The sequence below is a fragment of the Bidens hawaiensis genome, unplaced genomic scaffold (assembly GCF_021521415.1).
Source record: "Bidens hawaiensis isolate Kalapana, Puna unplaced genomic scaffold, B.hawaiensis_p1.1 tig00021024_1, whole genome shotgun sequence".
NCBI lineage: Eukaryota > Viridiplantae > Streptophyta > Magnoliopsida > Asterales > Asteraceae > Bidens > Bidens hawaiensis.
Window position 1 is genome coordinate 12,412 of NW_027493248.1, and position 71,393 is coordinate 83,804.

The 71,393-nt window shown below is 35.6% G+C and overlaps 7 protein-coding genes and 2 pseudogenes across 9 annotated transcripts; 2 read left to right on the forward strand and 7 right to left on the reverse strand.

The window, feature by feature from the left end:
• Positions 1 to 1,711: 1,711 nt before the first annotated feature.
• Positions 1,712 to 5,367, forward strand: LOC143562479 (uncharacterized). Its single transcript, XM_077050264.1, has 3 exons — positions 1,712 to 2,109; positions 3,425 to 3,769; positions 4,726 to 5,367. Exons 1-3 carry the CDS (start codon positions 1,861 to 1,863, stop codon positions 5,269 to 5,271), a joined length of 1,140 nt encoding a protein of 379 aa, XP_076906379.1. The 5' UTR covers positions 1,712 to 1,860; the 3' UTR covers positions 5,272 to 5,367.
• Positions 3,428 to 7,574, reverse strand: LOC143562480 (uncharacterized). Its single transcript, XM_077050266.1, has 3 exons — positions 7,546 to 7,574; positions 5,587 to 6,751; positions 3,428 to 3,763 (listed from the first exon to the last, which is right to left on the reverse strand). The coding sequence occupies exon 2, from the start codon at positions 6,748 to 6,750 to the stop codon at positions 5,611 to 5,613; it is 1,140 nt and encodes a 379-aa protein (XP_076906381.1). The 5' UTR covers position 6,751; positions 7,546 to 7,574; the 3' UTR covers positions 3,428 to 3,763; positions 5,587 to 5,610.
• Positions 7,575 to 22,835: 15,261 nt separating this feature from the next.
• Positions 22,836 to 25,097, reverse strand: LOC143562473 (expansin-A10-like). The gene is made up of 3 exons (XM_077050261.1): positions 24,571 to 25,097; positions 23,780 to 24,092; positions 22,836 to 23,684 (listed from the first exon to the last, which is right to left on the reverse strand). The coding sequence occupies exons 1-3, from the start codon at positions 24,707 to 24,709 to the stop codon at positions 23,378 to 23,380; spliced, it is 759 nt and encodes a 252-aa protein (XP_076906376.1). The 5' UTR covers positions 24,710 to 25,097; the 3' UTR covers positions 22,836 to 23,377.
• A 3,143-nt stretch (positions 25,098 to 28,240) lies between these two features.
• On the reverse strand, positions 28,241 to 30,479 carry LOC143562474 (ricin B-like lectin R40G3; annotated as a pseudogene). The gene is made up of 4 exons (XR_013140491.1): positions 30,124 to 30,479; positions 29,900 to 30,024; positions 28,565 to 28,793; positions 28,241 to 28,438 (listed from the first exon to the last, which is right to left on the reverse strand). The product of XR_013140491.1 is annotated as a ricin B-like lectin R40G3 (transcript).
• A 585-nt stretch (positions 30,480 to 31,064) lies between these two features.
• On the forward strand, positions 31,065 to 35,902 carry LOC143562475 (mediator of RNA polymerase II transcription subunit 22a-like). Its single transcript, XM_077050262.1, has 4 exons — positions 31,065 to 31,100; positions 33,095 to 33,279; positions 34,752 to 34,817; positions 35,511 to 35,902. Exons 2-4 carry the CDS (start codon positions 33,118 to 33,120, stop codon positions 35,748 to 35,750), a joined length of 468 nt encoding a protein of 155 aa, XP_076906377.1. The 5' UTR covers positions 31,065 to 31,100; positions 33,095 to 33,117; the 3' UTR covers positions 35,751 to 35,902.
• Positions 35,903 to 37,792: 1,890 nt separating this feature from the next.
• Positions 37,793 to 39,802, reverse strand: LOC143562477 (aquaporin SIP1-1-like; annotated as a pseudogene). The gene is made up of 3 exons (XR_013140492.1): positions 39,551 to 39,802; positions 38,285 to 38,557; positions 37,793 to 38,137 (listed from the first exon to the last, which is right to left on the reverse strand). The product of XR_013140492.1 is annotated as an aquaporin SIP1-1-like (transcript).
• Positions 39,803 to 40,790: 988 nt separating this feature from the next.
• Positions 40,791 to 44,317, reverse strand: LOC143562481 (OVARIAN TUMOR DOMAIN-containing deubiquitinating enzyme 6-like). Its single transcript, XM_077050267.1, has 9 exons — positions 44,290 to 44,317; positions 43,626 to 44,231; positions 43,378 to 43,539; positions 42,745 to 42,822; positions 42,587 to 42,665; positions 42,363 to 42,508; positions 42,220 to 42,285; positions 41,966 to 42,143; positions 40,791 to 41,320 (listed from the first exon to the last, which is right to left on the reverse strand). Exons 2-9 carry the CDS (start codon positions 44,112 to 44,114, stop codon positions 41,118 to 41,120), a joined length of 1,401 nt encoding a protein of 466 aa, XP_076906382.1. The 5' UTR covers positions 44,115 to 44,231; positions 44,290 to 44,317; the 3' UTR covers positions 40,791 to 41,117.
• Positions 44,318 to 46,869: 2,552 nt separating this feature from the next.
• On the reverse strand, positions 46,870 to 51,640 carry LOC143562482 (mitochondrial fission protein ELM1-like). The gene is made up of 9 exons (XM_077050268.1): positions 51,076 to 51,640; positions 50,273 to 50,369; positions 49,990 to 50,139; positions 49,726 to 49,852; positions 49,024 to 49,136; positions 48,835 to 48,898; positions 48,339 to 48,432; positions 48,150 to 48,258; positions 46,870 to 47,498 (listed from the first exon to the last, which is right to left on the reverse strand). The coding sequence occupies exons 1-9, from the start codon at positions 51,357 to 51,359 to the stop codon at positions 47,397 to 47,399; spliced, it is 1,140 nt and encodes a 379-aa protein (XP_076906383.1). The 5' UTR covers positions 51,360 to 51,640; the 3' UTR covers positions 46,870 to 47,396.
• Positions 51,641 to 55,240: 3,600 nt separating this feature from the next.
• LOC143562483 (vesicle-associated membrane protein 714-like) lies at positions 55,241 to 59,815 on the reverse strand. Its single transcript, XM_077050269.1, has 4 exons — positions 59,540 to 59,815; positions 58,122 to 58,312; positions 56,642 to 56,805; positions 55,241 to 55,573 (listed from the first exon to the last, which is right to left on the reverse strand). The coding sequence occupies exons 1-4, from the start codon at positions 59,754 to 59,756 to the stop codon at positions 55,483 to 55,485; spliced, it is 663 nt and encodes a 220-aa protein (XP_076906384.1). The 5' UTR covers positions 59,757 to 59,815; the 3' UTR covers positions 55,241 to 55,482.
• Between the last annotated feature and the right edge of the window lie 11,578 nt (positions 59,816 to 71,393).

Below are 71,393 nucleotides of genomic sequence, written 5' to 3' on the forward strand. Positions count from 1 at the left end.
GCCGTTGTGAAAAATTTATAGTTTGACAAGCATTTAAAGAACTTTTAATGTTTGATATTGGAAAGTACAAAATTAGTTAAGGTTTGTTCAAAAGTGGAGACAAAAATTAAAATTTCTGAAAGAAAAATGACCAGATTTGTAAAGTATAAAATAATTTTAATGTGTTAATTGATTTAGTATACATGCCTTTTTATAGTTATTTCGGATACGGTGTAATGATAGTAAGTATGAGTTTCTCAATGAAAACGCAAGTTCAGTTTCCACTTATAATACTTTAGGAGGGACATGGGTAGCTCAATGAAGGAAGAATGAGATCTTTGTAATCTTCAGTTCGATCCCGATGTCATTCGGATTTACCTGGGTCTTTGGGCGGTCCCGGAAACTGAAAATAACTTGGAGACGCTTAATGGTCTTTTACCATTAGGTCACTCCATACGAAATACCTATGTGTTATATGTTTTTTTTTTGAACAGGCAACTAAGTAACGCCGGGTACCCCGTACGCGGCCCCCATTCGCTAAAGGTAGCCCGAGGCGGCCACTAGTCTGGACGGACGGAGCCCCTAGCGGTCCACCTGTTGAGGGATTCACCGGATGAAACCCGACCCCCACGCCCGCCTAACGGCACGACAGCGAGGAGCCGGTAAAACCGGGTGAGATCAGGACTCGAACCCTGGCAAGCCATGGTCATCCCTCATATCTCCCATATAAGTTGGTGGTAGTGAAGTTTGATCCCCCTATCTCTCACTTGTAAAGTGAGTGCTCTACCATTAAGTCACAACCAACTTATTATGTGTTTATGTTTGTTTGCAGTAAAAAAAAAACATGTCACTTTTATATTTAACAAAAAATTGTTAGTTGCCATCTAACTTGTTTTCATCCAACGTTGAAATATTGTAACATACACAAACAATAATATATTGTTTTCTTTTGTCATTTTACATTATTTGACAAAAAAATATATAATGTCTTAAACTGAACCCAAAAGCAATGTTTATAATCTTACAAACAAAAAAACCAACACATTATTAAAGTAAAAAAAAATGCTTTTCAATTAAATTTCCAAATATATTTATTTATATATATTTATATATTTGTTATGTTATCAACTAGTTCATCATATATTTTTATTTAAGTAAAAATATATAACTCATAAGTTCATTTTAATTTTTTTTAACTAAATAAATTTGTGTATTGGATACCTAATTAACAATATAAATTATTAAATATTTATTATTTATAAAAGTTAATAAAGTTTGTAAATTTATTTTGTAAGGAGTTCCAAATACAATACCAACATGAATTTATTCTAATAAACCCGGATAGTTTAATATCTAACAAATAAAAGAAAAATAATAAAATAAGAAAGAAAGATATGGGGTTTTGTACTTTCTCTTGCACACCCATAAATCTTATTTATTTCAAAAAGTCCCAGCTTTTTATTCTCTTTTTCAAAAATCACAAAAGATGTATTAATAACTTTTAAGTGTATTCATGATTCATGATTTCACAAGACATTAAAAGTTAAATTGTGTCTTTACCAAAAGTTGAATACTTATAATAGCTCTAATTAATTGCTAATCTATTATTACAAGTTTCATTTATGAAAGTATTCATTACTTATCTATACAAAGATTATTTTGTATTATTATCAAAATATTTTTTAACTCAAATCAATCGCTTTATTTCATCAAAAGTACTACAAAATTTGATAAACCTTTTATAATTCCTCTTTTTATTTTGAGAGGAGCATGAGATGCACGTGCAAGGGAATGAAAAAGAAGTTGTGATGTGCATTTAAGTAGTTTATACATTGAGTCTCCTTTGAAACCAAGAGAGAGAGAGAGAGAGAGAGAGAGATCATGAGTAGTAGTAGCATTGGGAGGGTGAGGTTGGCAACACTATCAGAAGAGCCAATTGATGAAGATGGAGAGTACAAGCATCAAAGTATATGGTATACATCATCAAAGAAAGCACAAACATGGCTCAAAACCTACTTCTCTTTGCCCAACAAACACAAACCCAACAATTATCTCAATGTTCTTCTAAGTGTCTTGGGTTGCCCTCTCTTTCCAGTCTCCCAACTTCCCCCACAATCATCATTTTCTCAGGTAATGTAACAATCTTGTACCCCTTATTTTGTTTTAACCAAAATTGGTAACTTGTTTCAATCATTGTGTTGGATTTTGCATTAAATATCACCACTTTATTATTGGTGATAATAAGATACATCATAGTCTATAAATTGAACATGAATTTAAATAAAGCTCATGAAAATCATGTGCATAGAACAACTTATGTTTACAATTGTTAATATCACAATTGTGTGATAAAGTCATAATTTCACATCTATATGAATTATCATTAAGAATCTTGATCCTCTTTTTATGGAGATTAGTTTGTTTCACCTTCTATAGTCACACACACACACACACACACACACACATATATATATATATATATGTATGTATATTAATGTTTACTACCTATATAATCAGTTTTAACTAGAGAGTTAAAATCTTAACTTTTTTTTCTCATGTGTAGCAAAGTAGCATGATGTGTTAAAAGATGATTTATACTTGCAAGATAGAAACTAAAGTAGATATAAACATTATAAGAAATGATTATTGAGAATGTAAGGGAAAACAAAAAAGGTAACTTTATTGTAAGTAAGACTATATTCTTTTAAAATTGAACTTTTATCATCTTTAACTATAAGATTAGGACATTTAATAGAATTATCCAAAATAACGAGAAAAAATAAAGAGATTACATTTTAGAAGAGGATAACCTAAAAGAATTTGATTATAAAAATATATTATTTTTCTTTAAGAGTAAGTTTTAGGTGTGGGCTGAAAGTCTAGTGTTTACACATATAAAGGGTAAAAAATAAATAGATAAGCAAAACTGCAAGTATCAATAAATGCCATTATGGCCCCTACAGTTCTTTGTTTTTGGTCACCAGTCTATATCAATCTGTGTGCCTTCTTAAATGAACCAACATTTATATAAATTTTCTACCAAACTCTCCAGCAGCATTCAAATCCTCAGGGCTTTAGATAAAACAACAATCCAACTCAAAACAAATTAATCTGGTTTTGTCTTTGAGAACCAAACCTAACCATTTAATCATATTTCAATTCATTAATTTTGTATTAACTAAACCCGACATTGTTGTCCGACAAGGGTGTTGTTATATAACTAGTGTTTTCAAAACCCAACTGCCACTTTCGGGACAGAATGGTTTTGAAAAGGGTATGCACTCTGAGATGTTTTGGGCATGAAAGCGCGAGACAAGAACTTCACATTCGATGTAGTCCATTACTTTACATGCATGAAAATGTTTCAGTTTATCTACTACAACAAACTTGAAAAATTAAAAGAAATGTAACAAATTTAATCATCAAACTGAATTGTTTTTGCTAGGTTTCATCATCGTCTCAATACATAATACAACATTTCACGGCGGCCACGGGTTGCAGGAAACTAGAAGGAACAGTAAGAAACATGTATGTCACAGGAAAAGTAACCATGGCCATGGTGGATGAACTCAGCTCAAACGGATCAACGACCATTAGTAATATTCGAGTGTCACAGAAGGGTTGTTTTGTAATGTGGCAAATGGTACCAAACAAATGGTTAATTGAGCTTGTGGTCGGCGGCCATAAGGTGGTTGCTGGCAGTGATGGTAACGTTGCTTGGCGGCATACACCGTGGCTTGGGTCTCATGCTGCCAAAGGTGGTGTTCGCCCTCTCCGCCGTGCTCTACAGGCAAGAACATATTGAGCATGTTATTAACCATTCACAATTAACCTATTCAATGTATAATGAACAAATCTATAAACACGCATAATACACATTTACAAAACCTAATTGACATTGGCGGAATTCTGTAAGTTTTCTAATAACGGGTTCTCAAGGTTAAAAAAATAAAAATCTGGTAGCAATGAAAATCTTATAATTGACCAATCAACTTTTTCATTGATTTTTATGGCATTATTCCCATGTACTTCTTCTAGAATTAGATATTTAAAATGTGAAAGTAGAAAGTGGCAAACAGCTTTAGCAAGTGGCCCAGTTTGGTGGGTGTGGTATGTCATTTTCCAAATTTGTAAGTTATCTCAATATTCTTCAACTAACTTTTCTTTTCCAATGCCTTCTTACTGTCAAGAATCAAAATCACATGTCTAAGGATGGTCCACAGGCTTATAAAGTTTAACAGATTAAGTCCCTATGGATTCTCAATCATTTAAATTTAGTCACAGCTTGGCCCTATTGGTCAAGAGTCAAGACCGCTAAAACCTAGCACGCGCGCGCACACACACACACATAGACAAATGGATACTCAAATATGAAGCATTGGACATGTAATTATGAATAGATTAATATGCCTAATTGCATGTAACATATTACAGAGTGGCTTAAGAATAATTAATTAGCTTGTGACAATGAAGGTTAGTGAACTGTCTATTCGGGTACGGTTGGAGACGTATCCTTCATGAGTAGATGCAAAGTATTAGCCTGATAATGATGACAATGGTTGGTGCAATGTAACATAACAGACAAATTTTTTAAGTACATATTTCATTTTAGCCCCCTCTACTTTCGCATGACAACACTTTTAATTCATTGCCTATTAGCTTCAGTCAATAAGGTCCACATTTGCATCCAAGATATTTAACTAATCATTTGTAGTTGGTTAACTTTTGTTAATGTCTGTACTGTAGGGCTTAGATCCTCTGGCTGTAGCAAGTGTGTTTTCTGAAGCACAATACATGGGAGAAAAAAGAATCGGGGAAGTCGATTGCTTCGTGTTAAAAATATCAGCAGATGATGCTGACCTGGCGGAACGAAGCGACAGTACTGCAGAGATGATTAAACATGTAATGTTTGGATACTTTAGCCAAAAAAACGGCTTGTTAGTGAATTTAGAGGACTCTTATTTAACCAGGGTTCAAGCACCAGGTTCATTCCCTATGTACTGGGAAACATATATGGCTACAAAGATTGAAGACTATCGAACCATTGAGGGTGTGATGATTGCACATTCAGGCCAATCAGACGTGATAATCACGAGATTTGGAGATAATTTGAGGGCGGGTCCTGTTATTACAAGGATGGAAGAAAAGTGGACCATTGATGACCTGGCATTCAATGTCCCTGGATTATCTATGGATTGTTTTATTCCTCCAGAAGAATTACAAAAGGATTATACAGAAGATAATCAAGATTGGAGATCAACTTTAAATGGATTTTCTTCTTTATCATCATGATCAAAGTCATGCTTATAATATTAATAAAACTGTTTCCTATAATTTTGTAATCTGTGAATTGTGTGTATATTGTTTTAAGTTTCTTACTTTTTAGTTTCTGTTTGACTTTTCCACCTCTTTGACTTAGTATGATAGTATCAAGGTGGACACTATGCTGTTTCATGTATTTGAGTAATAACTGAAAAGTGGCATGAATCTTTGATTGTTTCCAGAAAATTATTATTTTGCATTGATGTTAGTGAAATAAAATTAAATAACATGCTATCATTCTAGCTGAAAAGATGACAAACAAATATAAAATATGAGTATACTTACTTGAATAATTATGGAAAGCAAAGTTCAAAACTCAAAAGATCGGTTTTTGTAGTCGAGAGTCCAATCAGAGTCCCGGGATGCAATTAGTCCATCACCATCCGTGCATATAGACTCAGCACAAGTGTTAACTCGAACAGGTGACGATTCTTCGACTTTTTCATCAATTCTTACTTCATTATCAAGTAACTTATAAGACTTCAACACTTCATCAGCATCATTTTCTTCATCTGACAACAATCTACAGCAGTCCAAATCTTCCTTATCGCAAATACTATTTATAAGCCCATCTTGCCAAGATACTCGCATATCTGACACTGACACGTTGTCAGAAGTTGAGTTGGAGATCCATGACTCGTGAATATTAGAACTTTCTTTAACACGGTTTAAGGTTGTAAGATCAGAAGGTGAGAGTGAATCTGTCAACTCAAAACTTAATCTTGGTGGGTCCCATGGTGATGAGTTGTCAAAAGGAGACAGGCTTTCATGTTGAGAAACATCTGCCACCATATCAAGTTCAGATTTAAACTGATATTTCGGCAGCCTTTCTAAACTTGAATCTGAGTTTGGAGTTTGCATAATATTCTTACTGCCTAACGAGTCTGCGGATAATGGAGAGCATTCATTGAAATCAAATGACAACAGTCTCTCTTCTAGTGAAACAACAGGTTCATGATTCACATCCTCATCTACGTTAGATGGTGATAAACGCCAACTAATGGAAGCTTCAACAGGAGGAAAGGGGACCAAAGATGGTCTAGATTTTGTAATCCTTTCTTGTCCGGTTTTACCAACCGAAAGAAGTCCCCTAGCTTTGCATTTTCTTTTATCAGTGACACCAGAAATCATGTGTCCAGCACCATAACAAGTAGAAGGTGCAGCTCCTGAGACTAACACAGAATGACACAAATTGGATTGAATTTCTGGAGACACAGATGGCTCGGCTGGAGGGGTCTTTGTGGTAGTTGTGTTTGAGCTTTGTTCATTAGATTTGGCAGAATTCATACAGTTTAAAACGGTCCCACATGGAATCTTGGTAATAGGAGTATGATCTTCAACATCATTTTTGTTATTGTTGATAAAACCAGGAAAGACGATGAGGTCATCTTGTGAACGGTTCACACTCTTATTATTTAAAGTTTCTGATCCAGATGCTGGCTGTGCCATCCTGAAAAGTCAAAGAACAAATCTTTATCACTATCAGATCATAATAAAATAGCCACATATGTGTCATCAATCTATGTAAACATAATCACATGGCATGATTTTAATGACCAAGTATGCCGCTATTGTCAACATGCCAGATGCAAATCAGATCATACATTCATACTCACTACCTGCTTTTAGCAAAACAAAGAGCATGAGCACAAAATGCAATACAGTAAAACAAAACTGATTATTTTTTGCTGATCAGTAATATTAGATGGTAGTCGGTCAAACTCAGTCAAAAATCGGTCAAATCAGTCAAAATCCGGCCCAAATCATCAAAAATCAGACCTTTTTATATTATTTTTTTATATTTAGACATTGTTTTTCTCATTGATTTGTTATGTTTACGTTTAATTTTTTATCTTCGAAGTATTTAAGTGAACACTTATATGTAATTATTCAAAATTTTGGATTAATCACTATTCAGTGTTACATCATGTCTTGTAGCCAGTGTTTCAAATATAAAAAAATGAAAGACATTGTTGAGCTAGAGGGTGTGAAACACATGTGCACTAGTCAGCATTGTTTTTTATTTAGCTTATGAATATATAATTAGTAGATCAGATATCATTCAATGCAAATTAGCAGAGATTTTTGAGCATAACATGAAATTAAAAATAGCTTCAATGCACATTCAGTTCATTTTGTCCTAATAATTACTCAAAACATGGAAATGAGAGAAATGTAAGTGCAGTAAAGGAGTTGGATTAACAAACATAACACTGTAGAGATGCAAATCAAATCGGCAGTTACCTGACTGAAATAAGTTAGGGTTTGAGCAGGCGACGGATTTAGGGGGGGAAATGCTTGGTCAACTGTTTCAAATCTCCCATTCACCACTTTGAATCTCGTGAGTAATAATTAAAAAAGGTCATTGCTAAAAAAATTCAAATTTGTATTCCCTTCTTTTTTTTATAGGCAATTTGCCTCCCTAGTTTATATCGTCGCTGGATGGAATAGCCACTGAAAAAGAATTTGCCAACTTTGCGCCACTATGTTTCTCCGGCGGGTTCTTCTGACTCCTGCCTTGGTATTTTAGTAATAATACCAACATATTAAAGGTATTATAGTAATCTTTTTTTAATAAATAATAAATATAAGAGAAATCTGCATTTTGTCTCCCTGGAAAATAACGTCGCGAGATGGAATAACCACTGAAAAAGATTTTGCGAACTTTGACTCCCTGTGTTATTCCGGCGGGTTCTTCTAACTCCCACCGTCAGTTGACCGTTAGTTGACCGTAGGTATTTTAGTAATAATACCAACATATTAAGGGTACTTTAGTAATCTTCTAATAAATAATAAATATAGTAATAATAATAATAATATAATATAATAAATAGAAATAATAATAACATCATCTTCATAACATCATCAGCAGCTTCATCATCTTCATAACATCATCAACTTCATCATCTCATCTTCATCATCAACAACTTCAAATCCTCAAACCCACCACCAAGTAATCTCTCTCAATATCATCATCTTCATCATCAATTTCATAACAAGTAATCAAAGCCTCAAACCCTAGATTTCATCACTCAAATCCTCAAACCCTAAATTTTTCCGGTCACGGCAGCCACCGCAACGGCACCCACGTTTGTGTCTTCATCGACCTTCTGCAACGCCACCACCACGACATCCATGGAAGCCACCACCTCCGTCACACCTCCACCCCGTCGCAAGCCCACCCCCGTCGCACCCGTTTCTCCTGTCGCTGGTGGTAAAAGATTCCGCCGGAGTGATTGCAAATAGTACTTTGATTCCGAGAGAAGAATATTGATTCATATCTTAATTTTTTTGTTTTTCTATTTCAAAAAATTTATTAATAATTATTAATTCTTGTGTCATATTTGTTGTTATTGGATTTTTGGATGAATATTGATATTTAGTTCTTAATTGTTTTGTAAATATGGAGATGATAATGAACTTGAGATGTTGAAGATATGGTGATGATGATGATAAAATCTGGAGATGATGATGATGATGAACTTGGATTTTTGGATTAATAAAATCTGGAGATAATGATGATGATAAACCTTTGATGAAGTTATAATGTGGTAATATATATTTATATTATATAGTTATAACAAACATTAGTTTAGTTCAAATGGTTTGTTTTGTTTGTTGTTAACCGAGACGTCGCCGGTTCGAACCCCACCCTCTACACGATTTGGATTATTAGTTTTAGAATTAATTAAAGGCTCAGGGGTAAAATAGTCATTTCAACCTTTTTTGGTCAGTCAACGACGGGTCAACTGAAGGCAGGAGTCAGAAGAACCCGCCGGAGTAACACAGGGAGTCAAAGTTCGCAAATTCTTTTTCAGTGGTTATTCCATCTCGCGACGTTATTTTCCAGGGAGACAAAAAGCAGATTTCTCTAAATATAATAATAATAGTAGTAGTAATAATAATAATAACAACAACAACAATAATAATAACAACAACAACAACAACAACAACAACAATAATAATAATAATAATAATAATAAAATCCTCGTAACATCATCTTCAAACCCACCAGCAGACCTTAAATCATTCATCTTAATCAGCATCTCATCTTCATCTTCATCATTATCTTCATCTCATCTTCAAACCCACCACCAAGTAATCTCTCTTAATCTCATCATCAGTTTCATAACAATTAATCAAATCCTCAAACCTTAGATTTCATCACTCAAACCCTCAAATCTCTCAAATCCCACTACCAATCGCTTCAATAATTCAACCACTGCACCCATAAATCATTCCGATCAAAACCCCTAACCTTCGGCACCACGCCACCGCCACGGCAGCCACCGTCGCCATGAATTCCGGCCACCGCGGCGCCAAAATCATTCGGATCTCCGTCTTCGTCATCGTCTTTACATACATTGTGGAGTCTTTATGGGTTGTTTGTGGTGGGTTATTGTTATTGTTATGCTTTGTTGGTATATGTTTGGTTTTGTTGGGTTTTGGGCCGGCCGGCGAGTCGCCGGAGAGAAAATCATGTCTTCGTTTTTTTTGGGTCTTCGTCTTCGTCGCTTGGGGTTTTGTCATGGTGAGGGTTGAATTGAAGATTGGTGGGATTAATTTGATGGATCATGAACGGTGAAGGATTTGGTCGGTCGTCTACACCAAGAACACACACTAGGTTAGATGATGAAGATGAAGATATAAGGGTAAATGGGTCATTTCACAATTTTTAGCAGGTCAAAGGAAGGTCAACTGACGGTGGGAGTCAAAAAAACCCGCCCGAGAAATCCAGTGGTCCATTATGCGCAAATTCTTTTTCTGTGGCTATTCCATCTAGCAACGATATAAACCAGGGAGGCAAATTGCAGATTTCTCTTTTTTATAAGATTTATTGAACACGGCATTGGACCTTCAAACATCCGTTTTCATCTATACAACTTGTATAGGCCTATATGACTTGTATAAGCCCTTGGTCGTGTCACTTTGTGTCGGAATGTGGAAGTTTTTGTTTCTGATGCCTCGTATAACTCTATATGGACTATATATGCTTATATGGACCATATGAAGACATTTTTTTATTAATAAACGGTTGTAAATAAAAAAACACAAAATTTAATAGATAATGTCCAAAATGGATATTAACTAAAAACACATGACTTGAAATTATATGAGCGTTTATGGGTACTGACCTTCTAAAAGTCGTCATGCTATCCGTTCGGGTAGCCGATTTTCTTCTCATTTTAATTTAGCTTTTGAAATACAGGCGTATATAAATATAGTCGTTTGGCGATGTACGGGTTGTCTAAAAAACAAGTTATTGGTGACAAAATATTTAATGTCTTTTATGCTTGTTAAATTCAGTTAGTTAATGAAATGTTATTATTAATCTTTAAATAGTTTATTGGCTTATCCAAGATGTTTGAACAAAAAAATATTAAAAGATATAGTTGCTTTAAAAAATTTACAATAGTCTATACTTTATACACAATAATCAATCAATGATTAAGCAAACAACAAATATTTGACCAAAATATACGTACACAAAATTCTTAGTAATGCTTATCAAAATACAATGAAAATAAAATACCAACTACTGTGGCGTGGCCCTCGCACCATACCGGTGATAAACCGGGTATATATGGAACCCCTGTGGCGGTAGACCCTGCACATATTTGCTCTCAACCCTGTTGGTTGTAATATTCTCGCTCAAAGTGAGAACTTAATTAGACCATGTAGACACAAACATCTCTTGGTATTTAGTAAGCTAGTTTGTGTTCACATATTCAAATACAACTAAATATGTAAAATAAACAATAAACATGAGTAAATGCATAGATATACTATTTGACATACATAAAACAATAAATTTGAGATAAAGCCACACTTAGATTTATGTTTTCCTGTTAGACTGTCACGAAGTCACTTGTTCTTTGTACTCATATGCAACAGACATGGGAGAAAAAAATAGTGAGATCTATAGCCTATAGGTATTCAGAATATTCTTAATTATTACCCCGGACGAAACTTTGCTTGCAATGTTATTTAAGGTTTTGGGATATGTGCCATTTGCGTAGCAACTTGGCAACATTCGGAAATACAGCGTTACAAGCATGCGTAATGTCACACCCCGACCAAAGGCGGCGGAACATGCCGGGGTGCAACGATTGCTCATAAGCGCATGACACTATTTAAAGCGACAATATTTAACAAACTCATTTCATTTCACATCATCGAAAATGTCACATAACCAAATATTCATAACTCAAATACAACAAAATATAACAAAATATAGCAAATCAAATATTGTTCAGTTTTGCTAATATCCTAACGGTATTTGTGACGTTTTCTTCACCGAACTTCATAATCAACCTAGATGCAAACCTGTAACATTTCATAAAATAAAGTTTATCAACACAAAGGTTGGTGAGCAATTCATAAGTTTGAACAATAGATATATAGTATGAAAAGCCACAAAACTAGTATACAAAACCATAAATAATAGCTATAAACTTGGATAAATAGTTATCGCTAACAAGTTAGCGACACCCAACTATAAGGGGTTGCCAAATAGTTTAGGATTTTATAGTTATCGTTAACTGCATTACGTTAACGACACCTTGCCATGAGAGGTTGCCAAATGGTCTAGGATTTATAGTTCCACCATCCAAAAGATATAAACACATAGTCAAATAAGCATAGAACACCAAATCGAGCAATTATTCAAGTAAGGTATACAACAACGTTTGTGGTTTAAGACCCAAGTATAAAACATTAAGTTTAGATAAGTTGAAATGTCACCCCCAAAATAAAAGATAGAAAACGGGGTATGAAGCTACTCACATTCAAGTAATAAACTTGAAAGATTGATTATTTGGAGGTTTGCCGGAACGACGAGTTTAACGTATGAAGCCTAAATAAAAGAAAGTCTTGGATTTAGAAAGGTTGTCTTGAAGATCTTTAAATAAAATAATTGCTGCAAAAACTAATCAATTAAAGTTCAAGGTTTAAAATATAACAATTTAAGAATTTATAATAATAACCCTTTTAAAAAATGTAAGTTTGCTCAAAACCGGGTTAAAGTATCTAACCTTAATATTTACTTAACCAATGTTAAGTAATAAGGTGGGGAAAATGCTAAAATGCAAGTTCCATTAGGCTAAAGATACTAAAACGGGTTTTTAACGAGTGTTCGGGTTGTCGGTTCGGGTCTTGACAAATGGTCAAACCCAAAGTCAACTTTCCAAAATATTAATTGTTATGAGATAACTCATTAAAACATACTAACACTTAACCAAGTATGTAGATCTATTGTTTAGAACTAACAACGCACGTTAAGCGAGTGTTCGGTTTTGTCGGTCCAAGCTATGTTATGAGATTAAGTTGGATCCAACTATTCCAAGTACTTAAGAAAATAATTAAAATCAGTTTGTAAACTATTTTTTTAAAGAAATATACAAGTCTTGATAACTAAAAACACACTTGTGTGTCTTAAGCGAGTAAAAGTCGGTATAGTTCGGTCTCCATCTCACAAATAGTTCATAGATGGTTTCTACATGCCCAAATATCATAGAACTTGTATATTGGTTTATAAATGAAGAAAACTTAAATTTTACAACAAAAAAAGTTAACTACAAGTCTTTTAAGCAAAAGTTTCGGTTTAGTTCGGTTTCCATCTCCCAACGAGTTCATAGATGGATTCCATATGCTTAATATCAAAGAACTTGTAAAAATGATTTTTGAAACTCAAATCTAGCAATAAACATGTTTAAACAACTATTTTAACAAAACTAGTAAACAAAAGTTCGGTTTCCGGTTTGGACTAGTTTCGGTTAAACCGAGGTTAGTCTTATACAAACCCACACCATGGAACTTGTAAATAAGATGAACAAACTAAAGGGTTAGAAGTTAGTCATAAGTGATATGTATAATAAGTTACGTGTGTGTAAATATATATCAAGAACACGAAGTCCTCCATGAAGCCTTGCCTTATGACATTCGAAACTTAACCAACCAAAGTCGGTGAAGTAACAAATAAAGGAAACAAGGGGTGTGTATTATTATATGTTGTACCACCATATTCAAAAGTTAGTAATGTTAGATGAACAAGTTAGAAAGAAAGACTATAGTTAGTTTGACTTGAGAAGTCAAAACTTCAAGAATACATAAGAAATAACAACCTTGAATCTATGGAGTTTGAGAGAGTTTTTGGAGATGTAGCAAGAGTAAAATAAAGAAGATGGGTGTGTATATATAGGGAAGGAGTGAAGGGTTGGGTATAAAGATTCTTTTATGGTTTGCATAAAAATGGGTATGTTTAAATGGTCAAACAATGCATAATATAAAAAAAATATATTTTAAATGACAAGATCCAATATTTTATATATTTGAAATGTTCGGTTTACAAACGGGTCGGGTTTACATAACAAAAGTGACCCGAAATTGACGAATGTCACAGTATTCCCTACTTTAGGAAATTTCGTCCCGAAATTAAGATGAAGACGACGATGCAAACAAATGTGGATACTTCTCTTTCATTGTGTCTTCTCGTTCCCAAGTAAACTCCGCGCCACGCCGTGATTCCCAACGGACTTTTACTAACCGAATACGACTACGCTTGGTTTTCTTCTCGTTGCGATCCAAAATCTCAACGGGTTGTTCAACCATAATCATAAACTCATCAACATGAACTTCATCGAGGGGTATATGAAGATTACCCTCGGCTAGACACTTTTTGAGATTCGAAACATGAAATGTCGGATGAACACCGGCAAGTTCTTGCGGTAGTTCAAGTCAATACGCTACTTTCCCAACACGCTCAAGAATTTTAAAAGGACCAACGAAACGAGGAGCTAGTTTACCCTTCTTTCCAAAACGGACTACCCCCTTCCAAGGAGATACTTTTAGAAGGACAAGATCGTCAACATTAAATCGAGCAACCCCCCCCCCCCCCGATTTCGTTCCAACAAATCGGGGAACGACATTTACGACCGTAAAGAGCTTGAAAAGGAGCCACATCAATGCTAGAGTGGTAGCTATTGTTGTAGGAGAATTCGATGAACGGAAGATGAGAATCCCAATTCCCACCGAAATCAAGAACACATGCTCGTAGCATATCCTCGAGTGTTTGGATTGTACGTTCGGATTGACCGTCCGTTTGAGGATGATAAGCGGTGCTAAGATCGAGACGTGTTCCCAAAGCTTCTTGAAGTGAACGCCAAAAATGAGAGGTAAAACGGGCATCGCGGTCAGAGATGATAGACAATGGCAAATCGTGTCGGCACACGATTTCCCGAACATAGATTTGAGCAAGCTGCTCGACAGAATACTTCTCGCGGATCGGAATGAAATGAGCAGATTTGGTTAATCGATCGATGATCACCCAAATGCTATCGTTGCTTTTTTGGGTTTTGGGTAATTTGGTGATAAAGTCCATAGCAATGTCTTCCCATTTCCAAACGGGAATCGGTGGTTGCTCGAGTAGACCAAAAGGTCTTTGATGTTCGGCTTTGACTTTCGAGCAAGTAAGGCATTTAGATACAAACAACGCTACGTCCTTTTTCATACCCGGCCACCAAAAGGTAGCACGAAGATCGAAGTACATCTTATCAGCACCGGGATGAACGGAATAGTGCGAATTATGAGCTTCGTCGAGAATACAAGTACGAAGGTCATCGCGATCGGGAACCCGCAAACGATTAAGAAAATACAAAAGACCATCGGGTTTGGTTTCGAGTTGAAGTTCGGCTCCACATGACATTTCGTCATACATGTTACCTTCTTCAACTGAGGTGCGTTGAGCTTGAAAGATACGAATTTGAAGATCGGTTTGAACAATGACGCTTAGAAGCAGAACGGATTTAATATTAACCTTTCGACTTAGGGCGTCGGCGACAACATTTGCTTTACCGGGGTGGTAGCGAATTTCGCAGTCGTAATCACTAAGTAATTCGGCCCATCGTCGTTGTCTCATGTTGAGAACTTTTTGGTCAAAAATGTGTTGAAGGCTTTTATGATCGGTAAAAACCACACATTTTGTTCCATAAAGGTAATGTCTCCATATTTTGAGAGCGAAAACGACGGCACCAAGTTCGAGATCGTGAGTCGTATAGTTCTTCTCGTTGACCTTAAGTTGCCTTGATGCGTATGCGATGACTTGACCTCGTTGCATGAGAACACAACCAAGTCCTTGATGGGATGCATCACAAAATACAACAAAATCGTCGTTTCCATCGGGAAGAGTTAGAATAGGAGCATTGCAAAGCATGTCCTTGAGAGTACAAAAGGCTTCCTCTTGCTTCGAACCCCAATCGAAGGGTTGTCCCTTATGGGTGAGAGAGGTAAGAGGCAAAGAGATCTTGGAAAAATTCCGAATGAAACGCCGATAATATCCAGCCAAACCGAGGAAGGATCGAATTTCCGTGGGAGTCGTTGGAGTTTTCCAATCATTAACAGCCTCAATTTTAGCTGGATCAACATGAATACCTTTGTCGTTTACGATATGTCCCAAAAATTGAACTTCCTCGAGCCAAAATTCACATTTGGAGAATTTGGCATAGAGTTGTTCGTTTCTAAGGAGTTCGAGAATGGAACGCAAATGATGTTCATGTTCGGCTTTGGATTTAGAGAAGATAAGGATGTCATCAATAAAGACAATAACGAATTTATCAAGGAATGGTTTACAAACGCGGTTCATGAGGTCCATAAACACCGCGGGTGCATTTGTTAACCCGAAGGGCATAACCAAAAATTCGAAATGTCCATATCGAGCACGGAAAGAGGTTTTTGGAATGTCTTCTTCGCGAACACGCAATTGATGATAACCCAATCGAAGATTAATTTTGGAGAAACAAGTTGCGCCTTGAAGTTGGTCGAATAAGTCGTCGATACGTGGCAATGGATAACGATTTTTAATAGTAAGTTTGTTGAGTTCTCGATAATCGATGCACATATGAAACGAACCATCCTTCTTTTTCACGAAGAGAACAGGAGCGCCCCAAGGAGAAGAGCTTGGACGAATGAAGCCTTTATCGGAAAGTTCTTCGAGTTGGTTTGATAGTTCTTGCATTTCCGACGGGGCTAGACGATAAGGAGCCTTGGCCACGGGCATCGCTCCGGGCACAAGATCGATTTGGAATTCAATCGGACGAATGGGAGGAAGACCGGTAACATCATCGGGAAAGACATCAAGGAAATCACGAACAATAGGAATATCTTGGATCTTCCTTTCCTTTTTGTCTTTTGTCACCGAGAGAGCTAAAAACGGAACGTACTTTTGGCGTAAGTACTTTTGCGATTGAGCACACGACATGAGATTTAGCCTTTGAGACGTTGTGTTTCCAAAGACCTTAAGAACCTTTCCGTTGACAAGCGGAATGCGAATGAATTTATCAAAACAAACGATTTCGGCACGGTGCAAAGACAACCAATCCATGCCTACTATGACATCGAAGCTACCCATTTGCATCAGGATGAGATCGATGGAGAATTTATGCTTAGAAATAATAAGAGAGCAATCGCGGACGACGAAATTGATGGTAATAGAATTTCCATTGGCGACTTCAACAGAGAACGGTCGGGAAAGCTTAGTTCGAGGCATCGCAAGTTTCGACTCAAATTTCAAAGAAATAAAACTTCTATCGGCACCGGTATCAAATAAAATAGAAGCTAAATGATAGTTCATCAAAAAACATACCGTTCACAACATCGTTTGCCACTTGAGCTTGATTTGCATTCATCATAAACGCCCGCCCTTGATTACCATGGTTGACTTGATGTGCTTGTTGTGGAGGTGGAGGTGGTGCTTGGATTGTTTGGATGGGTTGGATGAGTGGTGCATTGAGTTGGGGAATTTGGGGTTGGTAAGTTTGAACTTGGTAAGCTTGTGTTTGGTAGTATGGTATGGTTACGGTTTGAGCTTGGTTGACAAAAGCTAAACGTGGGCAATTTTGGCGGAAATGGTTGGGATCACCACAATTAAAGCAAGCTCGGGGTTGTTAGGGTTGGTTTGATGGGTATGGTGCATAGCGGTTTTGGGCATTTTGGGGAAAGTTTCTTGGTTGGGTTGGTGGGTTAGGTTGGTTGGGTTGGTTTCGTTGGGTGGATCGGCATGTGTTGGAGAAGTGACCAAATCGGTTACAAATTGTACAATGGCGACACGGTGAGTTCGTTGGGTGGTGAAGTTGGCAAGTGTTACATAGTGGGGAGTTACCAATATAAGGTTTTCGGTTTTGGGGAAAAGTTTGGGCTTGTTGTGGTGGTTGAGGTTGGGTGATGGCAAAGTTTCGGTAATTAGTCTTGGGTTTCTTGTTGTTGTTGTTGTTGTGTCGGGAGGAGTTGGAGTAGTTTATAGCTTGTGGTGCGGGTTCAATCTTGGCTTGGGGAGCGGGCTCGGTTTTGGCTTTCTCGATTGTTTTCTTGAGGGTTAGGGTACCCTCCTTCACGTGATTTTCCGATAGCCAACCGGCTAACGTGATGGCTTCCTCAAGGTTCGCGGGTTTGCTACTCATGACTGAGTCCCGGATTTTCATCGGTAAACCCCCAATATATTTGTCAATTTCACGTTCGGTTGGGGTGACCAAGTGAGGTACAAGAACGCTTAGCTCGTGGAAACGGAGCGAGTAAGCGGCGTTATCACCACCTTCTTGTTTTAGGTCCCAAAATTCTACCTCAAGATTTTGGAGCTCGTGTTTAGGACAGAATTTCTTCTTCATCAGCACCTTGAGCTCGGCCCATGGAAGAGCCATGGCCACATCCGTACCTTGGAGGTGCATGACACTACCCCACCATGTTAGGGCGGTTCCCCTAAACATGCTTGAAGCGAAGTTTGTCTTTTTCGCTTCGGGGCATTCGCTGTGTAAAAACACATTCTCCACAGATTCGAACCACTGCAACAACGTAGTTGCACAGTTGGTTCCATAGAATTCGGACGGGTTGGCACTAGTAAATTGTTTAAGCAGGTAGGATGCGGGTTTGGGCTCAATAGGTGCAACAACGGGTGCGGGTTGGTTTGCTTGTATTTGGGTTATTAGTTCGGGAATCACAGCGGCCATTTGCTTGGCGATGATGACGGCCATACGTCGAGTGGAGTTCTTGCGCGGTTGGCGTCTTAGCGGAGGCATGCTAAAATTTATAAAGAAAATGGGATAAGTTTTTGGGTAAAAAGGAAATGAATATAAAAGTGTATAAAATAAAATAAGATCTCGATTTTTGATTTGTGAATCCTAGAGTTAGTATGGAGAAGATGTTAGTGTTAGATAAAATATAAAACTTTGTTTATAAATAACAAAACCGAAAACAATAGTAAATGGTTTTTTTTTTTAGAATTTAAAGCTTAAAAATTTGAGATTTTGAGATTTATAGAGTTGGAAAAATCGTGCATGAAACACCATGACTTTATATTCTAACACTAAAAAGTTTTATAAAACAACATATTGGAGTCTAAACATGTGTACGAACCACCGAAACTTTTTCATGTTTTCGACTCAAATAACGATAATAACAAAATAAATCGAGATACAACGTCATGTCAAAACACTAGTCCACGAAATCACCGTAGTTCTATTGTTTTAACACCGAAAATTAGGATGGCGACCGGAACGCTCGCATTCGACTACTTAAAGCATTGACATTTATAACACGATTTATGGCCTAGAAAACAAGCATTATAACTCAACCATCCCAGGTAAGTAAATCACCTTCGATTATTGGAATCTTTTTGTCAAATGGTCATTTTATAATTTCTCGTTTCCTATGATGGCTACAAACCCGAAATAAACGCAACCTTTAAGGGATTTGAAACAACGGGATCCAAGTTAATCTTGTAATCCATAAAACACAATGAAAATCTACTTTTTGCGTTTTAAGGTAAGGATACCTTGGAAATACTATGAAAGTGTGTGTATGTGATCATTTAGGATATTGGTGAATTTTAAACAAGTTAATAAATAAACATGCGATATGAACAATTAGATAGAGTAAACACGTAAGAACACACGTATATGACCCTAAGCATAACAATTCTAGGTCGTTACGTCTAACCACCTATCTTAATTGTCATGGCTCTGATATCAATCTGTCACACCCCGACCAAAGGCGGCGGAACATGCCGGGGTGCAACGATTGCTCATAAGCGCATGACACTATTTAAAGCGACAATATTTAACAAACTCATTTCATTTCACATCATCGAAAATGTCACATAACCAAATATTCATAACTCAAATACAACAAAATATAACAAAATATAGCAAATCAAATATTGTTCAGTTTTGCTAATATCCTAACGGTATTTGTGACGTTTTCTTCACCGAACTTCATAATCAACCTAGATGCAAACCTGTAACATTTCATAAAATAAAGTTTATCAACACAAAGGTTGGTGAGCAATTCATAAGTTTGAACAATAGATATATAGTATGAAAAGCCACAAAACTAGTATACAAAACCATAAATAATAGCTATAAACTTGGATAAATAGTTATCGCTAACAAGTTAGCGACACCCAACTATAAGGGGTTGCCAAATAGTTTAGGATTTTATAGTTATCGTTAACTGCATTACGTTAACGACACCTTGCCATGAGGGGTTGCCAAATGGTCTAGGATTTATAGTTCCACCATCCAAAAGCGATAAACACATAGTCAAATAAGCATAGAACACCAAATCGAGCAATTATTCAAGTAAGGTATACAACAACGTTTGTGGTTTAAGACCCAAGTATAAAACATTTAGTTTAGATAAGTTGAAATGTCACCCCCAAAATAAAAGATAGAAAACGGGGTATGAAGCTACTCACATTCAAGTAATAAACTTGAAAGATTGATTATTTGGAGGTTTGCCGGAACGACGAGTTTAACGTATGAAGCCTAAATAAAAGAAAGTCTTGGATTTAGAAAGGTTGTCTTGAAGATCTTTAAATAAAATAATTGCTGCAAAAACTAATCAATTAAAGTTCAAGGTTTAAAATATAACAATTTAAGAATTTATAATAATAACCCTTTTAAAAAATGTAAGTTTGCTCAAAACCGGGTTAAAGTATCTAACCTTAATATTTACTTAACCAATGTTAAGTAATAAGGTGGGGAAAATGCTAAAATGCAAGTTCCATTAGGCTAAAGATACTAAAACGGGTTTTTAACGAGTGTTCGGGTTGTCGGTTCGGGTCTTGACAAATGGTCAAACCCAAAGTCAACTTTCCAAAATATTAATTGTTATGAGATAACTCATTAAAACATACTAACACTTAACCAAGTATGTAGATCTATTGTTTAGAACTAACAACGCACGTTAAGCGAGTGTTCGGTTTTGTCGGTCCAAGCTATGTTATGAGATTAAGTTGGATCCAACTATTCCAAGTACTTAAGAAAATAATTAAAATCAGTTTGTAAACTATTTTTTTAAAGAAATATACAAGTCTTGATAACTAAAAACACACTTGTGTGTCTTAAGCGAGTAAAAGTCGGTATAGTTCGGTCTCCATCTCACAAATAGTTCATAGATGGTTTCTACATGCCCAAATATCATAGAACTTGTATATTGGTTTATAAATGAAGAAAACTTAAATTTTACAACAAAAAAAGTTAACTACAAGTCTTTTAAGCAAAAGTTTCGGTTTAGTTCGGTTTCCATCTCCCAACGAGTTCATAGATGGATTCCATATGCTTAATATCAAAGAACTTGTAAAAATGATTTTTGAAACTCAAATCTAGCAATAAACATGTTTAAACAACTATTTTAACAAAACTAGTAAACAAAAGTTCGGTTTCCGATTTGGACTAGTTTCGGTTAAACCGAGGTTAGTCTTATACAAACCCACACCATGGAACTTGTAAATAAGATGAACAAACTAAAGGGTTAGAAGTTAGTCATAAGTGATATGTATAATAAGTTATGTGTGTGTAAATATATATCAAGAACACGAAGTCCTCCATGAGGCCTTGCCTTATGACATTCGAAACTTAGCCAACCAAAGTCGGTGAAGTAACAAATAAAAGAAACAAGGGGTGTGTATTATATATATGTTGTACCACCATATTCAAGAGTTAGTAATGTTAGATGAACAAGTTAGAATGAAAGACTATAGTTAGTTTGACTTGAGAAGTCAAAACTTCAAGAATACATAAGAAATAACAACCTTGAATCTATGGAGTTTGAGAGAGTTTTTGGAGATGTAGCAAGAGTAAAATAAAGAAGATGGGTGTGTATATATAGGGAAGGAGTGAAGGGTTGGGTATAAAGATTCTTTTATGGTTTGCATAAAAATGGGTATGTTTAAATGGTCAAACAATGCATAATATAAAAAAAAATATATTTTATATATTTTAAATGACAAGATCCAATATTTTATATATTTGAAATGTTCGGGTTACAAACGGGTCGGGTTTACATAACAAAAGTGACCCGAAATTGTCGAATGTCACACGTAACTCAACAGTTTTTACCATCAGTAACTCCACAATTTTCATCAAAGTTACTTTCTCGATAATAATCATCAAAGATAGTCGTAAAATACTCCATTCGTTTAAAACTTATAGTAATACTACATTAATCTAAATAATAAGAGAACCGAAAACAAGAGAGAACAAAAATGATAAAAATTAACTTATGCACCTATGTATATTATTTTAAGTAAAATCTTAAATCCCAATATTACATTAAGTCAAACAACTTTCGGTAGAATAATAATAAATCATCAAATAAATATAACTTTTTAAGCTTAAGTCCCGATATCACATTTAGTCAAACTACTTTCAGCATAATATTCGCATAAAATTTTCATATTTTAAGATTAGAAATCTGAAAAGTTTGCCTATACGGGTCATATAGCCCTCATCATGCTACGCGTAACAGTCGGTCAAAGTACATTCTGACGTGTTATGCAAGAAGATTCTATATGGTCGTATAGATGCTATACAATTCGTATAGGTTTTATGTTATGTCAAGCTTTATACGAGCTATCGAAGCCCTATACGACTTGTATATGGCTATATGGGTCGTATAGACGGCAACAAGCTTTTTTTATTCATTTGTACACTTGTCATTCACGCATGACATGTATAACTTATACATACCTATATAAACCGTATAGACCTGTATAAACACCATATGGGTGGTGTATGAATACCAACATACTTTGAATTTTGAAGGGCTAAGGTAGTGCGATGGTACAGGAATGCGACGATGGCGGAGACCGTGCCGGCAATGGTGGTGCGACGGTAACCGCCACCCATCTTTTCTTATGAATTTGATTTCTATGTAATTTATAAGTTAGGTTATTGCTGTATTGAATTGTATCTCGTATGCTTATTGGTGGTGGTTAGCTTTGTTTGGCTGGCTTGTTAGTAGTTCTTATAATTAATAATGCTGTTCAATTTTGTTTATTTACCAAAACAAATGTGCTCCATTTAAAATTGCGGATGCATTCGTTTTGCAAGTGTTTCATAAACATATTACTGTATGTTAATTGGTAATAATCTGTGACAACTGTTAGTGCTTGACGTTTAATGAATGTCGAAGCTTCGTGATTTATGTGGTATGCTATATATCTTGTAATGTGTTTTAAAGATGTGATATATATGAATTAAGGTTGTAACATGTAAATGTTCTGGTTTAAAGTGCTTGTTACTATGGCATGAATATATTTCGGATTCGGTCACAGGAATATAATTATATAAATAACAAACTTTTAAATGTTATTCTCATTATAAAGTGAAACAAAAAACAACATACATTGAGGAATCTTTGACACCACAACTGACAGACAATATCTTTGGTATCTTTGGACTCTATATCCTTGCTTTCACCAAAAGAACACAGGGAACTATATCTTAGGTATCTTTGGACTCTAGCATTACTTAGGTTAAAAAAAAAGACCCTGCCACACTAAAGCACCAACCCGTGTTGGTGTTTTTTCAAGGGCGCGGTCTAAAAACACTCCAGGAATCTTAACAAACATTTTCTAGATTCCTGGAGTTTAGTTTAGGCATCCAGTTTCACGAGCCGTCCAAAATGCGCTCATGAAGTTGGTATGCCTGATATAACTATAACTATATTACATTAAAGTTTACTACGGGTAATATGAAAAACATAAACGAAAACCTTAAAGTTAGGAAGTTGGAGTTGAACAAACAATCTAGAACTGTCTCCCGGTATATGTCTGTCCAAAACTCCAGTTTGGCGGGGCCACATTTTTAGAAACTATCGTTCTGCCATCACTCGTTGTGACCTTGAAAGATAGAGCTTGACCATCAAGTAAGGCACCGCTTTGCCAGTTTTGACCCCAGTTTCGGGACATCGCTTGCCACTTGTTGCTTTTAGACCCCTTGATAGAGACCGCAATCACATCACCCATACCACCAACATTGGTCAATAGCACCAAGTTGAAGTATGTGTGACCATTGATAGTGAACCTCACTCCACCTCTCTTCTTGCAATCAACCCTACAACAAAATAATAATATTGCCAGGTTAGCTCTAGTTTTTTTAAACTGTGCTCATTGCATTAAAATGTGTAACAAGAAGCATATAACCAATACCTTCTATATTGAACTGGTATAATTCCAGCTTTGTATTGACCGATTTTGAGGAAAACCGGTTGGGCGAGGTCAAAGTGTTGAAGAGGGGGATTACACCACCCGCCATTGGTGTTTGATTGAGCGGGATTTGGAGGACAAAAGTTTGTAGCAGTGACAATAATGGAACCGGGAAGACACCATCTTTTATCATTTACACATTTAATCTCGAAACACGCTCCACACGCAAGCCCGTTGTTGAACAGAGCGGTACTCAGTGCAGCTGTGTTCGTACCGTATCCTTGGCTGTACAAATTTCCATACCCACATGCTCCTCCTTCACATGAACAAAAACATCAGTTTATTATTTTTTTAGCATAAAAGATAATATAACTAGATTTAGAGGTGTCAATCGTGTCACATTGACGGTATATTGTTTTAGAACGGTATTTTTATGTGTCAAAAACGTCAACCCTAACCCCACACACTTAAAAATGTGTAGCCTGAACATGGCTCGCTTAACCCATTATGCTAAACGTACGTGTCAAACAGGTTGGCGGGTAATAGTTAAGTTATAAATATGTTAATTGGGCTAGTGGGTTGTAAAAAAATGGATTAAACAAGTTATAAATGGGTAAGTGGGCCAACATGTTTAACTAAAGAGGTTGGCGGGTTGACTTGTTTAACTAAACAGGTTATACAGGTCAACTCGAGGACTCGTAAAATTAAAAAAGTTAACTCGAACACGACTCATTTTTAAATGGGCCACCCAAAACTGATTATTTTCACCGGACTAGGTTGAGTGAGTTTCTTACCCATTGTACCAGAAGCATCGCCACCGCCATAGAAGGTGGCATGTGCATTAATCCAACGGCCACGAGGGCCGGCATTGACACTAGGGAATGCTACCATGGAGGTGAATGTTAGAACCACAAAAATGTTAAGAAACTCCATTTTGGACCTGCAAAAGTTATAATTTGAACAAGAGATGTGAGTATAGAATGTTGAGAAGGTGTGAAGAAGAAAGTATGGAATGATAGGCCTTCATATAAAGATTGGTGAGAGTAAACTGTATTGGCAGTTAAAGCCTTAACCATATGCCAACTTGCTAATGTAAAATAAAATATGTTTCCCTCCTTTTTTCACATGGTTCATGTTAATAAGGAATCATATTCTATGGGAAGAGTAATGGGAAAGGCAACTTATAAAAGTTAACTCATTACAGTTGCAAGCATAGACTTAGAATAATATTATCAAGATTTGGTCAGTCCTTTAGTTTTAAGTTTTATTATATTAATTAAATATGCATTCATAAGTAACCCATGAATGCTAGTAAGCTTGAAGCCGACTTCCATATTATAAAAATAATAATGGTAAATAGATATATCAGAAGATATGGTAACTGCTTTACTTTATTTTACTTTATTTTGCCTTTTGTTGGTTATACATATTTATATTTGCTGCAGCCTCAAGGCACTTTTTAAGGTTAAAGTTGGTAAACATGCTGTAGACGGGGCGGACCTAAATAGTACATACCATATTAACTGTTTTTATATGTTATATAGTATCTGATACTTGTTTTTATGTGTTATTTATGTATCTGATAGTCAAATGACCTAAGTACATACTACATTAACTGTTTTTTATATGTACTTTTTTATGTGTTATTTATGTATTTGACAATTAAATGACACCGACTCATCGGACATTTTTAAGAGTAAACCTAGTAAAACAAATCATGGGTCTAAGGTTTACTATACACTTTTTATCGGCTATCTAACATGTTTAGTTGACTCGTTTTAGATGGCATATAATCCAAGTTAACCCTGGGATTTGAACATGATCGCGAGGGGTAAGAAAACGACAATTACTTTATGGTCAAATCCGAGTATAGTACAAAAACAAATAGGGATTAAAACAAACAATTAGCAAGATGCAAATGCGTTGACTATCATTGAGTATTTGATAAGGCATTGAAGTACTTTAGAGGTACAGTTTAGTTTCTAGAGATTAGCAAATAGCATGGGCATTAATGATTGAGTGATTAAAATAAACACACAACTTATGCAACTAAAACATGGCACATGAAAATCCCATTTGTGGCATGTGGGCCTTTTAATTGCAACCTGAGAATTGAGATTGAATTCCTTCATTCACTCTCAACTAGAAGCAAACAAGTGGACAAATCACATGGTCACTTGGATTTGCTATTTGCTAACTCTTCAACTGCATTTTAAGTGGATCAAGACTTGTTCAACTTTGTCTTTACTTAACTATTGGTTTCCACAACAAATTAATTTTTAGTTATCTTAAATATTATTGCAAGTAATGTGTGGAGAAGATATGTCATAAGTCATATATGTATGTAATATTTATCTAGTATTAATGGAGAACCATACCATAGGATTGGATATTGGGAGTTCGTGTCTCATACCTGATTCTAAAACCATGTTTCATACCAGGTCCTCATCGCCGTCACCTCCCCTTGTTGGGCACCCTTGCCAAAACCCTAGGTCCTAGAAATGAAATTGAAATTTTAATGGAATCTTGTAAAAATTAATGTGTTTGGTTGGTAGGTAAATTTGTGAATGTAATTAGAATGTTAAAAAGAACAAAGGTGTCCGTGCACGCCTTTTCTTTAATCGTCAACATGCCATCTTTAACACCACAAAATCAGACTCTGATCCATCATTCAAGATACAATTGTTTCGGTTTCGTGGTAATGACAAAAGGGTTTATTTCTGGTTTGGATATTAATGTTTGAATTTGAATTTGGATTTATGTTTATGTTTCCATGATACATGTTCGTTGGGTAATGATATATAGGTGATAATCTTTTGATTTTGTAATATTTTGATGGTGATATGTGGGGGTCTTTTGGCAATAATTGAACATTCTAATGGAATGTTTACGATTCCATCACACATGGGAAAAAGTTGACAAAATTTTCCCATTCTAATATCATCCAACTACCAATTAATCAAATAGGATTTTAGGATGATTAATTCTAACTTCAATTTCATTTTGTAAATCAAACGGAACCCTAGTTTACAAGTGTAGTTTTTATATTAAGATTATGTATGGTGTTCCGGATTTAGCAAATTTCTAGATTTTTCATTTGTCTTAGCAAATTATAAAGCACATCGAGGAGCCAGATTTTAAGTTTGCATATATAGTGCATATGTACATTTCTTTCGTGCATATTTGGCTGGTAATTTTACAAATTGTATGTATTCCAGTATGTTTTTACTAGCGACACACTAAATTGTATGTTTTCTGTTTAGGTAACTTTAATAAAACAGAAAACTTGATTGAACAATATATCACATTTCTTATTGTAACTTTAATTGTATCTATTAACTACACACGTCTAAAACTACACAGGTAAAATTGGGCAATCAGCTTTACAAAGAGACATCAATTGCACATCTTCGAAATCGAGTCTGTTTTGTCTAGCATTCCTTATTTTAGAAAAGTAGTAGTATTTCTTTTGACTCGTTTCACCTTTTAGAGATACAAACATATCAAATAAACAGTATGTAGTCAAAGACTGTTGAGGCAGCATACCAAGCAATGTGTTCTACTTCTGTAAAATTATGCGAACATTGAATATTCTTACAGAAAGTGAAAATAAACATGACTTACCTGATAGTCTAAAATGTGATAATAAACCAGCTTTGTCCATTATAGCAAGTTAGCAACTAATAATCTTTTTCATACAAGTAGGCCGATTTTTATTAAGTTAGATGTTAGTCATGATGAGGTAAAGAATTTAATTTAGTAGAGATGTTTACTTGTAAGAGAATGTTACAAACAAGCAATATTAAGCGAACATTGTGTTGTGTTCGTTAATTTGGTTAGCTTTTAAGTTTCAGATCTGAGTTGTCTTTAGTAGAAGCTTGAGGGGCTGCAGTTGCTAACATTTGAATCTTTTAGAGCTAGCATTGCGATTTCTGAAACTTAAGGGGCTAGCTTGGAACTTTGGAGTATAAAAGGCTGGCAGAAAGTAGGGATGAGCAAAACAGGTACCGGTACCGATTTGATACTGACACCAACCAATACCATGTTTTGAGTTTTCAATGCCGGTATTCCCGAATTTTGCCTTAAATACCGGTAACGGTACCAAGAATTTAAAAAATCTCATTTTCGGTACCGGCACCCACTCATCCCTAGCAGAAAGTGAGGGTGGGTCTTCAGTTGTTATCTCACGTTGATGTGCCATCTAGTGTAGTTTTTATAAGTTTTGTGTCAACTTCATAGATTTGTTACATCTTGGCTCAGATGTTAGTTTCTATCAAAGTAAATAAGAATCTATAATTTTGAAACATTGGTCATGTCCAAGTTACATTGTTTTAAATGTGTTACTCTTGATATCTTCAAGACAAATATATTCACAGGTCGTGTTCAGTTGTTCACGTCATGTTCGGGTTCATCACTTTCAATCCAACAACCTGACAACCTCATTTTCACACGTATCTAACTTTCATTCGATCACCAATAACTTAGATGCATCAATATATCATGTATAAGAAGCAATGCTATAACAAATGCATTATAGTGATCTATAAATACACTAGCCAGTAACCACATAACTAAACCCATAGTTTCTCACCAGTCTTAACTTATTCAAACAGATGATCGTTCACAGATACACTCATTAAAATCCCACAATACATGTATATCCTGCACATATCATTTCACACGTTGATGAGAACAAAATGAAGAATATTATTTAGCTGAAGACCAAAACTCAAATGCAAATTATTATTAAAGAATATTATCAAGTAAAGTTTGAGTTGAGATACTTACAGTAAGGAACCATGTTCCACCTCTGATTACCGTCTTTCTTCCATTCCCACAAAACAATTTTTGTACCGTCACGCACGCCACCATGGTTTTTATCACCATTAAACGCATCAACATTGAGTCGGATATTATTGACCATTCTTACAGCCCGATAACCGTCCCCTAAGTCCTTGCTCTCGGTCCAAAGAACAGATTCATCAAGCTTATTAGGGTTGTATTCTGTCAGCTGAACCTGAGGAAAGATATTACAACTTCACGGACGCAAATAATATAAAACTGAAGGTTATATGATGATGCAAAGTGCTTAACGTGTCACCACAGCTTAAAATAACACTTTTCATTGAAAGTGAAAAATTTTCTTTTATCAATTTGTCAAACAGTAGCCGTGTTGACCCTTAAAGGTCAACATATCAAATTACTAACATTTGATTATAATCAAACTTCAAATCCCCTAAATATATGGCTAAGTAGGGGTGTTCATTTTTCGGTTTCAAGCCGATAAAACTCTTAACCGAACCGAACCGACCCGAACCAAACCACAGCAAACCAAAAGAGTTTATTTAAAACAGAATCGAATTACATAGCCGGTTTTCGGTCGAAACAGAACTGGGATTCCGATTTTGGTTTCAGAAATCTGAATTCGGTTTGAACCGAGTTAGCCAAATAAACAGAATATCGTTATTCAAGTTTCGTCATTTATCCAATTACATATTTAGCTGAAACCAATATCATTATAACGCCATAAAATTTTATTATTACTATTATTATTATTGTTATTATTATTATTATTATTATATTTTTTTGGTTTATTCCGTCGAAACCAATAACTAAACTGAATAAACCGCAAACCGAACCAATGAGGGGATGAACACCCTGATCATATTCAATTACCAATAACTGATCATACTTGATTACTAAACCGCAAACTGAATTTTGTTTTCGGTTTTGGTTTCAGAAATCTGAATTTGGTTCTATTGGAATCAACCATATAAACCGAATATCGTTATTAAGCTTTTATCATTGATGAATTACATCTTTAGCTCAACCTAATCCAATATCATTATAAAAGTATAAAAGAAATGAAACAAATAAGTTGTTTGTAACTAAAACCGAATAAACCGCAAACCGACCGATGAACACCTTCATCATACTAGATAAACATAATGCTCTTGTATGAATTCACAGGTTTAAGTTTAGACTGAGTCTAAACGGGTCGAACACGTTTAGCTAAGCAGGCTGTGTTCGGGTGTCAATTTGTATGAATAATTTAACATAGGAGTTTTATAAACATCAAAGAGGTTCAAAACTATAACAATAAGGATTGATATAATGACATACAGGATAAGTTGCACCAATGGAGTGTTTGATGGCTTGACCAGTAGCTTTATTAACCAAAGCAAAAGAGGGATAACCCTGTTCATCCTTCACTCGTGTGCTAAACTTCTCATCTTTAATCCAATGCTGCTTGTTTCATATTCCAAACAATAATAATAATTTCAACAAATTAATTAAAACCAAAACATATAATCTTAATAATAATAATAATATTATTATTATTTACCGATGAGGATCAGACGGATTAGACGGTGCCAGAATCACTTTCCCGTCACGTATCGTGAGAGCGTAATCGGGTTTCGCCTTGCAATAAACCCTAACAGTTGGTTTATTATCTGTGTATTTTTCGGGTTTTTTGTGGTGATCAGTATGGTGGTGGTTGATGATCGAAGGGATATGTGGGGTGTGGTGGTGGTGATGGGTGGTGTTAATCTGCCGTGTACGGAGGTGGTGGTGGTGGAGGGTAGACCTCAACGAGTGGGTACGGTGGCTGATGGTGGCGGGTAGAGTGGTTCGCCGTGCGGTGGTGGTGGGTAGGGTGGTTCGTCGTGACGGTGGTGGTTGTGTGGGTCCATTTTGAAAGTGTGTTGTTAACTCGCGAACTTGTACGCTGTGTTGGAAAAATTGTAGGTTACTTTGGACTGTAGAGATCTCAACTCTGTGTTCCCATTTGTGTAATTACAGTTTTATCCTTACTCCTTCGCGTATGATGTAAGGTTAAAAGGGTCAATTTGACGTTGTTAAGATTATTAAGCAATGTATTGTTTTTTGAAGTCTTGTCTATTAAGTAAGTGCGTTGTATTGGTTTGTTTCATAAAATTTGGGTTTGTCTCGGTAAGATGTTAGGTTGTATGAGTTGATGTCACAAATTAATCAAGTGAACGTGTCTGCTCTTATTGATAAATAGGCCGTGTCAATTCGAACGCATATGTAATACTATATGTAGGATGAGTGAATGTACAATAATTACTTAGCACATATTAGGTGCGTGAATACATTCAAGATTTAAAAAACAAAAACATTCAAGTTAAATTCCAAACCCCTAAAACGTTCAAGGTTGAAACATGATATTTAAACGAGTCTAACCGGTATTAGATCGAGAAATTCATATACATTTTTAATTATTTTTATATAATTTGAGAAATTCTCCTGATATTTGGCGGAATCGTCGTTCGTCGCATATTGCTTTGTCGTCGATAGGCAGGTAACTGTCAAAGCACAGTCTTACACTTATTGATAATTTAGTTGTTGGTTTGGATTGGATGCCTTTGTATATTTCATAAAAGAGCTTTACGTTTCGAGTGAAGAAGCCCAATAATTATTTATCGGAAAATGTTTAAATCTGTCTTTCATTTTTTGACTGTCAATTTTATGGAGTTTGTGTAAATCCTTATGAATATCAGTGACAAACTTGTCAATTTTTAATAATTTGTCATTTGTATTTTACCTAACTGTTATGTGCAATTGTGCATTACTGGTCAGTATCATAACCGAAACTAATCCTTTTGCAGTCATTAGCTAGAATTAGGGCTGTAACTAGCCGACCTTGTTTAGGCTCGAGCTCGCTTTGTTTAGAACTGTATTTCTAAACCTCAAGGTGAGTAGTTTTTCAAGCTCATGCTTGCCTTGTTTATTATTTGTTAATTATCTGTTTATTTAATTTGTATATTTTTATAACTATTTACATATACATTTATAATTATAACTTTTGTACATAGTATATAATATATTATTTATTATATGCATCATATGCTTTTATATAATAATAGTTATGATATAAATATATTAAATATAAATGATAAAAGTAAGAAGCTCTTTTAAGCTCAGCTTGATTCATGTTTTTTAACGAGCTAATCTTGAGTAGCTCACAAGCGGATCGGGCTTGTTTAAACTCCTAGCCAGAATTTGATTACATTCCCATATTTTTCTTTCAAAGTTTAATCAGCAAAAGCTTAATTACATATCTGCAAAGTTGAGAGACTTGTTCTTAGTTATTTTTGTGTTTGCTATATTTTAAACAATTTATCCAACATTTTAGATTATCCACTTGTGCACAGATGCTATTAGATTCATACATCACAATCATTTTCTGTGAACAATAGTATCTAACACAGTGAGCACCTTCTTTCCTCTTCATATATCATATATTACTAGCTAAAAGGGAAAAAACTTGATATAAAATAACTCATATTTAATGATGTTTGGATTTTCAATTACACAATTCTACTGTCTGGACTAAAATAAAAGAACAAACATGTACAATTTTTTCTTCAGGGTGTTAGTTTACCTATCAACATCTACAGGGGGTTCCTAGGGCAAATAAGCAAAAGAAATATTCGGCAATTTGACTGAGATAATGCATATTGAAATCTTTGTAGGGTGTAATCTTAATGTTTACATGTGAATGTGTTAATTACGTGTAAAGTGTGAACCAAGAAGTTGAGAGCTGAAACAGGTCACATGAGAAAGTTCTTGTTTGAGATGAACACAACAGAAAAGGAAGATCGGCTGGAGATGTAGAGACAATTACGGAGATTTTTTATTTTCCTGATATATAGGAGTATAATTAGCTTAGAGAAAAACTTATTGTTTTAGTATAAATAGAGGGTTAACTGCTGTGTTGGTTCATGCGGTTTGGTCAGATTTTCTGTTTTGATTAGTTTTTGGAAACTTTGCCAAAAAGACAATGTGGTTTCCAAAAACTTGTCATTTCATTCTAGTTTACTAACACCGTCCACTTCTGCTGTTAAAGTTTATATAATTTGACCAAAATACCACTGTTAAATAAAATATATATTGTTGTTTTTACTTAACAAGGGTATTTGGTCAATTTATCGAAGTTAATGACAAAAATGGATGGTGATAGTGATATATTTGTGTTTTCCCAATGTGTGTGTCACTTTCTTGTTAGTTCTTTTTTGTGTTCTTAAGTTACGGGCACTAGTGAATTATCTATAAAGTCAGGTTATTGTTTTGCAACTGTATATTACTTAAATTGCAAAACGAATATACTGAGACGAAACTGTTGGCCCGGTAGGATTTGATTCTGATTTTAATAGTAACTTGTCATGTTGTATGTGTGCATGTTTTTTTTAACTAAAAGAAGTGTATTTGCATTTCTATATTACAACTAGTTAGATATAGTTGGTGTCTTTTGGGAATTTTGTTTATCTGACCTGTCTTTTTTGTGAAAAGCAGCAAACTGAATTTTGCAAATTGCAATGAATAAGGGTGGGGCAGGTGGAGGCACAAGTGGGGCAATTGGTCCCACGGCGGCGGCAGCTGCCGCGGCTGCTCAAAAGCAGAAATCATTGCAGAAGAGAGTCGATGATGACATTGGAAGCATCGTTGACACTTTCGGCATTGTTGTCAATGTTGCCCGGGTATGTACTTTTTATGTCATATCATCATCATCGTACTCAGTATATCCCACCAATAGCAAAGCTATGTACTTTTTATGTGTTACTAATTTATGTTACATACTGTAAAAGTTATATTTGAAGTTCCTTGGTTTGTTTTAGCTTATGCTTCATGAGTTCTATGTGTTTTGCCAAGAAAAACTGATTGTTGAAAATGATTTTTATTGTTTTTAGCATAATTAACTGCATGTTCTCTCCATATGATTTTAGACATCTCATATTCCTAGAAACATGTAGAGATTTACTAATGGGAAATGATTTGTACACCGATAACATTACTATCTGCATCACCACTTACAAAAACCTACAAAAACCGCACAGCACAAGTATTGCATAACATGAACGGTGGTGTCTACAGTAGCTTTAGTGGTGTATAAATGTATCCCATAACATATATACGGGCAGATTACAAAAGGGCATATATATTGCTATTATCATAGTTGCCTCACTTGACAGTAGAGATGAGCAAATAACCGAATTAACCGTCTTAACTGAACCCTACAGTTAACAGATGGCTTGGTTAAGCCATAACCGATTAACTGAAATATGTGGTTCGGTTATGGTTATGGTGGTGTGTGTCATAACCGAATTAACCTAACCTAACCTAACCGAAGATCATAAATTTTAAATATCACTCATAGAATTCCTGATTTGTTTATTTGCCAGTCTTGTTCATCCTAAACTAACATAATGCATTAAGAGAAGTTAACATTCAATCATAAATCAGATGAAAATATCATCAAAGTTAATTTTAAGTGTTGGAGAATATCAATATTATCTTGTTATCTAGAATAGGTTGAAAAAAATAAGTAATTAACTTGCAGTACTTCAATTCGAAAAAAATGTTATGCTTGATACCAATCATTTGTGCAAACAAAATGAGAAAGTGAGTGACACAATAAGAAACAAAATCAGTTTAATTGTTTTGAGGAAAGAAAATACAAACCAATATAGGGTATTTTTATTATTAGGCCTGGTTTACGGCTAACTGACCCATATTTTGTATTGTTTGTATTTTTTTCAACTGTCTGAGCCGGTTCATACTGAAAACATAAATTTGATGGCTAATGGAAGGACACATATGACTTTAGTCAGGCTTAAGAGGTAGTTTATAGTTCAGCTACGGGGCACTTTTGACCCATTTACTTATGAATGGGTTCATTAGTGTTATGTTTTTATCTCTAATGGGTTAAACGGGTAAATTACTAAAAAAAAGCTGAAAAGAACATGTCAAATTGGTTGAAACTAAAGTTGCTCATCTTTTAAAACCTTTAAGACAAAATAAAATATTATTTCAAATAATTTTAATAATTATATTAAGTATTTACACTGTATTTTTGCATTTGAAGTTCAAATTATGGATAAAATGTGTAATATCAAATTTCACATGCTTGATGTCATGTTTAAAACCACCTGACAGCATACATATGATGTAGGTTAATGACCCTCCTGTCAGAAACTCACAAGAAGCCTTCATGATGGAGGTGCGGGCCGCAAAAATGGTAGGCATCATCCCCTTTTTTGGCACACTTTATCTGGTATACTGAATACTGGTTTTGAAAACTCTTTGATGCTGTGGTTATCGGTCAAAATGGGTTTGACTGTTTGACTCGAAGCATGTAAGCTTTAAGTACTAGTTAAAATGGTTTGGGTTGGGTTGACATATAAACACTTGTTTTACCCATATTAGGATATATTAATTCTAAAAAATGAAATGATGTAACATGTTGTAACTTGTAGGCATCATAATACAAAGAGACTTTTTTATTTACTCATAATCTTTTTCTTCCCATATTACATGATTAGCCCAATGTGGGGTTCTAAACGAGCGTAACTGCTTGTGAGCTACTTGAGATCGGCTCTAATTGGAGCTCGATCTTGAAAATTAGTCTGTTTAATAAACAATCCCTTGCCTTACTTATTGAAAATTAGTCTGTTTAATATATATATTTTATATATAAGAATTATAACTAATAAAAATATGATTTCAGTTATAACTGTATATATATTAATAAATATTATAAGGGCCGAGCTCAATCTTGTAAAACTATCCACGAGCCAAGCTCTAGATCTCGTAAGTTAAATGAGCCGATGGCTCGGCTTGTTTACACCCATGGCCCGATACCAGAATTGAACTTTTATGGTATGACAAGCGCCGATTGGTGGAAAATAATATACAAGTTGATAAACAACAGGTACAAGCAGCGGATTCTTTGTTAAAACTAGTATCAGAACTAAAGCAGACGGCTATATTTTCTGGATTCGCGTCATTGAACGACCATGTAGATAAGAGAACTGCTGAGCTAAACCAGCGGGCTGAGAAGACTGATAAGATGCTGGCTAGAATCGGTGAAGATGCTGCTGCCGGTCTCAAGGAAATGGAATCACATTATTATTCTTCTCTTCTCAGGTCAAACCAAAATGCGCAACAGTGACCTCCGACTTCCAGATATCTAAGCCTTCTAAGTTTGATGCAAGAAACTTGTTGTAACTTGTAACCGTCTTGATGATGCTTTAGCAGTACTGTAGTTATGATGTAGCATTATTTATTTTGATGTTTGCTTATTATCTGTATGATGCAAGTTGTTTATTATTTAAATGTGATAAACAAGTTACAGTTATTTGTTCGGATATTTCATTTTTATAACACATGATCTTTTACACTTTGACCATTTACTATTTTACTCATATAATAACTACAATTTAATCCCTGAGAAATCTGCTATTTGCCTCCCTGGTTTATATCGTCGCGAGATGGGTTAACCACTGAAAAAGATTTTGTGAACTTTGACTCCCTGTGTTTCTCCGGCGGGTTCTTCTGACTCCTGCCGTCAGTTGACCGTCCGTTGACCGTTGGTATTTTAGTAATAATACCAACATATTAAGGGTATTTTAATAATCTTCTTTTAATAAATTATAAATATAATAATAATAGTAATAATATAATATAATATAATAATAATAAGAATAATAATAGCAACAGCAGCATGTAAGCTTCATCATCATCACCATCTCTCTCTTTAATCCCTAGAATGTAATTGTTATTCTACTATCAATAACAAAAAAAAAATTAAAAAAATAAAACACATATAACTATAACCGGTGTTTAAAAAAAATTGAGTGAGCTTTCTTTTGCTCGTGCTCGTATACAAACTGAACCACTCGCCCGTTTACAATTGAGCGGACATTTGAATATAGACAGTTGCTCGTTTGTTATATGAATGTGTGTTTTAAATAATAACTCAAAATAAGAACAGTTTAGTTCATCTCCATTTAAAGTGTGGCCATTTTTGTGATAATTTGATTTAACATAATACAAAATTAACAAACTAAGTAATAATAAAACCTTTAAATTAGGACTTCTCTAAAGTCATCAGCTGCATTCATGTTTTTTGTGTAGAACCATGAAACTTTCAAATCCCATAATCAGTTCGGTTTTGCAGTTGGCTTTTCTGAATTTTCAGTAGGCCGGTTTCAAAACCTTAATGAATGGTTTGGTTTATAGAGCTGTAAACGAATTGAACTAACATGTAAAATGATTTTTTTGGTCTTCGCACATTTGGTACATTCTTTTACTATAGTGATGTGATACTTAGTTTGGTTTTGGGGTGTTTAGGATTCCTTATTTTAACTCTTTGTAGCTTATAACTTATGTGTTATAAGGTGTTTGAGAAAGTTAGATTTTGTGAGTGCATAAAGTATAAGTTACAACTTTGTAACTTATACTTATGCCTTAAATAAGTTATAAAGAGGTAAATTAAGGAATCCCAAACATCGGGAGTTTTTTGTAGCTTCTTAAAGATTCTATTAAAATACTCTCTCTGAATTAGTCAGAGGTAGAGTATGATTGTTTTATTTAAAAAACATTTCTTTGTGATTTATGGAGCCTCTTATTGGATGCGTTTTAAAAACATTTTGACCCATTCAGATGGTATCTCTCAATCGATCATGTCTCTTAATAACGAAACACGAGGTTGCCAAAGAACCTCTTAGTTTTAAAGAGTGGTGTTACAAGTCACGCGTTGGTATATTGGGCCGACGAGCTTTGCCTATGCTATATGTTTTGTTCTTTTTATTATCAATATTCAGATTCAGGTTTTTATGTTTTATACATCGACCCTTACCCAGACATACTCAGAGTGGTGTTACAAGTCCCGCGTTGGCATCTTACAGGACCTGAAAGAATCGTAACACTATGATGGAAAGAATATGTCAAATACATCGACCCTTACCCAGACACATTCCGAAATGACCAATCTAACCCATTCATCTAATCAAGTAAAACGGGCTGTAAACAAGTTATAATCAAGTTATAGGAGGGTCGTAATAAATGGGACAAACAAGTCAACATTTTTAATTAAACGAGTAAACAGGTCAGCCTAAACATGGCCTGTTTATTAAACATTATGAATATAACAACCCAAAACTTGACTATTTTCGTGCCGTTTTTCATGTCATGTAAGAAATTGGCCACCCTAAATTCATGATCAATGAACTCATAAATTGGATTTATTCACAATACTTTTACAATTATGTCCCTAAACTATAAACTGCTCACTGAAGCTACACAAGTCACATAAACTACATATTATTATGCCTAAATTAAACAAATCACAATATCAACTTCCCATTTTTAATAATAAATGTGCACGGCGCACCTGCCTTGTTTTCAGGCCGTTTTAGTCTTTGAAGCTGGTCGAGGGGGGAAGACAAGCCGATAAAACCAGGCAGCCAAAATTGCCCCTAATGATGGACATATCCAATAAACATAGAACTGCTCCCATGTATTGTATTTATTATTTACATACGCCCACCCAAACGCCTGCACGATACAAAATTAACCAACTATTTTATCTTTTCATTGATAATCATCAAGCTAAGCAAATCAAAACCTTATATAACTGCTAGATTTAGTCAACATGAAAAATAACTTATAATATAAATCATATACGAGTTTTGTAATACTTACATTGGCAGGATTCATTGAAGGACCTGTGTAACTTGAACCAAGAACAATAACCGCCATCGAAGCCACAGAAAGCAACCAATTCTTCAAGAATAAGCTTTTAGGACCCTTGATGAAAATCCACAAGACAACAAAGTTAATAGCAAAAGTCAACACTCCTTCAGCAATGGCTCCTGTGTGCAAGTCAACTTTTAAAGTACGTCCTTCTAGCATATGCTTATACTCTAATGGCATCAACTCCATTATTGCAATTACACCACCAACTGCTCCAACTGCCTGCACAGAATTCTAATTCCGTTATTCAGAAACAAAGTATTCATCATACTATCATTAGTTATGTAATACCAATGCAAACAATTTCAAATTGAAAGTTCAAAGCATTCATCGAATTAGATGCTGAACTTCAGATATTCACATTCTAAGGATCAAATTGTGCCAATTTCAACTGCTGAAGTTACGATCCTGTACTTTCTGTAAACGAACTGAACGGACACGAACAACGGCATGTTCATGTTCCGTCATTTAATTTTAACCAAACATGAACAATTAATCGAACAAATATTTCAGTTCTAGTTTGTTCATTATGAAAATGTTCATGTTCATGTTCGTTTGTTTGTCAGAAATCAATATAAACACCTCACGAACATAAATGAACAAATGTAAACAAACATAAATGAACAAACGTAAACAAACACAAATGAACATAAATGAACAAATGTAAAAAAAAACACATATGAACACACTTAAATGAACATAAATGATCAAATGTAAAAAAAAAACACATATGAACACACTTAAATGAACATAAATGATCAAACGTAAACAAACACAAATGAACACACTTAAATGAACATATACAAACACATATAAATCATCAAGCACATGATTCATCCAAAAAACACATCTAAACTATAAGCTTTCATACTTAAACGAACATAAACGAACGAATGTAAATAAACGAGCATACATGAACGAGCATAAATCGTATAATCAAATGAACAAAAAACTTTGTTCAGGTTAGTCCATTTATTAAATAAACAAAACTTCCTGCCAAACAGTTCACTGAACACGTTAGATTCGTTTACAGACCTATTAGTCACCGATCTATTACACAACCAACAATTTCACTTCGAAAAGTCAAAACACACACGATTCCACGTCAAATTTGATATCGAACATATATATTTACATTCTACCGATCATATCGCGCCAATTTTAACGTTTAGCGTTACAGATCTATTATTCAGTTAAACTAAATCGTAATATCACCTGAGCAGGAAAGCGTACGGCAGTAGACACGAGCGTATCGTCAGCTCCGCCGGCACCGGCGGCGTTGACCGAAAGCATCGGCGATGAAACCGAAGACGAGGGAGATGAGGAATATTAATGAAGTTGTGATAGATAACGATGCCATGCCTTGGAGTTGGACGCCGAACGTATTGGCGATGGCGCCAATGGTGGAAGCACAAAATATATACTGTACATGAATGCATCGCCAACAGCCGCCTTCACCAACCCCATGTTAATCGGATATGTGTAGTAGAATATCTGGAGATAATAATAAGTGGAGTCAGTCAGTAGTGATTTGAAGATGGGTTGACTTTATAAAGTCAACAAATTTTCAATTGAAATTGAAGATCCACCCACATACATCCGGGATCTGGTTTTAAATAAAGTTTGATGTAATATATTTATAATTTATTGCATGTGATTCTATTATTTTAATTAAAAAAAACGTGATAATAGTTATTTAAACCTTTATTTAATTAACTAATGTTTTTATTATATTACATGTTTACATACTCAGCATATATAATATATATAAAAACAAAATATTAGGTAGTATACACTTTGATTTAAAATTGTTTGAACATCTATGCTGGACCTAAGGTGTAAACCACTAGACGAAGCTCAAGTTCTGTTCATCTAAAGCTCAGGTTCAATACGTTAATAAACTTTTAAGCTTCATTTTAAATGGTTCTCGATTTACTATATATTTAAATTTTTTTTATATGAGTACGTACTTACTTTTGTATATATTATTATTATAATGTCAATTACGATATATTTATATAAAATAAGTTTATTATGTTTATAAATAATAAGATTGTTTAAGGAGCATTATCAAACTTGATAGGTAAACTTCAGGTTTGAGATTGTTTCTCAATTGTGCTTCAATTTATACTCGAGCTTGTTTAAACATCACATTTTATTAGCTAGTTTTAATAGTTCATGAATTGCTTGGCTCATTTATACCTCTAACGAATGGATCAAGCATTAAAGACACACATATACCCGTTTTTCATGTGATTTTTTATATACACTACAAACGAATGACAAATTTATTGTACATGTTAAAAAGAGCAACACATGCAAAGAAGATAAAAAAAAAAAGAAAAAGAAAGCTCTAACAATAAAGTACTTTCAAAAAATATACATAGAGCCGGCTCGTTTTAAAAAGTATTTGTATATTTTAAACATCCTCATGATAAACATAACTTTTTTTATTATTTGAAAGTATATGGTTTGCATTATTTAAGAATGATTTAGTTTGTACCACATGTGAGTCACTTGAAAAGGAACATAAGTTCGGTGATACCTACTTTATGCTTTTATACAACGTCATAAAACACGAAAGTGAGTAGATATCACCATCAGATCCAATATAAAGCAAAGCAAATGCCACATGGCAAAAGAAAAAGACGACATATCATATTCAAACAATAACAAGATTCGTTCTCATTTTATGAAAAGTTTAAGATTCAATAAAAGTAAGATAAGAAAGCAGTAGCAGTATCTATCATATGACCACCATTTTAGTTGTTGCTTCTTTTTTTCAGTGGGTGGTGGTGCTGGAGGCGGCCTTGCCTTTACGCCTGGTGTTAATTTCCAAAAGATAACAAACCATTGAATCAACATCGTCGCCAAATATGCTGTACGCCTCAATCGCCTGCACGTAGCTGAACCCCATCGACAGCACCATCTGCATGCTGCTGCTGATTATTAACCCCTTATCTTGTTCCTTCCTGATGTCTGTACCTGTTTCACAAACCATAATAATTAATAAGCAAACTCACTTTTTTTTCCTTTCACTTTTTCAGTTAATTACATGGATGCCCCCTTGTCACGATCATATTACAGTTTTGGTCTGAAATGTTCAGAAGTTACGGGTTTGGTCAGGAACTTTCAGAAAATTACAGGTTTGGTCCTCACTCTCAGCCAACCTGTAACACTATTGGCTCTTTTTACTAAAAAATCATTTTTAAAATCTGTTAAATAACAATTATAACCTTAACTTAAAAGAACAAAAAATAAAAACCCTGAATTACCCCCACTCTCCGCCAACTTGTAACACTATTGCCTCTTTTTACTAAAATGAAATCTGTAAATTGACAACTATGCCCCTTCCTTAACTTAAAAGAGCAAAAATAAAAAAGAAAACCCTGAATTAACTCCCCTCCACCCAGTCGGAGGATGGCGGCGACTAGTGTTGCACGACGACTTGGGAGTCTTTATTTATTTTTTAAAAAAGGAGGTATAATGGTCATTTAAAATAAATTGGAGATTTTTTTTCTGTTAGTGTCTAGGACCAAAAATGTTATGGATGAGTGAACAATGAGAACTATAAGTGTAATTTTTATGTTATGTAAAACTAAACCTATGAAAACTTAAGATATTACTCACTGGCTGCAGAAGATGATGGTCCAGAACTAGATGATGATGATTCTGTGGGACCCAGTTTATGTATAAACCTCTCATTAGCAGCAACATATTCAGCCCTTGAAGCTTCCATAACCATGCACTCAAGTTCTTTCTCAGTTAACTCTACATCTGAGTAAAACCGTGCCTCGGCCAGTAGAGCCTGTTAATCGTCAAAGCTGCTAAAAGATGATACCTATGTAAACATTGTATGTAGAATTTAACACAAAAGTATTTACATTATCAATTTGTTGGTCTTGTTGGGCTTTGATCGCTGCCTTGACTTGATTTTTATCAACACTTGACTGAAATTCAAACACAGACGGTAAATCATTTTATTCAAAAACTAATATTATTACTGTAAATTCAGCAAAAGGCTTACCCCTTGCAGGGAGCTAAAACCGAGTCCAGCACCAACTGCGAGTCGATGCGGGTCAACAAGAGAGTTATAGTGGTTACCATGATGGTAACTTAGCCGTATTGGTGGTGTGTCAGTGTTATAGCTCCCATGAAAAATGTTAATGGGCTCTGCAACCAAATACTTTATTTTATTATGAAAATACACGCACTAAAATGTGAAACAGTATTTAATAGCATGTGAATTACCTGAGCTATAGGAATATATATGGATAGGGCGATTGTACATTTCAGATAAAGCTTGAATCTCCACATTGTTACCATATACCTAACACACATAAATTGTAAAATATGACGTATTTAGTATTAAAATTGCACACATGACTTATTTTGGTAAAATATATTACCTTATCCCTTCTCTTTCTCTTGCAATAACTAGTGAAACCTTCTGTTATAAACTGAGAAAAGTGGTCTCTTTCGCGTTCCTGATATAAAGAAACCCTGTTAGTAACTGTTGACATAATAGAATATAATTAAAAAAAATATGCAAAGCATCCATTTTCATAATACACATTTACATGTTGTCTATTGATGTATGCAAATGCATCTTCGTTTACATTGTTAATAGTAATTGTAAAAAAACAAACCTTTTCGCTTCCATATTCAGGCGTGACAACAAACACACACATAAATATAAAATATATTCTGTATACTTCACAAATTCAGTAATAAAACATATTTTATGGATTTTTAGTTCCAACATCCTTCAAGTGTGTACTTCTTTGAAGTTCTACGTTGCCATCAAGCTAAATCCAGATTTCTAGCAACTACCCAACAGGCACTGCTAGCTTAGGTTTACTATGATTGCAACATGGCTGTCTAATGTTTTCAAATGTTTCTATATATCACTCAATTTGCTAAGTAACACATCAGAAGTTTTTACGTATAAATTACAAACATATTGAAAAAAACACTAGCATATAAGGCAGTTGTACTCAAAATAAAGCTTTGACTATGAAAAGTTATTGTGAATTCTATACCATGTAATCTATGCACATTTGTCTAGCCAAATCATAAGCTTCAGAATCACCATACACTTGATCTGCAACAGCACGAAACAGGCAATTCCCATCTTCATTCATATTTTTCACTTCAAAACCTTTTAAGCGTCTAATATCAATCTCAAATTGACGATCCCTTTCCTGAGAAATGTACCAAATTAGTCCACCAATATCAATGGCATACGTAAGGTAAATCCTACTTCAACTAAATGGCCAACAAAACTCACAGCATTATCATATGAAGATCCATAGCTAGGGACCTGTTCATCAGCACTATTATATCCCTCATTATCACCATGAGACTTCGGCGACGAAGGGTGGGATCCCGTAGGCGACGTCCTGGTCGATACAACCGGCCACACATTTGCTCTTCTAGACGACCCAATTCTAGGTTTCGGTGGCGGGGCAGGTGGCGCTGGCGGACACGAACCGTGAAAAACATCCTGCAAAGCATAATTATCATCCTTCGAAACATTATTCTCTTCTTCTTCCTCCTCATCAATCACCCTCAAACCAGCCATTCTCGTTAAATTATCCTCCTCCGGACCCACAGCACTCGCTTCTTCACTCTTATCTTCAACAACTTCCAACGATACTTCTTCGTCTTCACACGGATCATGTTCTCGAGCTTCATGAGTGGGCGTTGGACCAGAACTTGACCTCGAAGACGATGAATCCGCAGAGGCTCTTGGAAGAACAACGCGAACTCGAGTCATCCTCTTATATAACTACTATTACAAAACCTTAATTTTGGATTTGTTACGCGTCCTGGCCTTGGGCAGAGTGACTCGAATCCCGAATAATAATCCTTGGTTATCCAAGTGAAACAAATTCTGCAATTGCATTTGAAGAACAACAAAACCCTAACCCTAACCCTAGGCGAATTTTTACCTCCAGTCCAGTTTATTTACACAGGAACCACAATAATAATAATAATAATAATAATAATAATAACCTGCGATCATAATCATGATAATCAAAACCTAATTGATTAAAAGATTGAAGAATACTGATTGAATGAAAGCAAAATTGAGTTGACCTGAAATAAAATCGCAGTGAAGAAAGGTGAGTGATGTTCCTGAAGAGGTTAAATATATATATAGGTGGAAATGATGTGGAAATTTAATTAATAATACATAAAGCGATAACTTGGCGACGAAGAGAGTATTACTAATGCATTCATACCAAGGTATGTATGCATATGTGCAGGTAAAGGTAATTTCATTGAAAAAACAGGTGGTTGATGACGACGACGACGACTAAATTATCAGCCGAGTATTTATTTATTACAAGGAAAGCACCCATCATACCACTTCTTCGGGAATGCCTTGTAGAGTTACGTTGTTTAGAAGCTGAAAGGTGTGCGTTTTTGGCCGGCATCTCTCGACCAAAGCGCTAGGCATTGGATTATCGACTTATAAAGTATAACCACAACACGTCAAAATCGGTTAAATGAACGTAGATCGTAACACTTGATGAGATTGGGTTGTCTTTAATAAACTCTCAAAGAGTCAAATGTTAAAATATCATTTTCTAGTGAATTCGGATTTACTCGATCTCATTTTTTAAAAGCTTGTTTAATTTGAAAACAAAATTAAAATTTTTAAAACAAGTTTTAGTTTTTTAAAGTTTTTGTAAAGTAGTTTTTTTTAATCTTCAAAACAATAAATTTTTTTTTTTGGTTGAAAATATGTGTGAATTGTTGTGTAAAAAATGGGTTTATATGCTCGTTGGTAACAGTACAAAACCCTAACCAATGAGCCCATATTTGTTTTTTTACCAAGAGTCTCACTATAAATCATGTGCATGTATCTTTCTTGGATGTGATTTATAAAAACATCAACCCCCCACCCCCATCCCTTTCTTGCGAGTCTAGGTTTGTTGGTTAAAGCATGCAACGCCCTGTTGTGAGTTATCTAATTTTACATATATTTAAGCAAATCATCTACAAACATAAATGGTTTTCTTATACCACATAGAAATACAAAAAAAAATCCCACTTTAACATTGTGAGTTATAAACATAGTCAAATTTAACATTTTTTTAAAATGGTATATTTCTTTTACTTACTAAACTAAGACTTGAATCAAAGATCTTTAGGTGTTGATTGTGTCTCCGTCACTGAACCATCAATCCCAAGACCCGAGCCGAGTTAAGTCATTTAATTTGAGAGTTCGTGTATGACTTCTGAATAATTGTTTAAGCCTGAGTTGTGTTGCTACAAAAGATAGTCTAGAACGATGGCCTCATGTCTTTTATTTAAGTTGTTGCACAACGAGACAACCCATAGGATGAGAGTAAATATTAGCTTAAACGATACAAAGTAAAGTATTGAATTGCTTTCTTTTTTGTTTATTTTAGTTTAGGTGGTAGTAAGATGTCTTTTGGAACATTACGTCAATGCTACTTTTCATACAAAGGCTTAAATCCATAGCGGGTATTATGTGTCAATCATGCAAGTTGTCTTGCCGGGGCTTACTATTGGTCTGTAGTTAATAATGTGTGTGTTATCCTCGGTCTGTCACACTTTTTGTCAAGTTGTGGTGGCACAAGTGTCCTGGCCTCATGATTCTTAAAATGTTTCATATGAGAGCTCTTGATTTCAGAGGTGCTAACTTAGAGGGTAATGCCCCGAACATATTTATGAAAGTCGTAACTCATAGTTACTGCTCTAGACGTGCTGATGTACGGGTTACACATTCAATATCACACGTATGGCTTGTTCACTCTTCCATTTGATTCAATATTGGTTTTTGGATGCCATTATTTCTTGTTTATGCTTTTGTCCTTATTTAAGTTTCTAGCTATTTCAATCCAAACTGGATAAGGTTCCTTTTGATTCAAACACGGTTTATAGAATGAAAAATTAATAGTAACTTATGAATTCAGAAGAGGTTGAACCTTTTTAAGTTGATGAATTATTAAAAAAGCTTTTGGCCAAATTTAAAATGAATACCTTTCATATTTCTAACAAATTATCATCTTTTAAAACATTCAATTTTTGATACATGACTAAACTGAGCCTCTAATTTAAGTCATAATACATTCTTAACCCTTCGTTTCTCCATATAACATAGCAAACCCAAACATCTTATGACTCGTATTGAGGACTTCAGGTAACTTATGGCTTGCCGATTCACTTGAAAGACAGCCATATACTGATCACACCACACCCTTTGGCCAAATGACTCGAATTGGAACATTAAACAAATCATGTTTGCAGTTGGCATGTCAAACTGAACCCGAAGATCATGTTATACATGAATCCGAATAAAAGATCTTATGCGGGTTGACACAAACATACCCTTTTACCCCAGAATTTTATTCTTTTGTATAAGACTCACAAATTTACAACCAAATATACAAATGTATCCAAAATAATTAATTACACTTGGAACTATATAACCAAATGCACATCTCTTTTATCTTCTACATGTAAATACCCAATTAGCTTAATTTATAGCTTAACACGTTTTCTTAATAGTAAATGCACTTAACAGGCCAACTTGCCATGTTGACCCAAACACGACCTGAAACTGACCCAAACTTGAAGACTAAATCCGTACACTCAAATTACATGTCATATCAAAAACTCATACTTATAATTCGAATCCATCGTATCTCAGTTGCGCATGTCATTGCTCCAGTAACAAAAACCACATCACAAATTATCACTAGATACACCCATCTTTTATTAGCTTGATTAAAATAGAATCGTTCAAAGAACACAAATGAATATAGCCCTCGAGGTTTTCTTTTCAAATTTTAGACGTAAACTGTAAATGCTAGTTAAATACAAGCACGCCTCCTCGTTTGTACCAAAACTATATTATGTATAATCAATCCCCAAAGCATGACAAAAGGGAAAAAAGAAAAGGAAAAGCCTGACCAGGTTTGTAGTATATCTGCAGAATCTTGGGACACATGTGGTTGATAAATCAGCAAGATGCTGCAGATTAAGCAAAACATAAAGATCATAACTAATTTGAAGAGCTTTCTTATGGCCGCAATCTCCATCCTCGATCAGCAAGTGCTTCATGTACACGGTTTGCTACATCTGCGGTGTCATTTAAAGGCGGGTAACTCCAGCTTTCTGACATCTGCAAGGTTTCACATGTGAAATTGGGTTAATTATGTCAAGAGTTCACAAACTGAGCTCGGGCTGAATCACAGGCTTAACTCAGGCTCGAGCTCAAAAGTATAGGAATGTTGTACATTACTGACATGTAGGGTGTAAGAGCTCGTGAGCCACTAGAGATTGGCTCACTAAAGGCTAGATTCGAGCTGAGCTCAAACAAGCCCGAGTTGCACATACCGAGTTTTGACTAGACTCACGAGCCTATACAAGTCCAATATATACAAAGATATAGTACTTTTAATCTTAGAAAATAAATATAACTAAATAATATATACTTTGTTATATGTAAAATTAAAATTATAAATAACTATATACGTATATATAAAAATAGTAACATTTAATAAATACCACATTTCAAATGAGAACATGCAAATAAACTTGTAAAATGTATTTGTTGTAAGTGAGCGATTTTAGCAATCTTGGACATGTGATGGTTGTTTAAACAAAGTATATACACAAAATGCTCTAGAAAACAATGAACTTTGAATTAAAAGTAAACTTTTTTCAGAAGAATAATAGTTTATTTGCGATATAAGGCAATATAACATGTTCTGAAAAATCAAGCCAGTTAATCATCAAAGGTGAACATGGTGCATGCTTATATGGAACTTACATCCTCAAGGCCTGTAAATGGCCGGACCAGACCTCTCTCCCTTAAAGTTTTATGAAATTCACCGATTTTCCATTTACATCGTTCAGCTCCGACTACATATACAGGTTTCCTGAAAAAATGCGAAAATAGGATGTTACATATATGAGAGAGAACATAGTTTAATTTGTATACATTCCATTTAATGCATACCCAGTACTGCAGGCTTCACTCAACATGCTGACTGAATCGGCTGTGACAATGAAAGCATCCGCCCAAGCTAGATGTCCCATGTGTGGATTCGGTTCTACATTGACAATACACAAAACCTTAAAAACCGTTAAAGCGCAACATAGGTAAAACAGATCAAATTCATTGAAATTTAATAAAAGTGGAAGGATGTGACGGTCAGCCCAAACAGATGAATATCATATAAAGCCCATTCAAGATACTTGAAGTTTCATATTTACACATTTCATTATATACAATTATAATACGACCATTATATGCTTCTCTTTCTCCTCACACTCCAAACTCTCATATACTAGAGCAAATTTAAAAGGAAAGGTATAAATGCCATCAATTTGAAAATGGGTGCATTTGATATTATGATTTCTTATTGGTTAAATATGATATTATATCAAGTTTTGATTGCATATGAAATTAATCAAATATCCTTTCAAAAATAGTACTGATCAACTGATATTACCTTCACCATCATATATATAAATTTTTGGATCGTCTCCAAGTTCTTTCCGCACAAAATTAGCAACCTAATTATATATAAAGCATAGCATAAGCCCACAATAATAATGGAATATTTCAGATAATAAAAAGCGTTTTGCAGAAACAGTTATTGAGCTATAGATATGCTATAATGGCATAGTATATATAGTACCTTAGCTGGAGTCCTCCTTGAGAAAGAAATTCTTACACTTCCACAGCTATCAAGAACACCACGCACATAGTTTGTTAACTGCTTTGAAAGATCTATACCATATTTACAATGACCTGTACAAAACCCCATTATCTGTAGTTACTTGAAATTGTATAAAACATTAAAAGCAGCACAAGAATGTGAAATTTCCACCAGCTAATACAAAAATGCAACTATGAATGAAAGTATTTCAAACTCGACCATGTTAATAAGTAATAACAGCTAAACTGTAGAAACAAATTATTGAGGACCGAACTGGTATTTCAAGCAGACTTAGGCCTGTCAATTAACTTTTTAGGCCCAAAACGGTTTCACATTTTACTTTTATTTGGTTTTAACTCAACTATGTTTGTTCATCTATGTCCAGTTACGTCCGTTCATTTACGTTTATGAACTGTTCGTTTATACTATCAACAAACAAACATAAGCAAATACAAACAAGCTCATTTTCTTAACGAACAAAAACGAACAAGAAAACCATGTTCACTTAATGTCCGTGTTTGATCGATTATTCAGTTAAAGTAAACGAACGAACACGAACATGCACCGTTCATGTTCGTTCGCTTCATTTACAAGCCTAAGCAGACTCATGACCATTGCAATAAAAAAACAAATTGACGAAAAATTTTCTATTAAATAGATATAAAAATACAAAATACTTACTTGTAGGCCCCCCAATATTAACCACAATTAAGGGTTTGGGCAAAGGTGCAAACTCATCATGCCAAGTAATCGCTGCACTGCGAAGTGCAGCAAAATCAACTTGATGCAAAGCTCCCACAGTAAGAACCTGATAAAATAAATAAAAAAATAAGCAAAAAAGGCTGGCTAGGTCATCCTGTACAAAAAGCGACCCATTTCAACATTTCACCCGGTACCCAACCCACCCATCTTGCCACTTCTACTATTTGTGATTGAGATGCGTACCACGTTCTTGCTAGGTGGCTCGTTAGGAGTTATATACTTGCGGAAAAGCCTAGGAACCTGCTCTTGTGCGTGAGCTGTCAGAGCATAATAATCATGTTGAGGAGCAACCACCAAGTCAAACCTATTCAGTTGTGTTCGTGGATGTTGAATCTGAAACCAATTTTTCAAAAGTCATAATATAACCAGATAAACTAATGCTAATTGCAGTGTTTAGCAAAGATGAAAAAATATGCTTATTGGACTGACATATCAAAGCAACCAGATATAAAAAGTTGAAACTTACCTGAACAACAAACACATTTTCAGCTGCTAGTTTTTTTATAGAGCTTGCAATCGATATGGTGTCTCTGCCACATGCAACCACCAATAAAGGCCCGTCCCTAGAAAAATCAATAAAATAAAGATATCATGAGCTATAGAAATATGAGCATAATACACACACACACATATGTATAGGGAGAGGTTCATTACAAAAGACTAAATCATTGCAAGAACAAAAGAAACAAATTTCAATCGTTTTAACTTTTTCTATCATTGTCTATCAAAGGTTTATATATTTTAAAACTCTTTAGCTCTTACATACACTTGTCTATGTTATATACGTAAAACAAAACCATTAAACTAATTTGTGCAGATATTATTTTCACTTTTAAATGCTTACCAACACATATGTAGGTATGTGTAGGAAGTATACCTACACATGATATGATTACGCATAGCCTAAACATGTGTAGGTTCTATAAATAAATGAACTTTGTATATGTATTTTTTTATAATGTTAAAAAAGACGAATAAAATTTGCATTTTAAACATTTTCTGGTATGTTAAAATGTTTTACAACTGAAAATATGAATGGTTTATTTTTTTCTATCTGTCTCGCAAAAAAATATGTCTTCTGTGCGTGCGCGTGTGTATTAACATGCTATATATTTTAACTTCTATTCATCATTCGACAACTGAACCAGATAGTCACGTGCAAGGACTCCATTCAGTTATTGATAACTTGAGCATAAAAAGGTTTTGAAGTAATATTATAGAACACACATATATACAGTAGGTAATCTTGAAAAAAAAGAAACAACTTACTTCTCAGCAGTTCCCTTTGCCATTTTTACTATTGACTTCACATCAGCTTCAAGTACAGATGATAAACCTACACTACCACCATTTTCTCCAGTTAAAGATTGAACTCTGCTTCCTTTGCTTGTAATTAGAACTTGTGAATAACCATAAATCAGTCTGATAATGTAATAGATCTGTTTATGGAGTGAAACTGGGAGCCAGAGCAGATACTCATTTATTCCTCCTCTTGGCCTCCTAACACGCTGCATGCATTTTGCCAGAAGAACACAAGATGAACAAATTTCCATAGACAATATGCTGCATTACAACATATTACGCTAAAGTGACATTAAAGATGCATACGAACGGATATGAATTCAAACAGATCAGTTAATGATGATTGCAATGACCCAAGTTTATATTTGCCTAATAATCCTTATATGAAGCAAATTCAACTTTGAATGGCTTAACTAGAGTGTTTATTCTACTTCTGTTCGATTTGTTGTTTAATTCAGTTTCAGATATGCTCCATTTGCAGTTCATGTGTCACTTAGGGTTTCTACATATTTTTAAATCTGCTTCTGCGAGTAATTTTTGCATATACTATTTTTCCCCTTTGCAACTATTTTTCTTCTTTGCAACTATTTTACATGTTTCTTCTGTATGTTGTTTATGTTCATTTCCATATATAAGCATCCCCTAACCAATTCAAAGGCCAAGCCATAAAACTCATACAGGTATGCAATCCATTCACATGTAAACAGCATCACCTATAGTAACAAATCTTACTCCGATTTCTAAACTCAAAAGAATAACATCAAGAAAGCATTCATCCATCTGTCTTCAACAATTCCTCATGAAACATATATACCTAGGACTTTGAATCTAAATATTTATCGAGATTTCTTCAGTCTAAAGGCATGTGAGCAGCCTAGAACATGTTTGCTTAAAAGATAAAATCGTTGATCATATCACTAAAAATACTCCATTGATTCATTACATTATCACTAAAGAATGATCTCGTAATTTTAGAAAGTGTAATATTTCAGCCAGATACCTTTCTACTCAAAACAATTCACCACCATAAAGAAAATTAACTTTGTAATCACCCTAACAGGCTGCTGCTAACGCATAAACTATGTCTAGTGATCAAGAAACAGACGCCTACAGGCAAATCATGTTCAACCAACCATTGAGACAGAACCTCCTTTATTATAACAAATTCATCTGAATGGTCTAAAAAATAAAATCGACATTACATCACTCCCTTAATCACAATTTGAAGAATTGAGCTTTCCCTTCTTTTAGATCAGACTTATTAACCATATGCAAAACCGATATCAGTTAGTGATCTACCCACTTGAGGCCCCACATAAACCCTAGACACTTCTTATAAACTTGTCAACAAACAATAAAACAAATCTAACATCATCAATATTCCATATACTAAACCTAATAAAATTTCACCAGTCAAATAATCCTTAACCAATATAATTGTCTGTTGAATTCCACTAACACATCTCATCATCATCATCATCATCATCATCATCATCATCATCATCGTACTCAGTATATCCCACCAATAGCAATGCTATGGTAGGGTCTGAGGAGGGTAAGATGTAGACAGACTTACCTCTATCCCATAGGGATAGAGAGGCTGCTTCCGGTGAGACCCCCGGCTCGATAGTAGTTTTGCATCAAGCCTTGGACATAAGGCACATAGCACTCAATCATCGGGACATCGGCTGATTGATGCATGTGCCCTTGTCTTTCGGCTATCAACGCCACCACATGATGCCTGATTAACCTTCCGCCACTTTTAACGTTATTTTCACGAGATTAGTAAAATAACGTCAAAATTAGTGCAATTTTACTTTTGCCCACCGAAGGTCACACATATATACATTATATGCGCGCACTGCAAGTTTAAGCTATATACTGAACGATTACACTTATAGCTTCACATACATCCAAATATTTACAACAATTTCAAACAGAATAAACACTACACAAAAAGTTAACACATCTGATGTGTAACTGACAGGAACTAAAACAAAAATAAGAAGAAAGGTGAAAGAAAAAGATATAGAACAAAGTAATAAGAATGACTTAATTACATTTCCAGAGTTCAAGAATCAACGGGAGATGAAAAGAACAATTACACCTGTCTTCAAACATGTTAAAATGTAACAAAAAAATTGTATGTGCATTTACACTGACATGGATCTTTTCACTCTTACCCCCCCCCCCCAACACACGCACCTTTTTTTTTGACAAACAGGTTTATCCCCTAACTAATTTAAAGCCCAAGCCATAAAACTCTTACAAGTATGCAATATACTTATATGCATAGATTACCTATAACTACAAAACGTACTCTAATTTCTAAAAGAAAAAGAATTCCATCAAGAAAGCATTTATCCACCTGTCTTCAACAGAGAAAGTATGTTAGACTCGTAGAACTGTGACACATGAGTCGTGACAATCGCGACTCAGTAGCTTTATTAAATGAGCTGGTGAGTTGTGACTCGGCACGGAACGGGGAGTTCATATTTGTTTTCCATAAGTAGCTTAGCCCATCTTTATTCTCTTTCATATATGTTTGAGGATCCATATAGCCCTCGATTTATGTGTTATTTGTCAATTCCTACTTTTTTCGCCAAAATTGTACGAAGAACCTTCTGTTGCAGGCGTACTACCCTGATACGTTAAGGTTGAATTCTCCAATTGACGGGTTAGTGTGAGCTTATCCATGCAGTTATGCACTCTTCGAATAGGAATCCATTTTCTAAAATATCTTGGCTTTCATGCTTTGATGGGCCTCCGAGATCCTTTTGTAAGTTTTATGGAGTATACCCATATACTTTGTTCGATGAGAAATTTTAGCCATGTAGCTCCTATTTGTGAACAATAAACCCAAACTTTTTTATAAAATTGTTTAGGTTTTTTGCAAGTTGTAAATTTATATATTACGAATTGATGAAATATTAAGTAAATTAAGCAGAATAAAATAGGTTAAACTTATAGAATTATGAATAATGACAATGTATATCTAGCTAATTATTTATTACACGTAGATTAAGTTTTAGATAAAGTTAACTTTTTGATGTTATGTTGCTATGGTTTGGGTAAAAGAGTATACGATTAGCACATGCAAATGAAGGATTAGTAACTTCTTCCTTTCTCTTTTTTTTAAGCTTTGGTACATGCAAGGTTGGTTTGGTTTGGTTTGGTTTTGTTGTGGGCTAAAAGTTAAATCAAGTCTATAAAGAATGTTTAACCTTTAAAATTTTACAGTTTTGGTTATAAACGGTTAGATTGTTTAAGATATACCCATACCCGTTTCTACACAAGAAAACTCATTTCCATTAATAGATCAAATCTGGTTTTGACAAAAATAAAAAGGGACATAAAACTCATATCCATTCCTACTTTGGTGGGTGATAAGTGTTTAGGGTGTAGAATAAGAGGCCTAGGAATCCTTGTAGAGTGGAATATTTAGTCCTTTAAAAGAAATCGTTAAGTGTAAAGGAGAAGGAGCAAAGTAATATAGTTCGTGTAATTGTAACAAACCATTTTCAATATATATGATATATTATTCATCGAAATCAAAGGGTATTCAAATGTTGAATAAACTTCGCTTTTTCAAGAGGTGGGTTCGAATTCCATGGTTAACATATAGGTATGATTTAGAAGTAGATTTAGTCATTTTGTAAAAAGTGTGTGAGTTACCGTTCTAAAAAATTTATACACATATCAAATTCACATCATAAAACTCCGTTATAAGAAAATGAACAAAACTATACCATAAATTTCTCAAATGATTTGCTTTGTGTGAACATCCATTATTCCCTTTATTATTATTATATTTCAATAAAGTTTATTTGTCAAGATAATTCTACAAAATTTCTTAAAGCACAACCCCCGAGAGTATCAACCTCAATTATCAGCTTAAACTCTCAAGTGGTCATTCATTTTCATGTGCTTTGCGTGTTTGTGAAATAGAAGATGATTAGACCACATGGAATTATCTATCAACAAGAGCGTAAATCATGCAACAATGCCAGGATAGAACCTGGAACTCTGTTTTGCGCTTCACATCCCCAATGCTAAGCTACATTGCGGGGACCATTAACTCAACCGAAATTACTCATTTGCTAACAATAACAATTCCAACTCAACACATTATTATAGATAATGGGATCACATACAATCACATTAAGACACGGCAGTATGAAGCTGAAAGTTTAAACGTTAACACTACTAAATATGTATATAATATACAAGACATAAAGAAGAGTAAAACATAGATGATAGCTCGGTGTCAAGGACCAACACAAATGGTTTCACAAAACTGAAAACCGATATGCAAAACTCATGTACACAAACCCAACATAACATGTAATAAACCAACACCTTAAGGGAAACAAGTTATGATCTGCAGGAGGGTAGAGTGATGCCTCCACAACAAGCGGCGACTATTATGTACAGCAATAGAAATATCAAGCATGTCAACAGAGCCCTGCGATGCAAGAAGAATAAAAATTAAAAAAACAAATAAAAATTGTCAAAGAGATGCACAGCTAACACTCATATATATCAAACTTTTTTAACAGTGTATTATTATCCGCGTATAGAATGTATGATACATGACCAATATTAGAATATGAGAGCTTGGAGTGTAAAGACTAAACAAGATATAAAAGGGTATCATGATCATTATATAAAGGTAAAAATTGTATCTAATGAAATCATTAAGCTTGAAATTTTAAGTCTTTTGAATGTGTTTATTGAATATTAACTTGTTCTGGTTGGATACTATAATATCGTGTAAGTTTTCAAGGGGTATATGTGTTTATTGGTTTTTCACTTGATTAATTAAGTAAGTACACATGCAATCTCTGGCTAACATCTACAAACACAATAATTCTAAATATGGTAAGACGCAATTTATGACTTAATACATGTTGGCCTAGAATCGAACACAAAAGAAAACTCGCAGGAATACAAGTTTGTCCAATCACTGATCCAACCCCTTTGTATTATCAGATAAACCAACGATTAAAGTGCCCCCATTACATAGATTTTGACCCACTATTTAAAATAGACCCAAACTTGGAGAATAAGAAACCTACATTAACCCAAATAGGAAGCTGAAAAAAGACCAATATCAAAATCCTAAAATAGGGGTTCTAAAATAAAATTCCATAAATATACAAACCCAACATAAACTAAAAATCAAAAACTAATTCTAAAAGATTCTTAGCCCAAATCAACTCCATCCAAGATTCTGATTTCTGACCCATTTCACATGTGAGCCCATGCGATTAAGTCTAACAATATACATTTACATTTTCAAGATTAAAGCATATATATACCCGTTTTGACAGACATAATTTTCCTATTAGATACTCGTTGTTTAAGGTACATAGCTAGAAGAGGTCCAGAGGAGACACTCAGTTAGGAATAACAAAAGGATCTCCTGGGAAAAACCATTTTATCAAGTCATTAAAACATGAATACCAAACATATCCATCCGATACGCTTAAATAATAATTCAGATTATCCCATTGGGAAATTATTTACTTACAGTAGCTTTGCGTTTTTCATCCAAAGAGCTCTGCGAAGTCGCTTTGATTGTTTCCTAAAATGAAAAGCACTATCTTGCATTGTTGAAGTTTTATCAACAAGAAGCTCAATACGGTCACCTCTGTCTAAGATCTTCTCAATGTTATCCACCATGATGGTGTGTACCTAAATGCGAAAATGTAAAAATTGTTGCAATTAAAATCTTTAAAGATATCATAAACCAAAAAGAATGAAAAAAAACAGCTTAGAGGCACAAGCTGAACAGATCAAACAGGTTGGATTAAAACTGTCATCACTTGGTGAGAAGATCAAAAATAGGTGACCAGAAATGCATTTTGTCTGAAATACTTAAAAATAAGTAATTAGGGTGTTGAGTGTGATATCAACAATTACTTTTTGAATATAACAATTTAGAAAGTAATAGAAGCATTATGCATTAAATAATAAACACTTTCAGAAAGTTTCGACCCATTTGACTTGTTTACCGTCAAGCCCATCTTTTTATCAGAAATGCTACCTATAACCCTGCGGTCATTGTTAATATGCAACTTAAAATCTTATTTATCCAATATTATGGTAAAGTATATATATTTACAAAAACAAATATAAATTGGGTATTAACCATAACTGTAAAGGCTTCCTTTTTTTTCCAAAAATAATCATACATAATGGTTGTTCACGAAAGCCCTAAAAGTTATGGTTAGCATTTCCTTTTTGTTTTCTTATCTGTTTGACCAGTTAAGGATGAAAAACATACCCAAATCAACCCGTCCACATGTTAATGAATCAAAATTATCACCTGTAAACAGCCTCATAGTCTACCTCACATACCATATTAAAAACATCTCTACAAAATGAAGGTGCAATAAAGAGCATGCTTCGACAAAAGTAAAATTCACAGGTTCATGAAGAGAGTACATTCAGAATTCTAGATTTCAAGAAAAAATAATGATTTTAGTTGTTTAAGAACTGATTGCTAATACACCCATCATAACTCATAAGCTAAAGAGAGATGCGTGTTCGAAACAGAACTTGATATCTAATATGTAAATGTTATTTATCGGTGGACGTAATAGTTATTCTTGCAAAAAAAAAGAAGAAAAAAAAAGGATCCGGGCATGAATTAGACCATGTAAAGTTTATTTTAATATCTGAAGACTTAAAAGTTAAAAAAGTGTGTGATGTTTTATATAAACTTTCCAACTTCAATCATATCAGTTATCACAGTTTTTATTCTTTCTCCACTACTATCATATGTTTATAGAATTTAACAAACTTACTATAATCACCACTATGCATATTCGCATTTGTATATTACAACGACAATCTAAACAATTATGGAAAAATTGCTTTAACCGCATTCATAACACATCAGCAGTTTCCAAAAATGTGAGGAAGGTGGTCAAAGTATTGATTGTATCAACTAACTTGTGTAATCAAACATTTCTATCAAAGTTTAACTTGCTAGATAAAATACTTGCCTCACCAACTTCGCTCCTAACACGGTTAAGTGTATCTGCACTAGGATTACTTGAGAAAAACTCCATCTGCTGATGCAAAACCCTTGAGAATTCATCATTCATAGCATAAGCAGGTGCATATGGTGCCACCTTGCCATAGTTTTTTGTAAACCTCATTTGAATGTCCTCCAAGTACGAAAATGGTATTCTTCCTGGAATAAAGTTTTACATGTTAGTTGAAGGCTATACAAATTACTAGATCAGATAACACTGAATAAAATGAGACCAAGCTATGATATTTTAAGTTGATTATAATAAAGGTAGTGAAAATATTTAAAAAAAATAGAACAACGAGTAATGAACAGCCTTGTTAGCTTGAGCATGACTGATATGCAGCTGTCAACAACAAGATACCGTCTCCTTAATGCATAGCAGGAGCATTTCAACAGACTCGAGTCCTAAACAAGCATTTAAAATTTGACGTTTTAATTAATTACACTAAGAAAATCCGACTTTTACCATCATAAGGCTTCGTTATTGTAATGTCTTCATTTATGAAAATTTTGACCTTTTAAATTGATAAAATGCTCAAATCTATTCGGTGACATAATAAATCTTGAACAAGCTTTTTACTTTTTAGTTATGTATTTATGAATTAAGGTGCTTCTATATATTCGTATTATAAGTAGTTTTCTCTACATAATAAACAAAATAATATAAAATTTGAGGCCTTAAATCCTAAAGGGGGCTCAAGCATGGGGCTTTACTTGCCTTATGTTCAAGTCATCCCATGTGTGTTGTGACTCTTATCATCTTAATTTGCATAATCAAAAGATGCACCTAACTTTCCATGTATAGTTATCGTCAAGTAATCCACTTGTCCCTAACTTCGACTTGTTTAATTAAACATATTTAACCAAGTAAAACGGTCATATAGCAGCATTTAATTGTGACTTGATTATCCAAAGATCATTCGGTGCTATAACATACTATTTTGAGTGAGGTCACAAACTAATGAATTCCATTGTAACATACACGCAGACTGTCTGTTCTCTGAGCTAGCTTTCCAATATCCAAACAAGAATTTAAATTTAAACATACTATATAACAAAACTATGTAAAAGCCTCTAAATTTATCATCTATAGACACCAAACCAAACTGAACCTAAAAATTTATCCATAACTCATAAACACATATAATTACTCCAAATAAATAAATCAACAGATACAGTAAGCTACCAATTGACACACCAGTGAGTTTACCAATAAAATTATTTGTAATTATGTATTCCTTCAAGCAAATTCCATCAGTTGAGCAATTAAATAAATCATTCACTCGCATTCATACAATTCCAAAACCCTAAAATCTAGTAAAACGTATCTGTATAACCTAATTGCGAGTATCAGTATGTATATAAAGAGTAAGGATAGATACGAACTTCCGAATGTATCGTTCGCCATACAGAGGAAGGTGAGAGCATCAGATCTGAGAATATGGAAGATGTAACGATCTTGCGAGAAGCATAATCTGGATTCAACCTCCGCCGGCAACTTCTCCAGAATCCGGCGAGCAACGGCGCCGGTGTTACCGGACACGGCACTGAACTCCGCCAGCACCGTCGTGCCTCTCGCCACTAGCGCGTACAGAATCGCCATTGATATTTGTTGATTACTCTCGCGCTCACAGTCGCTTTGGTACTTTGGTTGACTCTTGATGAATTAATTGCCAACAAATCTAGGTACTTCACTACAAGGGATAACCATTGGCAAAATATCAACTTGTACGGAGCCCTTAAAGCCTATAAGCAAGTTTCTGGAAAAACCTATTAGATCGAATTCCCACTAGTGATAAAACCCGGACGTCCTCAGAATCGAACTAATCATAAGGATCTCAGTCTTGCCACTAGGGGTGTTCAAATACCTGAACCCGATTAACCCGAGTTAAATAGGGTCAAAAAGTATTAATCGGGCTATTCGATTAACCCGAATAACCTGCATTGTTAATTGCGTCGGGTTCGGGTTTATTTTTGGAAAAAAATAAGTCGGGTTTCGGATTAACCAGAATAACCCGATTAATGGTGATACTTAACTTTAAATACAATGATTAAAAGGTGAAATAAACACTATAAACACAATATTGTAAGCTTTATAGATTAGTTAATTATTCTGCTTGTTCATGAACCGTTCGGCAAAAAGTTCATTTATGTTGTGTTTATTTAATTAATCGAACGAACATGAACACATGTTTCACTCGTTCATTTATATTCGTGGCCGTTCGTTTATAATCATTCATGTTCGTTTACATATTAATAGAAAATTATTAAATATTATTTGTATTTAGAAATTATATCACCCTAATATGCTTTATATTTGTTTGTTTTTATTTAAATGCATTCATTTATGTTCGTTTATGTATGTTTGTGTTCGTTAATGTATGTACATATACGGTTCCTTCATGTTCGTTTATCTTTGTTAATTATTGTTAGGGCATAGATTTTATGCTGAGGATATTTTATCCATATGTATCTTGTGGATCATTTATTCTTGAGATATGTTCCAGATTGCAAAGGATTAAGGATCCTCGGTATTACATGTTTACTAACGATTGTATTTGAGTGGTGTTGTGATTAATAGGTATAACGGCTATAGGACCTGGTCTACCTATTTGTTCGCTATTGGACTCATTCAGCAGGTGGTCAAAAGGCTTGGACGCAGCTAGTGTGAGAGTGGCGCAAAGTTAGGACTAGTTGTTAGCTATTATTTTTTGTTTATAACGAGTTTATGATCAGTTAGATTAGACACTTATCACTTCACATACGTTAGCAATACTCAGAGTTCTCTCTAGCTATAGATACACACACATAGCATTCATTGTATTACTGATCATAATCTCCATCCTTGTATCCTTGTTTTTTATTAATAAAGTGGTGATAGACGATTTGTCATCACCCGGGGTTTTGTGCCGGCGATCCGACCAAGATCAAGGGATTTTCCTCGCAACAAATCTTTGTGTTATTGCTTACATTCATTTGATAATCGTTATTATCATCTAAGCACTAAACCTCACTTTACAAATTTGGTTACATTATCCTTAATCGATTTTTGACCAAAACAATTTGGCGCCCACCGTGGGGCAATTGGTGCTTTAGTCCAAAAAATTTCCTATCAATATTCAACTTTTTCTACCAATACAATCATCAATGGCCTCTCAACAAACCTCTGCTTCAACCACCATGCCTTCATCAGTTTCTCTCTTATGAAGAGCAGGCGTATATGGAGCAGAAGAACAAGAATAACCAGAAGATCCTACGCGAAATAGAGGATCTCAAGAAGAATATGAGACCACTGGAGGATCAGACTCCTTTGATGCCAAGGATGCTGGATTTCACCACTCCAGGATCTGTGGCTCAGCAAGTTCAAGGATCTTCGTTCCTCCAGCAGGGATCATCCATCCTTCAACCAGGGTTCATGGGTCAGCAAGCTCAAGGATCCTTGTACCTCCATCAAGGATCATCCATCCTTCAACCAGGGTCCATGGGTCAGCAAGCTCAAGGATCCTCGTTCCTCCGGCAAGGATCATCCATCCTTTAGCCAGGATCCTTTGGATTGTATCATCAAGGATCCTTCAACTTCCAACCTCAAGGATCCTTCATGCAGAATCAAGGATCCTTGGGACTTCAACATCAAAGGTCATCGGAGGTCCATGAGGGAGACATCATCCCTATGCAGACCATTGCCTCTAGTGGACCAGTTACCATAGTAGATGCTTCTTATCTTGGCTACTCTTCTGGGATGCCAACGTTTAGTCAACAAAGAGGTAATCCTTATAATCTCATATCCTTAGACACCAACCTTGGTTCCATGCAGGATACAGGTATCAACCTGGCCATGGCCAAGGAGCTCCAGAAACTGAAGGATATGATATCCAGTGTACCAAGAGTGGTCCGACCCATTCCTGAAATACCAGAAGGAAGCCACAAGTTGTCAAGATTTGCTCCACCAATATGTGATGCTAAAATCCCGAAACGCTTTCAAACCCCCAATATAAAGTTGTACGATGGGACCACTGATCCAGAAGAGCATGTGGCTCAGTACAGGGAGAAGATGGAGATCAACCCCATTCCTGAAAGACTCAAGGAGGCCTGCCTGTGTAAAGGCTTTGAATCCACATTAACTGGATCCGCACTCAAGTGGCTGCTAAGTCTTCCTCCTTATTATGTTACTTCTTTTTCACACTTAGTTGATTTATTCAATAGCCAATTTTCTTGTAGTAGAAAATTCAAGAAATTAACTAGTGATTTATATAGAGTTGTCCAACTTCGTGATGAATCCTTAAAGGATTTTGTTACAAAGTTTGGAAGGGAAGCCTTAGAAATCCCGAATCTTGACATGGCTACGGCTGTTGAGGCATTCAAGATAGGGTTACAAAAGGACTCTCTATTTTATGATGATCTTATTATGACCCCCATGCAAGACAGTAGATGAAGTAAGGAACATGGCACTCAGGTTTATAAGACTGGAGGATGATAAGAGGATCCAAGAACGGTTAGGAGCTCCAATAAAACAAGAGTCACCTGACAAGAAACAAGGATCCTCATTAGGGAACAACAATTCAAAGTCGTATTCGAAGTTCAACAACCAAAATGTCAGTGCGGTCGAAGAAGAGGATGACGATGATGAAGATTATCCGAGAATTTCCGAATATTGCTTCTCTGTTGATACTCATGGCTTAATATGTGCTATGAAGGATCTTGGAGAGAAAGCAAGACGGCCTCGGAAAAACGAGAAGACAACATCCTTCAAGGATAAGTCCAAATGGTGTGCATTCCATGAAGATTTTGGCCATTTGACCGATGACTGCATCGGTCTAAGAAGGGAAATTGGGTATCTTCTAAGCAAGGGCCACTTCAAAGAACTTATAGGGAGAAAGAAATCAAGGATCCATGATCCTGAAGAAGTTCCACAGAAAGCAACTCCACCACCACCCGATGCACAAGTTATCAATTTCATCTCCGGTGGTTCAGATATATATGGAACCTCCTTCTCCTCGGCCAAGAGACATGCTAAAGAAACCAAGTTGGAACACGGAGAGCGACCTGTCATCTCCACTACACTAACCAATGACAAGAGAATCTTCTTTGACGAGGAAGATAAAACAAGCATCCAGGATCCTCACCACGATGGTTTGATTATAACTCTATTTATTTCTAATCATTATGTGCGCAGGATCCTAGTTGATGGAGGAAGTTCAGTTAACATCATTCATATGATATACTCCAGAAGATGAATATTCCAGATTCAGAAATAGTTCCCCCATCATCCGTGCTCGTTGGTTTCAGTGGCGAAACTAAGAAAACAATGGGGGACATCAAGCTCCCTATATACATTGAGGGAGTGAATTATTACAAAAACTTTTGTGTTATAGATAACTTGTCTTGTTGCAATGTAATTCTTGGCAGGCCATGGCTACACGGAATGAAAGCTGTAGCGTCTACTTATCACCAGTGTATAAAACTACCAACTCCTTGGGGGGGGGGTAGTGAGAATATACGGTGACCAAGTGGAGGCTAAGAACTACTATTCCTCATCCATGAAACCAACGGCTAAGCATACGGTAGCATAGCAACTACAACAACATCCTAGGAACGTGCTGGAAGCTCGAGAACAAGACCTGAAAGAAGTATCCTTAGACCCCGAGGATCCAGATGTAAAAGTTTTCCTAGGATCCAGTATCCCTACTAACATTGAAGAGGATATATTATCCTTCCTCAAGCGACGAAAATCTACATTTGCCTTCAAACACTCTTGGGGGGGGGGGTAGTGAGAATAGATGGTGACCAAGTGGAGGCTAAGAACTACTATTACTCATCCATGAAACCAGCGGCTAAGCATACGGTAGCATAGCAATTACAACAACATCCTAGGAACGTGCTGGAAGCTCGAGAACAAGACCTGAAAGAAGTATCCTTGGACCCCGAGGATCCAGACGTAAAAGTTTTCCTAGGATCTAGTATCCCTACTAACATTAAAGAGGATCTAGTGTCCTTCCTCAAGAGACGAAAATCTACATTTGCCTTCAAACACTCCGACATGACATGTATATCAAAAGAGGTAATTACTCATAAACTAGGCCTTGATAATTCTATTAACCCATTCGCCAGAAGCGAAGAAAATTCGCTCTTGAGAGGAATGCGATCATACGAGAAGAAATTGAAAAACTTCTTAAGGCTGGTATGATCAGAGAGGTTAAGTATCCTAGATGGTTGGCTAATGTTGTGGTTGTTTCAAAAAAGAATGGAAAATGGAGGGTATATGTCGATTTCACCGATTTAAACAAGGCATGTCCTAAGGATCCTTTCCCATTACCACACATTGACTCCATTGTCGATGCAACAGCAGGACATGAGATGCTTACTTTTATGGATGCTTCATCTAGATTTCAACAAATTCAGATGAAACCATCTGACCAAGAAGACACAACATTCATGACTGCTAATGGAATATATTGCTAATTTGCTATATTGCCATGCCTTTCGGACTAAGAAATACAAGTGCAACTTATCAACGCTTAGTCAACATGATGTTTAAAGAGCTACTAGGGAAGACCATGGAAGTCTATATAGACGATATGGTAGTTAAATCCATTAAGGCTGAAGATCATCTTAAGGTTTTGGAGGTAGCCTTCAACATCCTTGACCAGTATAACATGAAACTCAACCCATCTAAATGCCATTTTGGTGTTAAAGCTGGGAAGTTCCTTGGTTATATGGTCACTAAGAGAGGAATAGAGGCTAGCCTAGAACAGATAAAGGCCATCATCAATTTAAAGTCACCCGCAAATGCAAAAGATATACAAAGGTTGACTGGCAGGATTCCAGCATTGAACAGATTCATCTCCCGGTCTTCGGGGAAATGTAAGGATTTCTATGATATCCTTAGAAAGAATAAAAATTTTGAGTGGATGGAGAAACATGAGGCTGCACTCAAAGCCTTGAAGGATTACTTATCCTCAGCAGCAGCACTAATGAAGCCGGTGGATGGAGAACCCCTATCCTTATAATTAGCCGTATCGGGTAATGCAGTAAGTGATGTCCTTGTAAAGGATCATGAAGGGGAACAACATCCTGTTTATTATGCAAGTAAAAGTCTTCTAGATGCTGAAGCCATGTATTTTCATTTAGAAAAATTGATTCTTGCATTAATTATGGCTTCTACTAAGTTAAGGCATTACTTTGAAACTCATACTATAATTGTGAAAACTAACTATCCTATCAAGAATGTTCTTAGAAAACCAGAGATGTCAGGTAGGATGGCTAAGTGGGCTGTAAAGCTAAGTGCATATGACATCCAGTATGAGCCAAGGACATCTATCAAATCTCAAGCATTGGCTGACTTTGTGGCCGATTTCAGTAGTGATTTACAGAAGGAGGCCGACTTGGAGGTCCAACAGTTAGAAGAAATCAAAGATCCTTGGATCTTATTCACGGATGGGGCATCCAACCTTAGAGGAACGGGTCTAGGTATTCTACTGAAATCGTCACAGGGGGACATAATACCCTAGTCTATAGCCTGCGAGTTTCAAGCCACTAATAATGAAGGAGAATACGAAGCTTTAATTGCAGGCTTGCAACTAGCTAAACACATGAGGATCATGTATCTTCAGGTGTATATAGATTCGTTAATAATAGTGTTAGGACTGATATTTTCTCTACTGAGGATATGTTATCCTTGAAGATATGTCTAGATCAGTTATCCTCCTGAAGAGCTCCAGAACCATGTCGAAGATCAAGGATCCTCAGAGGTTGGTATTATTAGAAATTGTTTCACGTGTGTAGGTTATTATTCAACAGAAGTAACGACTCTATGACTGAGTCCACCTTAAAGTTCGCTACTGGAAGCTCCTAGCACGTGTCAAGGAACGTTGGAGGAGTTATGGAAGAGTGGCCGATAATTAGGACTTGTTGTTAAATGTATTTTCTTTATAAACATCGAGATATGATCGATTAGAAACTCACTTGTATTCACACACACTTAGAGCAGAACTCATAATTCTCTCTATACACTAGCATTCTATTGTAACATCGATCACAATCTCCAAACACTTGTAACATTTTTTGTGATTAATAAATTGGTGATCGACGAGTTGTCATCACCCGGGGTTTTTTTCTTTTGATCTGAACAAGATCAAAGGGTTTTTCCTCGCAACAAATCACGGTGTTCATTCCATTTTCGTTCATACAATCATTGTTATTAGCATAGCGCTATACCTCACTTTACGGATTTGGATACATTATCCTTAGTAGATTTTTATCCAAAACAATTTGGCGCCCAACGTAGGGAAATTGGTGTTATAATCCAGATTATTTTCTATGAATTTTCAACATTTCATACCCATATCACTTTCAATGGCCTCTCAATCAACCTCTGCTTCATCAACCATGCCGTCTTCGGTTCTTCTCTCATCAAGGACTTTGCCACCGATGCCTCTGCCAATCACGGGAGCACCATGGACTACTTCTGCTGGAAGCAATATGCAACTACCAGTCTTCCAGAGCTCAAAAACCGTTGCTGCTGCGCCGGTGGTTAATACTAACAATGATGTTTCATCTATGTTTTCGCAGGTTAAAGCATACATGGAGCAGCAGAACAAAACTAACCAGAGGATCCTTCGTGAGATTGAAGATCTCAAGAGGACTAAGAGGCCAACAGAGGATCACACTCCCCTAATGCCCAGGATGCTGGATTTCACCACTCCAGGATCCATGGCTCAATTCGCACAAGGATCATCTATCCTTCAACAGGGGTCCATTGGTCAACAGACTCAAGGATTCTCGTTGTATCAGTCAGGATCATCTATCCTTCAACAGGGGGTCTATGGGTCAGCAAACTCAAGGATCCTCATACTTCCAACAAGGATCGTTAATCCTTCCTCCAGGATCCTCTGGGGCATATCACCAAGGATCTTATAATTCCCAACCTCAAGGATCCTTCTTTCAGAATCAAGGATCCTTAGGAATTCAACATCAACGATCCTCCGAAGTCCATGAAGGAGATATAATTTCCAAGCAGACCATAGCCTCTGGAGGACCAACTCCTGTAGCAGACGCTTCTTATCTCAACTACTCATCCAGGATGCCAACCTTCAGCCAGCAAAGAGGTAACTTGTATGATCCTATATCCTTAGATGCTAACCGTGGTTCCATGCAGGATGCAGGTATCAACCAAGCTATGGCCAAGGAACTACAAAATCTTAAGGATATGATATCCAGTGTTCCCAAGGTGATACGTCCAATCCCTGAGATACCGGAAGGAAGCCACAAGTTATCAAGATTCGCTCCACCTATCTGTGACGCTGAGATCCCTAAAAGATTTCAGACTCCCAACATGAAGACTTATGATGGGACCACTGATCTTGAAGAACACGTTGCCCAATACAGGGAAATGATGGAGATTAATCCAATCCCTGAAAGGCTCAAGGAGGCTTGCCTGTGCAAAGGTTTCGGATCCACACTAACAGGATCCGCACTCAAATGGTTGCTATGTCTTCCTCCCTTTTCTGTTACTTCATTTTCTCATTTAGTTAACTTGTTCAACAGTCAATTTTCCTGTAGTAGGAAATTTGAGAAGTTAACTAGTGATTTATACCGAGTTATCCAACCTAGTGATGAATCCCTTAGGGATTTTGTCACAAAGTTTGGCAGGGAAGCTCTGGAAATCCCCAATCTTGACATGGCTACTGCTGTTGAAGCATTCAAGATGGGACTTCAGAGGGGATCCCCCTTTTATGATGATCTTGTGATGACTCCATGTAGGACCTTAGATGAAGTCAGGAACAGGGCATTAAGATTCATCCGGTTAGAATATGACAAAAATATCCAGGATCGGTTAGGGGGAAAAATGAAACAAGAATCTCCCGACAAGAAACAAGGATACTCGTACAAGAACAACAACTCAAAGCCCTACTCCAAGTTCGACAACCAAAATGTCTGGGCTGTTGAAGAAGGAGATGATGATGAAGACTACCCGAGCATCTCAGAATATTGCTTCTCAATAGATACTCATGGTTTAATAGTTGCCATGAAGGATCTAGGTGAGAAGGCAAGATGACCTAGAAAGAACGAGACAACAACGTCATTCAAGGACAAGCCTAAATTGTGTGCATCCATGAGGATTTTGGTCACTTGACTGATGAGTGTATTGGTCTAAGGAGGGAAATTGGGTACCTTCTAAGCAAGGGCCACTTCAAGGAACTTTTGGGAAGAAAAAAGTCCAAGATCCATGATCCTGAAGATCTTCCACAAAAAGCAACTCCACCACCGCCAGATGCGCACGTGATTAACTTTATCTCCAGATACTCAGATGTATTCCGAACTTCCTGCCCTGCAGTGGAAAGCCTAGTCGAGGAGACCAAATTAGATAGTGGGGGAAGACCACTTATTCCTACTACTTCAATAACAGACACACGAATTTTCTTCAACCAAGAAGATGAGACGAGTATCCAGAATCTCCACTGTGACGGAACAGATGTGCGAATGATCAATTTCATCTCTGGAGGCTCGGACACATGTGGAGCTTCCTTCTCCACAGCTAAAAGACTCGCCAATGAGATTAAATTAGAAAACGGGGACCGCCCGATTGTATCCACTACTTTGATGACTGACAAAAGGATTTTCTTCGATGAGGAAGATAAATTAAACATCCAGGATCCTCACCATGACGGTTTGATTATTACTTTATTTATAGCTAACCATTATGTATGCAGGATCCTAGTCGACGGTGGAAGTTCAGTCAATATCATCCAGCATGACGTACTTAAAAATATGAATATACCGGATTCGGAGATCATCCTAAGGACATCGGTGCTAGTTGGTTTCAGTGGATAAACCAAGAAGACATTGGGGGACATTAACCTCCCAATATACATTGAAGGGTTAAATTCTTACCAAAGATTTTGTGTTATTGATAACCTTTCTTGTTGCAATGTTATAGAAAGTAGAGGGTGTGTGTCGATTTTACTGATTTAAATAAGGCATGCCCTAAGGATCCTTTCCCGTTACCACATATAGAATCCATGGTGGATGCAACGGCAGGATATGAAATGCTTACCTTTATGGATGCTTCCTCTGGATTTCAACAAATTCAGATGGAACCATCTGATCAAGAGGATACCGCATTCATGACCCCTACCGGCATATACTGTTATATTGCTATGCCTTTTGGACTAAGAAATGCAGGGGCAACGTATCAAAGGCTGGTGAATATGATGTTCAAGGATCAGTTAGGCAAAACCATGGAAGTCTACATAGATGACATGGTGGTAAAATCGAAAAAAGCTGAGGATCATCTCAGAGACCTTGAAGAAGCGTTCAATATCCTGGATCAGTACAATATGAAACTAAATCCATCAAAATGTCATTTTGGTGTTAAGGCTGGAAAGTTTCTAGAGTACATGGTCACCAAGAGAGGGATAAAGGCAAGCCCGGAGCAAATAGAAGCCATTATCAACTTAAAGTGTCCCGCAAATGCTAAAGATGTCCAGAGGCTGACAGGAAGAATAGCCGCGCTCAATAGGTTCATTTCCAGATCCTCCGAGAAATGCAAGGACTTTTATGACATTCTTAGAAAGAATAAGAAGTTCGAATGGGCGGAAAAGCATGAGGCTGCACTAAGAGCCTTAAAGGATTACTTATCCTCAGCACCATCTCTGATGAAGCCTGTGGATGGAGAATCCTTATATCTATACCTAGCTGTGTCAGGTAATGCCGTTAGTGCCGTCCTTGTGAAGGATCATGAAGGTGAACAACACCCCGTCTATTATGTAAGTAAAATCCTATTAGATGCAGAGGTCAGGTATTCTCACCTTGAAAAATTGATTCTTTATTTGATTATGGCCTCAACCAAGTTGAGACATTACTTTGAAACGCATACTATTATTTTGAGAACTAATTATCCTGTTAAGAATATGCTTAGAAAGCCAGAATTCTCAGGAAGGATGGCAAAGTAGGCTGTGAAACTGAGTGCATATGATATTCAGTATGAGCCAAGAACAGCCATCAAGTCACAAGCACTCGCAGACTTTGTGGCTGATTTCAGTAGTGACATGCAAAAAGAAGCCGACTTGGAAGTTCAACAACTTGAGTAAACTAAGGATCCTTGGATCCTCTTTACGGATGGAGCCTCTAATGTAAGAGGAACAGGATTAGGTATCCTACTGAAATCGCCACAGGGGGACATATTACCCCAATCTATAGCCTGTGAATTCCAAGCGACGGACAATGAAGCGGAGTATGAAGCTCTGATCGCAGGTTTGCAATTAGCCAAAAGCATGAGGATCAGGTATCTTCAAATATATATAGATTCTTTGTTAATAGCTAACCACTTTAACAGCTCATATGCTGTTAAAGGTGAGAAATTAATCAAATATTTAGATGTTGTGAAGGAATTAGCAAAATCCTTCGAATTTTTTAGCATCATACAGGTACCAAGGGAAGAAAACGCTGGGGCAGATGCCTTGGCAAATTTAGCCTCATCTTTGAAGATTCCAGAGGACTTGAAGATCCCCAATCATTCACATCCTCTCCCCAGCAATAGAAGAACAAGAAGTTGGAGAGGTAACAAATGAGAAAGAGATTGTACTTTGGGATCCATTATCCTCGAATAATCATGAATCATGGATCCACCCGATCAAGAAGTACATTCAAACCGGAGAGATCCCAGTCACGGAGAATCCCAAATCTTTCAAACTCAAGGTATCACAATACATTTTATTACATGATATGCTATATAGGAAATCTCTTGCAGGTCCATACTTGAGATGCATCGAGGATCCTGAGATCCAAGAAGTACTCAAGGACTTCTACGAAGGAGATTGCGGCAACAACACAGGTGGAAGAGCATTATTTTCCAAGACACTCAAGACCAGATACTTCTGGCCGACAATGAAGAAGGATTCAATGGAATATGCAAGGAAATATGATGCTTGTCAAAGACATGCAAACATCCTTCATCAGCCAGCAGAACCTCTGTATCCTATATTCTCTTCATGCCTTTCATGAAATGGGGTATGGATATTGTAGGCAAGCTAACAAAGGCACCAGGTGGAAAGGTCTTTATGCTTGCTATGACTGACTACTTCTTCAAATGGATTGAAGCAGAAGCATTTGTGCAAGTCCGAGAAAGGGAGGTTATATTCTTTATTAAACGAAATATCATAACTAGATTTTGTATCCCTTCTGAAATTGTTTGTGACAATGGTTCCCAGTTTATCGAGAAAAGAACCAGTAACTTTTGTGA

Coding starts and splice junctions, on each gene's coding strand:
- LOC143562479 (XM_077050264.1), top strand. CDS start 1,861: ATGAGTAGTAGTAGCATTGGGAGGGTGAGGTTGGCAACACTATCAGAA. Junction 2,110..3,424: donor CACAATCATCATTTTCTCAG/GTAATGTAACAA, acceptor TGTTTTTGCTAG/GTTTCATCATCGTCTCAATA. Junction 3,770..4,725: donor CTCTCCGCCGTGCTCTACAG/GCAAGAACATAT, acceptor TCTGTACTGTAG/GGCTTAGATCCTCTGGCTGT.
- LOC143562480 (XM_077050266.1), bottom strand. CDS start 6,750: ATGGCACAGCCAGCATCTGGATCAGAAACTTTAAATAATAAGAGTGTG.
- LOC143562473 (XM_077050261.1), bottom strand. CDS start 24,709: ATGGAGTTTCTTAACATTTTTGTGGTTCTAACATTCACCTCCATGGTA. Junction 24,093..24,570: donor CGATGCTTCTGGTACAATGG/GTAAGAAACTCA, acceptor GTTCATGTGAAG/GAGGAGCATGTGGGTATGGA. Junction 23,685..23,779: donor ATACCAGTTCAATATAGAAG/GTATTGGTTATA, acceptor ATTTTGTTGTAG/GGTTGATTGCAAGAAGAGAG.
- LOC143562475 (XM_077050262.1), top strand. CDS start 33,118: ATGAATAAGGGTGGGGCAGGTGGAGGCACAAGTGGGGCAATTGGTCCC. Junction 33,280..34,751: donor TTGTTGTCAATGTTGCCCGG/GTATGTACTTTT, acceptor CATATGATGTAG/GTTAATGACCCTCCTGTCAG. Junction 34,818..35,510: donor AGGTGCGGGCCGCAAAAATG/GTAGGCATCATC, acceptor GATAAACAACAG/GTACAAGCAGCGGATTCTTT.
- LOC143562481 (XM_077050267.1), bottom strand. CDS start 44,114: ATGACTCGAGTTCGCGTTGTTCTTCCAAGAGCCTCTGCGGATTCATCG. Junction 42,823..43,377: donor AAATGTGCATAGATTACATG/GTATAGAATTCA, acceptor TCTTTATATCAG/GAACGCGAAAGAGACCACTT. Junction 41,321..41,965: donor ACCATCATCTTCTGCAGCCA/GTGAGTAATATC, acceptor TTTGTGAAACAG/GTACAGACATCAGGAAGGAA.
- LOC143562482 (XM_077050268.1), bottom strand. CDS start 51,359: ATGGAAATTTGTTCATCTTGTGTTCTTCTGGCAAAATGCATGCAGCGT. Junction 49,137..49,725: donor TAATATTGGGGGGCCTACAA/GTAAGTATTTTG, acceptor GGTTTTGTACAG/GTCATTGTAAATATGGTATA. Junction 48,259..48,338: donor AGTGAAGCCTGCAGTACTGG/GTATGCATTAAA, acceptor GCATTTTTTCAG/GAAACCTGTATATGTAGTCG.
- LOC143562483 (XM_077050269.1), bottom strand. CDS start 59,756: ATGGCGATTCTGTACGCGCTAGTGGCGAGAGGCACGACGGTGCTGGCG. Junction 58,313..59,539: donor GGCGAACGATACATTCGGAA/GTTCGTATCTAT, acceptor ACTTTATTCCAG/GAAGAATACCATTTTCGTAC. Junction 55,574..56,641: donor ATGAAAAACGCAAAGCTACT/GTAAGTAAATAA, acceptor CTTGCATCGCAG/GGCTCTGTTGACATGCTTGA.